The sequence below is a fragment of the Lissotriton helveticus genome, chromosome 11 (genome assembly GCF_964261635.1).
Source record: "Lissotriton helveticus chromosome 11, aLisHel1.1, whole genome shotgun sequence".
Lineage (NCBI taxonomy): Eukaryota > Metazoa > Chordata > Amphibia > Caudata > Salamandridae > Lissotriton > Lissotriton helveticus.
Window position 1 is genome coordinate 564,999,365 of NC_136072.1, and position 72,089 is coordinate 565,071,453.

The following is a 72,089-nucleotide window of genomic DNA, read 5'->3' on the forward strand; positions in this document are numbered from 1 at the left end:
TAAAGCAATCTATAACAGCAAAGGTAATAGGTTCAGGAGCTGGGTGGGTCAAACATTTAATAAGTGTCCAACGTAGTCTTAATAATCTGCCAAGAAATTCTCTGAGAGGTCTCAGTCCGTACGAACTATTGTTTGGGACTAGAATGTTAATCCAGGACCTTGATAGTCAAACTTCAGTGGTTAAAGAAAAATGCTTTGATATCAAAGATCGTTTGGCTATTTTACAGGACTTAAACAAAAAAGAGAAAAGACCTGAGCAACATAAAGTTGAAGCAACAGCCAACAGCCACTGAAGAGAAACCACCTGTCCCAGCAAGGCCTGTCTGGATTCCAAAAATCGGGGATCTGGCCAGAGAGAAGATCGCGGTAAAGAAGGAATTTGGGCCTTCTTACAGAAAAGCAGTTCCTGTCTTGTCTGTCAACGGGACAAGATCAGTAGTACTACCGCCCCTTGCTGGTAAAAAGGAGAACCGAGTTGTATCCATCGACCTGGTTAAACCACAATCATGTGGCCGATAACAAGTAGTAGGCCAAGTGGACTCCCAAGAAGTAGCAGAACACCAAAGTTTGCTACAAACACAGAGGTTCAAACTGAAAGACTAATCACAATTGATAAACCTACAGTGAATCAACAAGGACTATGCAACAAAGCCATGGAACGTAAACCTCTTGAAACCCAAATTAAAATCTTAAATCAAGAAACACCAGTTTACAATGATGTAACCACAGACTATGCTAATGAAACAAAGAAAATTCCAAAAACAAAAAGGAATTAAGAAGCAATTGAAACAATTGACAGAACAGCATCAGGCTACTTCATCAACTTCGATGATTTTTCTGAGGATCCAAGTGAACCTGTGGAACAGCCGACAACAAAAACTCTTAAAGATAAAGCAAAGGTACTCTTTCATCAACTAAAAGAAACCTATCTAATTTCTCCATGGATTGAACTATGGGTGGGATGTATGACGTTACAACGCATACTTTTACCACGACTACCATTACCACGCAATTTTTACAACGCAGGATCCATTACAACGCAGTACCATTACAACGCATGTATTTACAACGCTGGTACCTTTACAACGCATACAATTACATCGTAAGTATTGGTAAGTTTCAAATATTTTTTTTAATGTAAATTAATTAAAATTAATATAATTTAATTTAATAAAAAATTTTTAATTTAATTAATTAAATTTAATTTAATGTAATTACTTTATTTTAATGTAATTTAAATTTAATTGTATTTAATTTTTACCCTGTACCCCTTTACCCAAAAACCCAAAACTGACCCTTAATCTTAAAAATACCCCTTTACCCAAAAACCCAAAACTGACCCTAAACCCTAAAAATACCCCTTTACCCAAAAACCCTAAACCCTAAAAATACCCCTTTACCCAAAAACCCAAAACTGACCCTGAACCCTAAAAATACCCCTTTACCCAAAAACCCAAAATTGACCCTGAACCCTAAAAATACCCCTTTACCCAAAAACTAAAAACTGACCCTGAACCCTAAAAATACCCTTTACCCAAAAACTAAAAACTGACCCTGAACCCTAAAAATACCCCTTTACCCAAAAACTAAAAACTGACCCTGAACCCTAAAAATACCCCTTTACCCAAAAACTAAAAACTGACCCTGAACCCTAAAAATACCCCTTTACCCAAAAACCCAAAACTGACCCTAAACCCTAAAAATACCCCTTTACCTAAAAACCCAAAACTGACCCTGAACCCTAAAAATACCCCTTTACCCAAAAACCCAAAACTGACCCTGAACCCTAAAAATACCCCTTTACCCAAAAACCCAAAACTGACCCTGAACCCTAAAAATACCCCTTTACCCAAAAACCCAAAACTGACCCTGAACCCTAAAAATACCCCTTTACCCAAAAACCCAAAACTGACCCTGAACCCTAAAAATACCCCTTTACCCAAAAACCCAAAACTGACCCTAAACCCTAAAAATACCCCTTTACCCAAAAACCCCAAACTGACCCTAAACCCTAAAAATACCCCTTTACCCAAAAACCCAAACTTATAATATTTTTAATAAAATTATATACTTACCAATACTTACGTTGTAATGGTATGCGTTGTAAAGGTACCTGCGTTGTAAATACATGCGTTGTAATGGTATTTCGTTGTAATGGATCCTGCGTTGTAAAAAATGTGTGGTAATGGTAGGTCGTTGTAAAAGTTGCGTGGTAATGGTTGTATACCCTATGGGTGGCACTTGGAGTATTCATCCTCATACTTTGGCTCATCATGGTACTATGCTTGGGACACTTCATTGAGGGAAAATAGGTTACAATGGACACAGCAAGTCAGAACATCAACTTGGTCCTGAAACCACACAAGTCTTCACACATCGAGAAAAGAGATCTTTCTTCAGTAAACTTCACAGCCAATCCTATACCCGGTGGGGTAGCATGGGACAAAACTGATTAAGAAATCTATGGTCCGGTTGAGCTCCTGAAGTATCCTCATCAATTCAAGATTTCATTAAGTGACTTTGTAAAACCAAGCACATTCGCTGATGATTGGGACTTTGAAAGTATTAATGATATGATGTCTGATCTAGTAATGTCAGCTAAATTTACAGAACATGATTATTTGCAAGGTTCATCTAATTACGATCAAATGTTTTGTTATAACCATTATGGTAATCATTATCTGCATAAATCTACTCAACCTAGAAATGTTTTAAAAATTTAACCAATGGGAACATTGTGCAACTCCACCAGAAGGCAGTTCAAAGACATATTTTGATAAATATTCATACTTTTCAGGGTTCAACACAAGTAATTCAGAATCATTTTATTTCAAATTGTTAAATAAGCCAGGAGTGAAAACCATGCTTACAAACACAAAATTGATATATTCAGACTCATTCTTTGAAAAAATGAATATCTTCGGTTTTGATTTCTGGAACAATAACATTGAAACGAAAACAATCTGGGGCACAAAAGATTGGCAAGTGCAAGGTATAGAATCATTATTTAGAGCCTGCATGATCCCAGAACAAATTATATTTTTGAATGATACAATTCAACAAACATCCTGTCTTGGCCTAGCCAAAATTAAAGACTTAAATAAACCGTCTATTCCAAAACCAACACCTAACAGTAATAGCTCTACGGAGGTTGAGATAGACGTATCCCATATTTTAAACCAAAACAGAACACATGCTGATTGGAAAAAATGGTTGATCTGGCCCACAGACACAAATAACTGTCAAGACAGATTCCTGAACAAAATACAGGGGTTCACATTGACCAGGCCAGACCCAAGATACTCCCAGAGACAACATCCAGGGATTGTAACTACTTATAGTGTGGGGAAACTCTGCCTTCAATGGCTACATACATCCACACTGTCAGAAATTAAGCAACACTTAACTTTACTTAAAGAAGGTGCTGACTTGCGTGATTTCATCATGGGACCACGCAAACAGCATCTAAAATGTTTTATAGCAGCCTCTATATATGCAGCTTACAATGAAGCTTGGAAAGTAACTCAAATTGAGACAGCAGAAAAAATACGGGAAATTGACCGTGTTAATTTGGAAAAATCACTTTCTGTTGTGGACAATGGGTTAATGACTCTGTCTTCCAGAATATATTCACTGGACAGTATTGTATCTTCTGCAATCGATATAATAGAACAAGACTTACCGATGTTGCAACACGGTCAGTCTCAATTGCGTTCTATTGTACAACTTGGCTGGACGTTACAAAATCTGCGTTCAGGCTATGTGCCTTGGCGTTTAATCAACACAACGTCACTATTTAATATCTTTAACCTTACTGATAAACAAATCAGTTTGGCACAAAAGGGTGCTGACTATACAATTCTGAGCATTGAAAAACTTGAGAGATTACCATTGACAATGTCAGAATGACCTGTCATTGAATGGATAATACATGGGATAATAAATACTCCGATAACAACTTTCCAGTTTCAATACTGCCAAAAATATATACAGACAGGCCAGTATGAAAGGTTGGGTAAAGGATACATTAAGTCTACATGGAACTTGCCCTATACACACACACATGTGTCAGTAACAACGGACAGAGTGTATTCCTTAGTGGTAATAATTGTGAAAAATCACTCAGTGGCATACTTCTGTGTCAGGGTATTAGTTTGCATGGAGCCTGTGAAGGGACTTCAAATAACCTTTCATGTCACCAGTTAGGCACACCTGCAACACAAATAGAACCATTCTTTAGAAGACTTTCGAACATGAGTTACATTCTAATTGTAGATCACAGATGTTGTGGCTTGCTGCCAGGAAAAGCTTATCTCATAAGCGTGACTTCCAGGGTCATGTGCTGTGAAAGAGTATTGTTCCCGAATGATGCTCCAGACAGGGAGGGAAGGTTATGGCCCAGTTTAAAAATCTCTTCTATTCGAATTAATACTTTAAGCAGAATGAAGACTGTGCTCCTACAGACGCCAACCCAGTTGACGTCATCAAAAGAAACGTATGATCTCCAAGTTGCAAGGACAACGGCAGAGATTCATTCAATGTTATCAACAAATTGCCCCCTACACTTCGCAGAAATGCTGAACGAAATCTTAAATATTTCTGATACAAGTGGTATCGCAAGTGTATTTAAGACAGTTTTTTCAGGCGCTTTAACACCATTCAAAGCGATCCTGGGTATTTTTCCAAATTTCGTCCATTCCATCTTTGGCGGACTTCCACTCCTGTTGGGACTCGTAGCAGGCATTTTATTCTTGCTACTCTTGCTTCGTTATGGCAAGCCATGTCACAGACAAGACTCCAGGTTCAATGGAAGAAACGATCCTAGCTATCCGCTACCGGGACCGCATAACTAAAGTCCTTGGCTTAGCCCGGCTACGAGATCTAAATATGACCTGGTTTCTTTCATTCAGACCCATCTGGCAGAATTGTGTTATGCCTGTATTAAGGTGCATGCTATGCGGCGAAGAATGCGTGTTGGACACCTGTCTTACACTACAATCAGACGTACCATTGGATGCAGATACTTTGTTGGGTCCGGTAAAGGCTCATGCATTGTGCTGTCCCCAGCAGCTACTTATCCTGATGACGGCATTCGTGGAAACTTCACCACTACGATTGAAGGGTAGTGAAGTACAAGATGAAAGCAGCATCAACCAGGTACGACCTTCTGTAAGCAGTTCTGATCAAACCATCAGTGAAAGCAATCATGCGCGTGACTGCATGGTAGCGACATTTTCTAACCTAGTCGAACTCTCACCAGAAGCTGTAGACTGTTTTTTCGAGAATCTATCTGAAATGATGTTTTCACCGGAACAGAGAGAATGATTTTAAACAAACTTGCACACGGCGTTCCCTGAACTCTGAATTTGGCCTTCAGTCTTTTGAAAACAAAGTGACTGTGAACTATTTTTTCTCTTCTCCCCTGAATAGCGAAAACTTTTTTCCAATTCCAAAATATTTACATTTTTGGCACTTATCTTCTGCTTAAAGTAAAACTATTCTTAGAGAACAGAACTTCTATTCTTAGGAAAACTAGAGACATTACATTACCTCAACCTCTAGTTTATATGCAATTAATTGTGTTTATATGTGATGAGATGGTCTCACAATTTTTTTTTCTGTATCAAGAGCCATTTCATGTGTAATTTCGCAAATCATTCATGCCGATATAAAATGTGCATCTCCTTATTGAATGATTATACTGCTTGAATGCATACAGTACCTATACTCATTTCGATCATTTTGCATACACCATTTTTTAAATACAAAAATGTTTTTGGGGTGGTTCGGTATACACATGCACTGTTAGTTATGTTTACTATTGCTTAGGTTAGTAAATATGTACATAAATTCGTGGAGTGGGTGTAGTGTGTTTATCTAGGTACCCATATTGATACTCCTATTTCTGACCCTTGTCCGGTTATTAATTCACTAATGTCATACACCGGCACAGAAACCCGTCTTCAGATTAGGTCATAACGCATGCTGTCACATTAAGCAAGCACTATCCCTTCAGCCCCCTAGAGAAGCACACCGAGTTCTCAAAACAAATCAAACCTCCAACAGACCTGGGAAATCCCCGCAGCCATTGTTTTGATTTTGCTCGAGAACTCCTGCAAAGAATGTAAGAACGACCAGTCTTGCTTGATGTCTTATGTCCATCCTTACGTCAAACACGGCACCTTTCAGGTATAAATATACCAACGCTGCCCTAAGGTAAGACACGGTGGTGACGAGCTTGGAGCAGCGCTACTTGCCGGAGAGCCCAGCTGATGCAGAAAAGCCCACGGACGCTGCCCCTCCCTTTTGACGCGCTGAGAGAGACGCTGCCTTTTCTCCTGCCGAGAAATCCAGCCTCCGGCGTTTCCAGCCACCCTCGCGGGTAACTGGGATATCGAGTCCTGAGACAGAGATACCAACCCTCCAGCCTTCTAAATCCCAGGTACTGAACTGACTTACCCCTTACAGAGAATTCTTGAGTCAGATTCTTGGCAAAACAAACTTAACTTAAACTGCTACTTACTTACTCCCTCCCAGGTATTAGGCTTAGGTCAGGTACACCGGGGTAGGCGTAGTTAGAAGCACCAGTTGAGTACGATTAGTCAATGTATATATGTATGTATATCTTTTATCCATTTTAAGTAATCATATGGCTAAGAAACCATATAAATGCTTTTACAGTATTATTTTATAATTCTGTTTTTACTGTATGCACTTTATTTAACTATAAGTATTGCAATAATAGCGATTCATTTCTCTTGTATGAGAAAAGAGACTGATCAATAAATAACATCTTTTTATTGAAGCACGCCCATCTCTTATTTCTCTACAAACTGCTGAAACTAAGAATGCACGTACTGACTGAGTAAAATAGTTGTCTTTTGTTTTCACACGACTCTAGAGATATACTCTTGATTAGGGGAGAGCAAAGTTGTCATGTTCTATGGTTGTCAGAAACTAAATCCCTTCTTGTCTATCCAGGGAGGTTAAACTCCTCCTTGCCTATTCGAGAAAGTTTCTAGTGAACTCTGAGCTAGCTGGCACACATAACTTTAAGTCTAATATCCTCAGTAGAAGACCTAGTTAACCACAGTCCAACGTCTATACTATTGAAGATATTATTCCAATGCGCAGAGCCTATTGGGAAAATAGGAACTACACTACGGGACAAGGTTCAAGCAGCTACAAACTGTGTAAGAAAAGAGCAATCTGGATAGACAGGGGTCACAGATGCCCACCCAATAGCAACAAGAGACTCCGACCAGTCATGAGCTGGGCCCTCCTACGAAAGGAAATGGTCCTCCAGTACATAGTCTTCCTCGCTGTCTGATTGCCCATTATTTCAGTGTAGAAGAGTCAAAGGGAGATGGAGGCAGGAAAGATAAAGGATATGTAGTGTCTCACCAATAGCCCAGCTGTGGGCATTGTGTGGTAGGCAGCATGGTCCAAAGGAGCAGAAGCGTGCACCCCAGCTGCAGGAACTGGTACCCAGGGGCCCCCACCCATCCTGCAACACTAGGCCCTAAGCATTTGAAAACCATGTTGGAAGGATAGGACCTATAAGGCAAGGGGGTACCCAGTGGAACATGCTCGCCTGCCTGATGACGGCAGAGACTCCTCCGGTTGTTGGCCACAAGGGTGAGGGGATGCAGGTTGCACCGCAAGATGCCACACAGCCGGGACACTACAACAATAAATTGACACCCCACCTGTGCCAGTGGACTAGCTCCTCCCAATGGAATACAGCCTGCCTGACCGACAGATGCAGGGGCCTCGACCACGGGCAAGGGGGGTGAAGGGGCCCTGGTGGACGAGCAAGCAGTGGTGGGTCATGGAGCCTTGCAGATGATCCCTCGTGCAATGAGGGGAGACCCCCAGCAGTCATCAGGGGAGGTAGAGAGCAATCAACACAGCAAGGCTCCAAACAGCCGCCTCTCCACCGGCTTCAAACAGCCCCACCCAATAGGGTGACCAACTGGCATGGGTGCCAATTCATGACAGTGAGTGAAAAAATTCAGGACAAAGGGTCAAAATTCAGGACAAAAATTCAAGACAGAATGTCAGAATTCAGGACGAAAATTCAGGACAAAAGGTACGTTTTGAAGACACATCAGAGGAAGTCGCGCAATAGTGCATAAGTAAATAGACAACCAACACAAGTTCATTTTAGGTTGAGAGAACCTTTCACTCATTGCATCTGTTGGGTATGCGAGTGAAACACACCTGCGTTTGCATATTCAAAAAAGTGAAGAAAAAGATCATAGCTGAAGGCTTCTCAGATTTTAAATGCGCCCTCTCCTCCACTGAAAAAAAACATCTGATCCGAAATGCTGTCACTGGGCAGAGAGGCCCATTATCATTCTGTATGTGATAATTAGGCCAACATACAGAATGATAATGGGCCTGATAGCAGTCTGTGGCAGGTTGAGGAGGGGCTGCTGCACGCCACAGATCACAGCAGGAGCGTGAGCTGGCCCCTGCAGTGAGAGTTACAGGCTGCTTGCAGGGGCAGCGCACGCCAATGTTTTAAATTACAGACAAAAGGCGTCCATGGAAGAAACCCTTACGGAAAACAGACAAGAGGACCAAATTATGGGCAGTCCATGAGATTTACGGACGGTTGGTCACCCTTCCCCCCAATGAGCACCACAATTTTAGTCCCCTCGATGCAGTAAAGCCCACCTGCCCAACAGCAGTAGGGACCTCTACCAGCCACGGGAAGGGAAGGCCTCCAAATGGAGAGCGATTAGCAGCAGGCTCAAGGAAGACCTTCCCAGTGTTGTAAGGGGAGACACACAACGGACCAAGGAGGGACAGTGGATACAGCAGACTTGGCACCACGTCTCTCAGTTCATGCCTGTTAGAAATGGAAGTCTCTAGTTGCAAGGGCTTGCACCTTTGTCCAAGTAGGGATCCTTCTTCCTTGTCAGTATAAGGGAGTTACACTGCTAAAATAACCCCTGCTTACCCCCTTGGTAGCTTGGCATGAGCAGTCAGGCTTATCGTAGAGGCAGTGTGTAAAGCATTTGCACATAACCAACAGTAATACAGTGTAAGCACTACAAAAGGACACCACGCCAGTTTAGAAAAATATCCAATATTTTTATATACTTAAAACAAGACCAAATACGATACAAATCCCCAATTAAAAACAGTTAATTTGCAAGATGTCTTTAAATTGCAAAAATACGTTGAAAACTTAGTCCGTACAAGTCGGTACCTCGGTCCAAGCCTAATGCGATGCTGAAAACAACAGCGTCTCGCAGTTCCAACTTACCACGTCGGTACGGGCCAGCAACAGTGTGAACAGACTCGTTAACAGTACCTTTCTTCGGGCGGCTTACACAGAGGTGCGAGTCAGTCTTGGCATCTGTCGCGGTTGCGATGCAAAGTGGAAGCGGTGCAAGGCACGGTGTCCTCTCGATGCGGTGTGAACAGCGGCTCGGTGATGATCGTCCAGACGACATCAGTGAGCCCAAGGCTGGCGGTACATGGCGAGACGGTGCTCGATGTGGTGGTGGCAGGTTGGGTGCTGGTGACAGAGCCGGTTGTGGCGTCCGTCGCGGTTACGGTGCAAAGTGGCAGTGGTGCAAGGCGCGGTGTCCTCTCGATGCAGTGTAGGCAGCGGCTAGGTGACGATCGTGCAGATGGCGCCGATGAGACAAAGGCTTACGATGCAGGGTGAGACGGTGCTTGATGCAGTGCTAGCAGGTTGCGATGCAAGCAACAGAGCCAGTTAGCGGGAATTGGTGCTGGCCAAGCCGGACAGCTGTGTGTGATGAGGCGGTCACGGGTGTCGAGCCAGCAGCGTCTGTGAGACCAGGCCAGCGAAGTGAAGCGAGGCAGTGCGGGCTGCGGTGTCCTCTCGATGCGGTGCAGGCAGCAGCTTGGTGACGATCGTGCAGACAAGGCTTGCGGTGCAGGCTGAGAAAGTGAGGCCTGCGGTGCCTTCAGGACAAAAGGCCAGTGACGGAGTTGGTGACAGAGTTGGTCGCGGTGCCCTCTTCTCTGTGGCAACTGAAACAGTGGTTCCAGGAGCGGTACCCAGAGGTTGGTGAAGTCTTTGCAGTCCCTGAGACTTCTTAACAGGAGGCCAGCTCGCATTCAGGGCCTTGGAGATACTCAGCACCAGTAGAGAATGTTCAGTCCAGTCCTTTCACTGCCCAAGGCAGAAGCAGCCGCTGCAGGCCAAACCAACAAAGCAACAACACAGCAAGGGGGCAGAACTCCTCCTGGCAGCTCTTCTTCTTGGCAGATTCCTTGATTCCAGCGAGTTCTAAAGCATTGGGGTCTGGACCCCAATATTTATATCAGCAATTCCTTTGTCCTCTGAAGGCAGAGGGGCCTGGACCTAATTCAACCCAGTTTTGGTTGCATCCTGCCAGTGTGCACCTTCTTCCCTTGTCAGTGTGGGCCAGGGTCCTCAGACGCACCCCAGGAGATGGAGCCAGCATTGTGGAAGGCAGGCATGGTCCTATTCAGGCCCAGGTGCTACTCCTCCCACCCATCTATGTGCAGATAGGTCTATTCAGCACTGTGCTGACTCACCCTGTCTTCTGGAGTCTCTCCCAGCCCCTGTCACTCACAAACCAGACAGACACTACACAAGCTAGAAGAGGCAGGCTGGATTGTTAGGTCAGAAAATAACCACTTTCTAAGTGGTATTTTCAAACACAGAATGTTTAAACCAACTTCACTAAAAGATGTATTTTATAATTTTGAGTTCAGGCATACTAAACTCAAAATTCCAATATGTTCCATGGGTCAGTTAGGATTATAGGATGTTATAATCAAACTGCCCACTCTGGCTTATGGGGAACAGGTAGCCTTGCAATAGTGAAAAACGAAGTAGGCTGTAATTTACTATCAGGACATGCAACACACACCAGGGCATGTCCTACCTTTCTCATACCATGCACCCTGTCCAGAGGGGTACATTGAGCCTACAATAGGGGCAACTCACATATAGAAAAGGGAAGGTTTAGGGACTTGCAAGTGTGTGCACTTGCCAGGTCGACATGGCAGCCCCAGGCTGTGCACAGGCTCTGCAATGGCAGGCCAGATTTACACTTTACGGGCTGTCTGCGTGGGTGGCACAATCCAGTGCTGCAGCCCACCAACAGCATTTGATTTATTGGCCCTGGCACTTGCAGTGCACTTTCCTTGGGACTGACACACAAATCAAATAGGTCAATCATGGAAACACCAATCCATAACACATTTTATACAGGAACACTGGGCAGCAGTGAGGAAATTGCGCAGAATTATTACACCAGCAAAAACAGAGTCAAAAACGAGAGGCCAGAAAGCAAAAACTCAGGGGAAACTTGCCAAAAGATGCCAAGTCTAAAAATGCAACATTAGCGTTCAAAGGTAGCAGATCCGCATCTGCGGCCATTTTCGGTTGTGGCTAGCTCCATCTCCCCAACCGTTTTCGGTTGTGGCTAGCTCCATCTCCCCAACCTCGGTCAAATTCCATGTCACTTGTTGTCATTCTCTTCCATGCCTCCTGCATTCACTTGTGATGCTGCCTGTGGTGTTTCTGTCATATACTGAAGGTCCTGCTGTAATCATAGTTGCACATTTGGGGTCCAAGGCCTCAGGGGCACCCTCGTAGCAAAGGTCTGGTTGTGCCACGTTGAGCCAGAGGGTCTGGTCACAAGCTCTAGAATTCAGAAGGCGGGCTATGATGGGTCTAATATTCAGTCCAGGTCGCAGTCTGGGTGCCAACAAGCGCTGTGCCCTTCTCAACAGTGAAAACGCTGAAAACCGAGAGACCAACATGTCTTTTACAAAGGTCTCCATATTGCAGCTGCCTAAAGATCCTGCAAACCCCTGCTATGTGCACATTATTCTGCTCGACCGGCCCTCATAATCTTCTTTCTTCTACTTTATTGTAGCCAGCTCATGTTGGAGAGGAGAAAGAGAGTTGGACACCTGACCCTGCAAGTCTTCGATATCAAAGGTTGCATGTGTCAGCTTGCATACGTCTGCCATTCTGATTGTCCATACAGTCTTAAAAGTGATCCCTGCACTGTATAATGATGTTGATATTGCAGTCAATAGTGTGCAGACCATCCTTCAAGTCAAGATGCAAGGCTGTGATGACGCAGTCCTGGGGAACAGTCTCAGGAGAGTTTTACCAATAATACCAGCACAGGATGGAGGGTCACAGAAAACCGCAGGCTAAGGAGAAAACCAACGTAGAAGGTCACAGGAGTAATCTGGTTATGGGAAGGGCAAGGCAAGCATCATAATACAGAAGGGTAACAGAGGGCAGTTCAGCAGCAGGGAGTTTCACCCAAGGCCCCTACTCTGATCACAGGACAAGATTCAAGCAGCTACAAACTGTGTAAGAAAAGAGCAAGCTGGATAGACAGGGTCACAGATGAACATGCCCACCCAATAGCAACAAGAGACTCCGACCAGTTATGAGTTGGGCCCTCCTATGAAAGGAAATGGTCCTCCATTGCGTAGTATTCCTCGCTGTCTGATTGCCCATGGTTTCAGTGTAGAAGAGTCAAAGGGAGATGGAGGCAGAAGAGATAGAGGATATGTAGTGTCTCAGCAATAGCCCAGCTGTGTGCATTGTGTGGTAGGCAGCATAGTCCAAAGGAGCAGCAGCGTGCACCCCAGCACAGAAAATAGCTGCCAGGGGCCCCCACCCATCCTGCAACACTAGGCCCTAAGCATTTGAAAACCATGTTTGAAGGATAGGACCCGATTGGTAAGGGGTTACCCTATGAAACATGTTCGCCTGCCTGAGGTTGGCAGAGACTCCTGCGGTTGTTGGCCACAAGGCTGAGGGAATGCAGGTTGCACCATGAGACACCACACAGCCGGGCCCCCAACCGTCAATTCACACCCCACCTGTGCAACTAAACTAGCTCCTCCCGATAGAATACATCCTGCCTGCCCGACAGAAGCAGGGGCCTCGACTACGGGCTAGGGTGGTGGAGGGGCCCTAATGGATGAGCAAGCAGTGGTTGATCACGGAGCCTTGCAGATAATCCCCAGTGCAATGAGGGGAGACCACCAGCAGTCATCAGGGGAGGCAGAGAGCAATCAACAAAATAAGGCTCAATACAGCCGCCTCCCTACCGGCTTCAAACAGCCCCACCCAATAGGGTAACCAACTGGCATGGGTGCAAATTTATGAAAGTGAGTGCAAAATCTCAGGACAAATGGTAAAAATTCAGGGCAGAAGGTCAGAATTCAGGACAAAAAATTGGGACAAAAGGTACGTTTCGCAGACACATCAGAGGAAGTCGCGCAATAATGCATAAGTAAAGAGACAACCAACACAAGCACAAGTCAAAATAAGTTTATTTTAGGTTGAGAGAACCTTGCACTCACTGCATCTGTTGTGTATACGAGTGAAACACACCTGCGCTTGCATATTCAAAATAAAGTGAGGAAAAAGATCAAAGCTGAAGGCTTACCAGATCTTACATGCCCCCTCTCCCCCACTGAAAAAAATACCTGATCCAAAATGCTGTCACTGGGCAGAGATGCCCATTATCATTCTGTATGTGATAATTAGTCCAACATACAGAATGATAATGGGCCTGATAGCAGTCTGTGCCAGGTTGAGGAGTGGCTCCTGCATGCTACAGTTCACAGCAGGAGCGTGAGCTGGCCCCTGCAGTGAGAGTTACAGGCTGCTTGCAGGGGGCAGCTCACGCCAATGTCTGAAATTACAGGCAAAAGGCGTCCATGGAAGAAACCCTTACGGAAAACAGACAAGAGGCCCAAATTACGGGCAGTCCGTGAAATTTAGGGACAGTTGGTCACCCTACCACCCAATGAGCACCACCATTTTAGTGCCCTCGATGCAGTGTAGCCAACCTGCCCAACAGCAGTAGGGACCTCAACCAACCACGGGAAGGGGAGGCATCCAAATGGTAAGCGATTAGCAGCAGGCTCAAGGAAGATCTTCCCTGTGTTGTAAGGGGAGACACACAACGGACCAAAGAGGGACAGCAGATGCAGCAGACTCGGCACTACGTCTCTCAGTTCATGCCTGTTAGAAATGGAGGTCTCTAGTTGGCAAGGGCTTGCACCTTTGTCCAAGTAGGGACCCTTCTTCCTTGTCAGGAGTTAAACTCCTTAAATAACCCCTGCTCGCCCCCTTGGTAGCTTGGAATGAGCAGTCAGGCTTATCTTAGAGGCAGTGTGTAAAGCATTTGCACATAACCAACAGTAATAAAGTATAAGCACTACAAAAGGACACCACACCATTTTAGAAAAATATCCAATATTTTTATATACTTAAAACAAGACCAAATACGATAAAAATCTACAATACAGTACTTTAAAAATAGTTTATTCGCAAGATGTCTTTAAATACCAAAAATACGTTGAAAACACAGTTCGTACGAGACTGTAGCTTGGTCCAAGCTTACCGCGATGCTGAAAACAACAGAGTCTCGCAGTTCCAGCTGACCACATTGTTACGGGCCATCAACAGAGTGAACAGACTCTTTAACAGTACCTTTCTTAGGGCGGCTCACATAGAGGTGCAAGTCGGTCTTGGCATCCGTCGCGGTTGCGATGCAAAGTGGAAGCGGTGCAAGGCGCAGTGTCCTCTCGATGCAGTACAGGCAGCGGCTCGGTGACGATCATGCAGACGGCGTCGGTGAGACCAAGGCTTGTGGTGCAGGGTGAGACGGTGCTTGATGCAGTGCTAGCAGGTTGCGATGCAAGCAACAGAGCTGGTTGGCGGGAATTGGTGCTGGCCGAGCCGGACAGCTGTGTGTGATGAGACGGTCACGGGTTTTGAGCCAGCGGCATCTGTGATACCAGGCCAGCGAACTGAAGCGAGGCGGTGCAGGCTGCTGTGTCCTCTCGATGCAGTGCAGGCAGCAGCTCGGTGACGATCGTGCAGACCAAGGCTTGAGGTGCAGGCTTAGAAAGAGCGGCCTGCAGTGCCTTCAGGACACAAGGCCAGTGACGGAGTTGGTGACAGAGTCGGTCATGGTTCCCTCTTCTCTGTGGTAACTGAAACAGCGGTTCCAGGAGCAGTACCCAGAGGTTGGTGAAGTCTTTACAGTCCCTGAGACTTCTTAACAGGAGGCCAGCTCGTATTCAGGGCCTTGGAGATACTCAGCACCAGTAGAGAAGGTTCAGTCCAGTCCTTTCACTGCCCAAGGCAGAAGCAGCCGCTGCAGGCCAGACCAACAAAGCAACAACACAGCAAGGGGGCAGTACTCCTCCTGGCAGCTCTTCCAGCTCTTCCTCTTGGCAGGTTCCTTGATTCCAGTGAGTTCTAAAGCCTTGGGGTCAGGGACCCAATATTTATAGCAGCAATTCCTTTGTCCTCTGAAGGCAGAGGGGTCTGGACTTAGTTCAAACCAGTTTTGGTTGCATTCTGCCAGTGTGCACCTTCTTCCCTTGTCAGTATAGCCAGGGTCCTCAGACGCACCCCAGGAGATGGAGCTAGCATTGTGGAAGGCAGGCATGCTCCTATTCAGGCCCAGGTGCTACTCCTCCTACCCATCTATGTGCAGATAGGTCTATTCAGCCCTGTGCTGACTCACCCTGTCTTCTGGAGTCTCTCCCAGCCCCTGTCACTCACAAACCAGACAGACAATACACAAGCTAGCAGAGGCAGGCTGGATTGTTAGGTCAGAAAATACCTACTTTCTAAGTGGTATTTTCAAACACAGAATGTTAAAACCAACTTCACTAAAAGATGTATTTTATAATTTTGAGTTCAGTCATACTAAACTCGAATTTCTACCATGTTCCCTGGGTCAGTTAGGATTATAGGATGTTATAATCAAACTGCCCACTCTGGCCTATGGGGAACAGGTAGCCTTGCAATAGTGAAAAACGAAGTAGGCTGTAATTTACTATCAGGACATGCAACACACACCAGGGCATGTCCTACCTTTCTCATACAATGCACCCTGCCCAGAGGGGTACCTTGAGCCTACAATAGGGGCAACTCACATATAGAAAAGGGAAGGTTTAGGGACTTCAAAGTGTGTGCACTTGCCAAGTCGACATGGCAGCCCCAGGCTGAGCACAGGCTCTGCAATGGCAGGCTAGAGTTACACTTTACGGGCTGTCTGCATGGGTGGCACAATCCAATGCTGCAGCCCACCAACAGCATTTGATTTATAGGCCCTCGCACTTGCAGTGCACTTTACTAGGGACTGACACATAAATGAAATAGGCCAATCATGGAAACACCAATCCATAGCACATTTTATACAGGAGCACTTGCACTTTACCACTGGGCACCAGTGAGGAAAGTGCGCATAATCATTACACCAGCAAAAACAGAGTCAAAACGGGAGGTCAGAAAGCAAAAACTAAGGGGAAACATGCCAAAAGCTGCCAAGCCCAAAAATGCCACATTAGCATTCAAAGGTAGCAGATCAGCATCTGCGGCCATTTTCGGTTGTGGCTATCTCCATCTCCCCAGCCGTTTTTGGTTGTGGCTAGCTCCATCTCCCCAATCTAGGTCAAATACCATGTCACTTGTTGTCATTCTCTTCCATGCCTCCTGCAATCATTTGTGATGCTGCCTGCGGTGTTTCTGTCATATACTGAAGGTCCTGCTGTAATCACAGTTGTTGTCATATTCATTAGCCTTACTGCCAACACTTTATGTAAATCCTATTGCTGTCATTCACATTAATGTCTACCTTTAATGATAAACCTTAGATCTCGGAGACTGGGTCCCTCTGCACTGTCTATACATATATCGTTTCTACTCGTGGTATGACAGAGGCAAGAGGGAGAGGCCATTGTCCAGTAGGTCCTTTAAAAAATTGCAAAAATAAAAAGGATCCATGCTACTTTTATTTTCTCCTCCCTCTCTCTGCTAGAAAAATCCTCTCTTATACATACTGTCAATAGATTATATATCTATTCAGTCCATCCCTTTCTCCCCATTTCTTCCTTTTCCATTGTATTGCTCACTGTGTCTGCTGTTCATTACTTCATCTTTAATGTTTCTATCTTCTAAATCTTTTCACATCTTTTCACATTTTCCTTGGTTCACCTTCATTTGTATTTTCACCATGTTTTATCCTTGTTTCCTTTACACTCTTTGTTCACCCCGGCCTAAGAATTAAAAAACAGCAGCCTCTGCAAGGCGCGCCAAAACTGCAAACCTAACAAAGCCAAAGAAAAAGAAAAATAATAAAAACCTGAAGTTGACTTCACTGAATCATCCAATTCCACCAATTCAATTTAAGGCAAAACCTATACCCGCGTGAAAAAAATATTTTAGGATAGTACCCAGCACTCTCATATTGAAACCAATGAACGGTGTTCCGGATACTCCAGGAAGTCATTTAAAAAGGCCCTTCACCTACCCAGAAGGAGTTCTATGCCCAAACACGTTTCAAGTATTGGAGGGGCAGCTAGAAGGGTCCAAAGCAGAAGGTTCCACGATGTCTGATATAAGTGAAGTAGCAGGGAACAAAGCACTCAACGTGAGCACTGTGCCCACAGGCGGGAATGTATCAAAGGTGAAACAGAACACGGCAAAGGAAGTGGGGAATACCTTTTTTTTTCAATGGGAATTTAGGGGATCTACCAACGCAGCAACCTGTCCTGCAACTTTTACAATCTTTAAGTGAGGAGATGAAGAATGGATTTTTGGTCTCAGAAAAGAACCAAGGTGAAATTAAGATCTTTTGAGAGAAACTGGAAGACAAGCTTGATTCCCTGGCAGCCAGGGCCTCAGCTTTAGAGTCCACAGTGGCAGAACTGACAGTTCAAACTACGGAAAATTCAAAAGAACTCACTAGAATACAAGAACGTGAACTGGGGATCCAGGAGAAGATATAATCCATTGAGAACTCCCAGGGAAGAAATAATCTACGCCTGCTCAAAGTTCCGGAAGGAGCGGAGGGAGACAACATTAAAGAGTTTGTGGTAAGTTGATCAAACAATCAACCCTAATTGACTTCACAGAGCAAGATCTTATGACTGATATTCAGAGAGTTCAAAGAGATCCATTCAGACTAAACCCAAACAAAACTAAATCTAGGAAAATTCTGTTACACTTCTTAACTTATAGCTTGAAGGATGAAATATTAAATAGAGCATTAAAGAAGAGCACACTAAATGCAGAAGGGATAACAATCCAGATAAGGTCAGATGTTTCATCGATAACAGCCTCCAGACAGTGGGAGTTAGGGAAGTTACTAGACCCCTTTAGACAGAAAGGATCAACAGTCCAGCTAAAATTCCCCGCAACTTTGAAAGTAATGTTCAATAATAAAATGCGGGTCTTTAAGAGGGTGGAAGAAGCAGAATCCTTCTTACAATAAATATTGGGGGTGGCCGGTGAGTTAGCAGTCAGTTAACACTTTAGGTTTCTCTGAATTTCCTCTTCCTTTAGTATAGTTTACTTTTTTCAGGCTGCGAAATCTACACAATTTTGTTTTAGTTAAAACAACAGACATTGAGTTAACTTTCATCCCGAGAACCGGGGAGGGATGCCTCAAGGCCAGAGTAGGGCCATAAGAGGAAGATCGGGGTTCTCCAGGGGAGCACTAGGGTGGCAGAGAGGGAGGGGGTGGTCACGGGGTGGGGAGCATAGGGAAAAAAACAAAAAAATAATTCTGAAGTAGGGGTGGGCATAGTGGGGCTAAGCGAAGCTCCGCGAAGTGGGGAGGGAGCTACGCCCACCCACACACTTCGCGTAGCCCCACTACGCGGCGCCCGCCTCCCTCCCGCCCTCTTCTACAACCCTAATTTTAATATTAAATGCAGTAAAAATAATGAAAAAGAACTTACCTTGCATGCGGCGTTCCGGGGCTCCCTCTTCCTGTTGACGCGCCGACTTCTTCAGACGAATGCGCATGCGCGGGCGCCCACGCATGTGCATTTCTCACAAGAAATGGGCAGGCGCCCGCGCATGCGCATTCGTCTGAAGAAGTCGGCGCGTCAACAGGAAGAGGGAGCCCCGGGACGCCGCATGCAAGCTAAGTTCTTTTTCATTATTTTTACTGCATTTAATATTGAAAATGGGGATGTTTAAGAGGGCGGGAGGGAGGCGGGTGGCGGGCAACTTCACTCCGCCATGGAGTGTGGGTAGTGTTGCCTACAACGCCTACTTTGCGAATCGCGATGTAGGCAACACTACGTACACTCCGTTGGCGGAGCGAAGCACTGCGCCCAGGGTTAGTCAGAAGTGCCAAAATAGGTCACTCAAGAAACACACTACCCATATCGAGAGAAATGGCACTAGCTATGACTGATCAGATATTATACCTAAAGGTTCTGTCATGGAACCTGAATGGTCTGAGAGTAAAATATAGAATGGAGAGAATTCTACAATACTTAAAAGATACTCCAGAACAAATTCTCATTTTTCAGGAGACACACCTTACAGAAAAGGAGATGAGAGATATATGCAAGCCCAAAAAATGGATCCAGGAAGTAATATGTACAACACAGCACCTGACTATGAAGGGAGTGACTATTCTTATTTAAAACAATTCAGCTCTAGCAGTGGAAGGGTTTAAAGCAGACAAGATGGGCAGGTGGGTCATAGCCAAGATCAGGTTTCATATGTATACATTTACAGTGGCAGGTTATTATGGACCCAATCTGGATGATCCAGCTCCACTGCAGGAGTTGCTGTCAGAGTTATTAACTTTTCAGGATCCATTAATTCTGGCCAGAGATATTAATCTGGTGTTAGACCCTCTGATGAACAGAACTTACAAGAATAGATCAGCACAGAATTGCTAAATAAGATCTTCTTTAATAAACGCAATGAACCAATTGGGATGGATAGATGTATGGAGAAGAAGAATGGGGAGTAAAAGGGGGTATACTTTCTACAATAGAAATATATGGCCATAAATCGAGATTAGATTTCTTCTTAATCAGTGTGGAGCTGCAAAGCTGGGTGATAGATTCGAAACACATAGGAGGTCACCTATCTGACCACTCGGCAGTATCGCTAGCCTTGAAACTCCAAACTAAGCAGGGCACTAAAAGATGGACCCTGGATCGAACCATTTTATTAGAGGAAGAAGTTGTGCAAAAGCTGGCAGTAGAAACAGAGAACTTATTTTCGACTAATTTAGAGACTACTTCAAAAGAAACAGTATGGGACGCGTATAAAGCCTTCTTGAGAGGCCAGATAACATCAATTCAAATTGCTAGGCAAAGGAAATATAGGACTGAGATAGAAGGAATAGAGGCAACAATTTGGAACCTAGAGCAAGAACTCTCTGCCCAGGGGCACACAGTTCAGGGGGACATTGATGGGAATTTGTCATCATGTAAGTTAGAACTGACAGGGGTGATAGATACCAGGTTAAGGAAAAGGTGGGAGGCTAGTAAGCGGGCCCACTTTGAATACGGGGAATCTAGTGGTAAGCTCCTAGCCTGGAAAACCAAACAGGATGTGAGCAAAAGCAATATAAAAGAAGTGCTATGCGAGACCTCTGGAAAACTACTGGAGAATCCTAAAGATATTGAAGAAGCTTTTCACAAGCATTTTGAACAGGTTTATAGGGAAGCTCTAACCCCACAAGATAACTTGATCCACTCATGGCTTGACCAATATTCTCTGAATAAAATCGATGAGGTGAAGTCTATCAACCTTAACAAAATGATTAGTTCCAGTGAGATAAGTAAGGCAATTGAGACTGGGAAAAAGGGCAAGACGCCAGGACCAGATGGGCTGCCAGCCGAGTTGCATAGAGCTCTAGCGGGAGTTCTTGCCCCTGTGATGCAAAAGCTATTTGCTCATATTTTTGAGAATAGAGGGAAGGCGCCCCTCTCATGGAACAAAGCAAAGGTAGTCTTGATTTTAAAACCATCTAAGCCACCAACTCAATGCGACATATACAGGCCAATTTCGCAGCTTAATCTTGACTACAAGATCTTTGCCAAGATTTTAGCAGAGAGACTAAATGGTGTCATAGGAGAGTTATTAAGACCAAAAAGGCTTTGTTAAAGGTAGGAGCATTCAGGACTTGACACACAATTTGGTTGGTGCCATAGATATAGCAACACTGCACAAATTGTCGCTGGCTATCATTACACTAGACACCACAAAGGCATTTGACCGTGTGAACTGGGCATATTTAGCTCAGGTATTAGACAGATGCAATCTGGGTGAAAACGTTTGCAGAACAATTCTATCAATTTATCAAAAGCCCTCAGCCAGAATTTTAGTAAATGGTAACCTTTCGGGCGGCTGTAACAATCAAAAGAGGGACAAGGCAGGGCTGTCCCCTGTCACCACTGCTTTTTAATCTCTATATATAGACACTGGCAGAGAAGTTTAGGCAGCAAGTTAGCATAGCTCCCTTTAAGTTTCGAAACTGGGAAAAGAAAGAATCCTTATATGCGGACGACATAATAATATACACATCCGACCCAGTTGAGGCGATCCCAAAAATATACAATATAGCTTCGCAATTTGGATAGATTTAAGGTTGCGAGATCAATCAGTCAAAAACAGAGCGTATGGTCTGGAATATAAATGTTCAACTCCCCATATTGAAAAAGGAGATAAGGTATTTGGGTATTAGAATCGCGCAAAACATCGATCACATCACCGATAAAAACCTACGCAGAATAGATAAAGAAATTGCTGACTTCCTAAAAAGCTGGACGTTCCTTCCTTTGACATTAATAGGCAGAGTCAACATAGTGAAAGTTATGCTTTTACTAAAACTTATATTTCTATTTCAGAACATCCCAGTATCATTTAAGGAGGAGGCTCTACGGAAAATACAAGCCAAAATGAATTCCTTCATCTGGGCCTTTAAGGGTAAAAGAATTTCATGGAAAAAACCTACAAAGGAAGAAAAATAAAGGGGGATTATGTGCACTAGACTTAACTCTCTATGCATGGGTATTTTTATTATGGGCAGGAAAGATGCTCTTGAACCAGCCAGATTACTCAGACATAGGAAAAATGTTCAAAGTAATGCTATGGGACATAAAAGTAGGTGACCAAGCCTTTATGTATAAGTTCGGAGACCCACATTTCTTCAAGAAATCCGCTTAAAGTACCTAAGAGAAATAGCGACTATCTGGTATAAAATCAGAAAGCTCTTGAAAATCAGCTACTATAGTGCCCTGGCTCCCATATGGGATTCCCCAGAAGCACCAGAGTGGGCCAAAGATGCATTGGCAACTCCATTGAAATCGGCAGGGCTGGAACGCTGGGCTCAATTAATGCCGGAGGGCTCCCTGCTACCATGGGAAGAGCTGAACAACATCACAGACAGTAAATTATCAAAATTCAAATATCTACAAATAAGAAGCTGGAGTCAGGCAATTGGTACAGTGGTGGGTGTCTCAAACGATCTGGAGAGGGCACTACATATGAGAAAGCGGAACAAGAAAGAGATAGCAAACTTATACTGGACGATGATGGACATGGCTGACGGAGATTTTACCTTACCTTTCCAGCTTTGGTGAGAATGCTTGCCAGAAGAAAGCCCAGAAAAAAATTGGCAAGTATCTTACTACTTACTGCATTATACAGTATCAGCTGCCAATTTAAAGAGAAATCATCTCATTTCTCTTCACAGAGTTTACTGGTCCCCTCTCAGGTTGTCTAAATTTTTGAAGGGACCCACCTCCCGCTACCCAAAGTGTCAGCAGGAAAAAGCTAACCACATCCATATGTTTTTATGATGCCCAATGATACACACATTTTGGGGTGCAGTTATTGAAGGTATGAAAGCTATGTTCAGTTTCGATATCCAGGTGGGCATTACTTTGGTATTTTTTAGTATCTTCTCGAATTAGGAATTGCTACCTCGAGATGTAAGTAAATTGTCCTTTTATTTAATTCTACTTGCTGGTAGAAAAATCGGCAAATGCTGGCTTAAACGTATCACCCCGACTGTCTTAGACTGGGTAAATGCAATTAGATATACAATAAACTGGTTAGGGCCAACTGTAAAAGGAAAAAAGATTTCTGGTTGCCATGTATGGGCTGGCTTGACAAGCTGCGACAATAGAGGCCTATTTGTCCAATGATTAGGCCTTTCCACAGATGTATGTATCCCTCGGATCAGTTTTAAGGGCCATCTAGTTAGAAAGACTAACCTGACTATTCAGGAGGGTCTCTGTGTAAAGTGCTTCCATTAAGATCAGATCAAAATCTTCATACTGTTGGTGCCAATCAATCGAATGGGGGGCCGCAGAAAGAGCAAAGCAGATTCTGGGTAAATCTAATGGTGTATGAGGACAAATTTTCTTTTTTTTAAACATACTGTCAATAGATTATATATCTATTCAGTCCATCCCTTTCTCCCGAATTCTTCCTTTACCATTGTATTGCTCACTCTGTCTGCTATTCATTTCTATCTTCTAAATCTTTTCACTTCTTTTCACATTTTCCTTGGTTTAAATTCATTTGTATTTTTTATCCTTGTTTCCTTTACACTCTTTGTTCACCCCGGCCTCTCTATCATCCTTTTGTTTCACAACCTACTCTTTTTACAGATAATCTTTGTGTTTAAAATGTTCCTTTTATCTGTTTTTTTCTCTTTTTGCTGAGTCCTATTTTTGCTAGCTTTAGAGCACATTACTCCTGCTAAACAGTGCTAAAGTGCCAATGCCTCTTCTTTTTAATATGTTGAAGTTGGCATGTACCTGATTGGCATATTTAACTTACCTATCCGTTCCTAATATATGGCATAAAGTGTAGGTTAAATCTCACAAGTGGGCTGCAGCACCCATTGTGTTACTCACTGCAGTGACAGTACAAACCTGCCACAGGTCTACCATTGTAGTCCGGCTGTTGAAGTTTTAAATTTCGCATTCAACCTGCCATGTAAAATCTTTAAGGCAGGGCTAAATCATTCTTTTAAACATTAATAAGTCAACACTATATATGCTTTTTGGGCCATATGTCAGGGCGAATTGTATTTTAAAGTAGGACATGTAAAATTGTAATGTAGTACATATCCTTACTATAAATAAAGCCCCAAAACTCTTTTCACTGTAGCAAGGCTTGTTACTCCATAGGAAAACACTGGGTTACATTATCACGTTTCATAACCCCAATTTCAGTGAGAAACAACTGAACATATCATTCACAGACTCTTTATAATAGTTAATTTAAAACCAATGTAATGGTACAATTGAATTTATAATAACTATTAAAGAAAAAAATACTTTTAGGAAATTAACTTTTCTCTGCTTAAATGCCCCCCTGGAATGAGGTGTGAACCGCACCCAGGACAGGGATAAAGAGTCCTGGGCGGTGTTGACCTTCCCTTGACAGCTTGACCTTGTGGCTGTGCCAAAGAACTTGATGGATCTTGATGAATTTAAAGGGGCCTCCCATGTCACAGGAAGATGAAGCTATCACCTGGGCCTGCCCCTGCCTTTGTCCCTCTAGTCAGGTGGGCTCCTATCCTACTGGGAGTGGAGCTACTCCCAGAAATGGTTTAGAGTGACCACAAGGAAGGGTTGCACATTTCCATGGCCACATCTCTTGGCTGGGCACAAGATCTGTGTACAGTTTGGTTTATGGACAGAGGGGCAATGTGGGATTGTTTGCAGAAGGGCACATGGGACATGCTGCAAAAGTGGGTAGGGTCACTGATTTTAACCCATTGTTTAGGGAGTGGTCAGGAGTTACCCCCACCCACAGGCTAGTGCCAGACAAAAATGTGACAGCCCCAGTACACTCCTCTGAACACTGCTGGACCTGTGGAAGATTCAGAAGATCTTCTGGACCTGCTGTCTGAGACCTGTGAAGAGCCTTGAAGGGTTGGGCCTGCTCTCCTTGTACCCAGCACTAAGAGGTAACTCCAAGGGGTTAGTTGGCTGGCTTCCTGTTACACGCTACAGGGACATAACAGGGACATAACAAGCTTTAAGAGGCTTTTCCCTGTTTTCCGCGGACAACAGCCTTATTAACAAAGCCTTACAATGACTGACCTGTACAACGAACGTCAAAGAACGACCTTTCAATGAACCACAACATCTTCACCTACAACTTATACGAACAACGACTTCCCTAAACCACGATAAAAACGACCTCCTAACTGGCCAATAGATGGCACTATTACAATGACAAGTTATATATAATAACAATGACAAGCCGTGGTTTGAGCCAGCAGGAAGCAGGAAGGACATAGAGGGGATGGCGTAATCAGCAAGAGCAGCAGCTGCAGTGATAGTGGCCTTGCGACAAGGAGGGAGAGTTTGTGTTCAGTAAGGGTTTCCCAATTAAGATTGGCTTACACTGTACCTACCTCACAAAAATAATAAGCTAAATGTGTTCTGCAGAATTTAAAAACAATGGTGGCAGAGCATTTAAAAGACAATAAAATTGCAGTTTTGGCTAATGGTGTCATTTACTAAATGATTAAATACAAGTTCCTTGTGGACTACTGTCTATGTTCTACCTCTTTTAGAATGAGCTTCCGGCCTCATAAACATGGTCTAAAATGATGTCGAGTAGAGGACCCAGGGTAGCTAAATAGGACACTTTACACGTCAGTGTTTTCAATGACGAAACTAGCTCTGCACCAAAGTAGAGTAGCACAACGTGTTTAATAATAAATACCACAACTGACACGGTGAACCTTCTAGGGTGACTTACAGATATGAGTAGAACCTTTAAACTAGTACTCGATTGTCGGAAGAGACCCCAGTCCGCCTATTTTATCATCGGAGCTCGGACACTCCCCCCATTTCTCTGAGCCTGCCTGTAAGCCTCACCCCAGTACCTTTCATCTCTACTCTGTAAACCCTCTGCCCCTCGTGCTGTGTCTCCACTTACCCTCCACCCCTCCTCATCTGTAGTTTTAAATATAGACTACCCCCATCGTTTTCTGGGCTCTGCTGTTTTCCTACAATTTAAGCTGCACTCATAAAAGTTTTTGCCTTTCTATCACCACTTTCTATGTTATCTACACAGATGTACGCTCAGTCAGTTTGCTAAATAGTCTTTATTCACACAATAAAAAAAATAGCTTGTGTAACAGGGAAACAGCCTTAATATAAAATACATGTTTAAATTAATTACATGTTTTTATTCTGTGTTTCGAACATGCTTTTTATTTTAGAGCAGAATGGTATATTCAGGAAATGAGCCAATTGAATATTTTGTGTTGTTTAGGAAACCGTTGTTAAGAATGTAGTGGTTTGGAAATGCTCATGATTTAGCATTCGTGGTTTAGGAATTCGTTGGAAAAGTAGTAGATGTTAAATCATACATCTGTTTTCCGCAGCTGACCAGTTCCAACTGAACCTGCCCTCGACTCGACTCGAGTGCTGTTGCTGTCCCCAAGATCTTGGACCTTTGGTTGGTGTCAAAGTGTACTCCTCCTACCATCCCTTAAAATCTGGGACTTTGAAATGTGTATTTTCTGAGAATAGCCTAAGGAATGGGAACGGTCTGATGACCCAATCCAATGAAGGTGCATTGCCGCTGGACCAAAGAGGCAGCAAATACTTTATATTGAGACTTCCCAATGACGGCATCCAGCCTCCTTAACCCTGTTCAGCTGCAGCCTACAGCCTTGCACGTGGAAGAAATCCGAGCCCAAACAAGTGACTACATCCAAATATAGAACTCTTCACTGGGCTAAGCTGTCAAAAGCATCCAACTGAAGAGAGGGCTCTCCAATTGGATTTTGGGTTTCTGAGATTTCCCCACCTAAATCAATGGTCACATCTGGATCGCATAAAATGGCTGTCTGGCTCTCCTTGGCCAAAGCCTGCTACCTTGGCCCACAGAAGATTTCTGTTCTCCGTTCCTGAGACTAAGGGCCTGATTTAGATTTCAGCATACGGGTTACTCCATCACAATGGTGACGGATATCCTGTCCACCAAAGTATAAATCTCAATATTATCCTATAGTATTTATATTTCGGTGGACAAAATGTTCATCAATGTTGTGATGGGTTAGCCGCTCTGCTGAAATCTAAATCAGGCCCTAAGTCAAAAGTAAAAACTTCAGCCCAGGGTGAACCTGGTCCCTTTACCTGACCTGCATTTCACCGCAGTCTGCATTAACTTTCCCCTAAGTACTGATCAAGCACAACAAGATGTCCACAGTTGGCTGTTATTGCTCTTTTGCATTATATGCCATATTTATAAATGAATAACTGCAGTTTTGGGTATTAGGTTTTTGTAATATTGGTGTCATTTTATTGAGTAAAATATTTTCTATATTTCTAAATTGGTTTGGGATTTTTCTTGTGGTATATTTTGGCTCTATCAATGGTTTGGTACAGTATAAACACTTTTCGCATTGCCTCTAAGTTAAGACTGTCTGCTCTGTGCCTTTGCTGTCTTGGGGTTGAGCCCAGGTTAATTTAGGGAATCTTGTGGTTCAGGGGTGATATTATTACTTCAGGTTAATACTTACCTCCCTCAGCTAATACTCCAGTTTATTACACTTTGCGACTCTACACATTTTTCCCATTCTTAATCCTATTATCTCCTACCTTCTCTCTCACTCACCCTCTTTCGTTTCTGTCTCCCTCTCCTGCTTGTAGGGCCAGAGCAAGGATTTTCCTCACCCGAAAAAGAAGGTACATCTTTCTGATCTTTCTACAGAATGCCCTCTACCAATGGTGTCACATCTGCTTTCCTTGCAAGTAATGTGGCCCTTCCTACTCATATCAACATAAGCATGCTCTTCCCTAACAATTGCTCTCTCTTACATGTCATATCTTGCTCTTAAACCTCCTCTTTTGATCTGTTTTTCATTCTTCTTCCTTCTTCTTCTGGAAGGTATTATTATCACACATTCTGCTTTCTCACCCTCTAGCTCTCTTTCTCTATCTAACATGCCCTTTTCTCTTTTCATCCTATCTCATAAATTTCCTTGGCACTCAGCCATCTCTTCGTCCTCCTTTGTTCCTCTAGCTCTCTCTCTCTCATACACACAATACTCTTCCTGACCTTTAGCTCACTGTGCTCTCTCGTACGTGCCATTCTTGAAAACTCCTTTCCAGGGCCGGACTGGCTGTAGCAGGGACTGGGCATTGCCCCGGTGGCCAGGCGGGTGCGGGCCGGTTTTGTGGCTGTGGGGGCCGGTTTTGTTACTGGGGGTCGGTGTTTCAGCAGTGCTGCAATATCGGCCTCCGTGAAACAAAAGCAGGAACGGTGCTTCTTACTAGCATTCCCCCCCCTTCCCAGGGCCTGTCAAGCAGCAATCTGCCAGGGCTGGTTGCTGTTCCCAGTCCGGCCCTGCTCCTTTTACATATCTTCTAATCTTGCTTTAATATCACACCCATCTCTTTAACACTCCCTTCTGCAACACACTCCACTTACTATGCTATTTAACTCACAAGCAGTTTCACAGCCTGTCCTGTCACTGAAACAGTCCCCGCTCATGCATGGCCTTCCTCATCACAAATCCTCCTTTCCCTCTCAAATCTCTCATATTCTTCGACCTCCCTTACACACTCCCTTGCCATTCATGTCCCTCTTTCTCACCCCAATTTCTCACAAACATTTTGACTTTTTTACTCTTTTACATGCACAGATTCACACGACAGCATTTTTATGGCTGTGATTTTTACACTCCCTATAACCACTATAAATATTGAATGACAGTTTTTCAAACATACTTTGATGAACATAAATTTGTGTTCCACAATTTATTAGAGTCGAGTTACGAAGAGAAAATGCTATGCAGGTTAGATCAATGCAGTGGTAATTTCAGGAAGAAAAATGAATCTTTAGATGTAAAAAACAAACAAAATAAAGGCTTGTAGATTTTACAGACTGATAGCCTTTGTGCTGACCTGTTAGTTTGTCAAATATTTCTAAATAATTATATGTCTGCTTCACTCGGAGAGGCTCTGCTACCATTAAAAGAACAATGCTGAAGTTAGGCACACATGGCAGCCTCTTTGAAAAGGTATTGAATAAACGTGCACCAGGATCCGTCATGTCCCGGTGCCTGCGCTGCACCTTTTTTTCGCAAATGGGCTGCAGTGCCATAATACTCTATTTCATGGACGTAAGTAAGCGACAAAAATAATAGGGGTCGCTGAGGCAAAGCCGAACCAAGGGTCTGTTAGGCGCTACGAGCCGAGCCATCAACATATTTGTCACGTAAATAATGAGACAAACTCCAAGAAAAACTATGACGACGGCCCTTTAAAATTGTCACAGTGTTTCCATGAAGGGTGTCAGAGTTGCGAAAAAAACTGTCCATAGTTGGCACGATGGCACCCATCAAGCCAGCACTGACCAGGGCATGAAGGTTGTGCTCTATAACCAAAGGGGAGCCGGGAGGATGATGGTTGATGGTTTAGCGCTTAAAGACCTGAAGTTGATAATGCGCTTTACAAATACCAATTACAAGGCTTTAGAGGGAATTACTTTCTAATCTAACTGGGGAGCATGCCAGTGACTAGGGGCCAGATGAACTTCCGTTTGTGATTTCCTAATAGTACATTTTTGCGATTTGCTATTAGTACATCGCAAACAGCTATGTACAGTAGTGTGTTTTACACTGTCTGCGATTAAGGGACCTGCCTCATTAATATTCATCAGGCAGGTTGCAATTTGGGACCCATTGGGAATGGCAGGCACTCACAGGGATGGTGGCCAGCTGGGGTCAGCAGACCACCCTGTCTGTGACTACTCGTTAAATAAAGCAGTATTTTTTATTTTTAAATGCAGCCCGTTTTCCACAAAAGAAAATGGAATGCATTTAAATAAGAAAAATTAAAGCTTCCTTTTCATGTTTTTCCAAGCACGTACCACTGTCTGCTCTTAATAAATGTTGGTGCCCACATTCACTAAAGGGGAAGGGGTCCCTTGGGGCCCCTTTACCATTTGTGTATGGGTTCCCATCAACTTGAAGTTGGTGGTAACTGTGAATGCTTTGTAACCTCATTCCCATTTGCAAAACATTCCTATATTCCATTGCGACTCGCTATTAGGCAGGGACGCACTTGGCACGCTCTTTCATAATAGTAACTTGCACACCCAATTCTGATTAGGTAATAGCTTACCAAATCGCAAATAGGGCTTTGTACATTTATTAATGTTTTTTTCAGGTCTCAAAAGGCCTGATTCTGTGATCAGGCCCTATGCGAGCTGAAAAAAGCTTTGTACATCTGGTCCCATGTATCAGAAGTGCAGTCAGTCCAAATTCGGAGGTGGTGTCAGTGATTGATGGTTTAAGTAAAAACAGGCAAAGTTGCGTTGGCAGTAAAGGAGGGTGTCTGAACAAGCCGCTTAAGCTCGACTGGGGATAAGATGTGGGATGTATGAGTGGCTTTAAACATTTTGAGGTATTGATTTGGCCCTGTTGAGTTCTGTGAGCCAAGAACCATGACATCTTTGGAAGAATGTAGAGGTTGAAAAGAGTACGAGTGTCAAAGTCAAACACTTTATAATAATAATAATAAAAGAGCTTGTAAAGCGCTCAGTAACGCCATCGCGGCGTGTCCCCGCGCTGAAAGCTATCAGTGAAACAGCATGATAAAGATCCAATGCTCTACGCAGTGTATAGATGAGTTTTAAGCAAGGCCCTAAACCGCGCTTCACTGCTCTCCAGTCTCATAACAAAGGGAAGTTTATTCCATTGTTGAGCTGCTTGGAGCGCAAAGGATCGTCCACCTAATCTAGCCTTCCTTATCCTGGGGACTGTCAACAGTCCGGTACCCTCCGAACGGAGGGTCCTAGTTGGTTCATATCGGCTGACTAGATCCTTTAGGTATGCGGGCGACCTGTCCCAGACAATTCGGTGACAGAAAAGGAGGCACTTAAACAGCACGCGTTTCTTCACAGGTAGCCAATGGAGCGCATCCAGCGCCTTTTGCGAGTTAGCTCTCCTAGGTCTTCTCAACACCAACCTGGCGGCTGAGTTCTGTATGACTTGTAGGCGACCCAGGCTGCCCTCTGTTGCCCCTAGGAACAAAATGTTTCCATAATCCAACCGCGAGGTCACCAGTGCCTGTGTTAGTGTCCTTCTGGTCGCTAGGGGTAGGAGGTCTAAGGTTTTATTAAGGGTCTTTAGTATTCCAAAACATTTACCCACAAGACGCCTTATGTGGCCATCATATGAGAGGGAGGGATTCATCCAGATTCCCAAATTCTTGGCCTCCTCACAGGGTATAGGAGTAGGGCCCAGGCATGAAGGCCACCACTCAGCTGACCAGTTTTCGCTTTTTCCCCCCACCACCAACACCTCTGTTTTAGAGCCATTGAGTTTTAAGCAATGGGAGTCCATCCACTCCCCTAGTGCCTGCATGCAGGATTTAAAGTTGGTAGGGGTGTTAGAGGTGTTCTGCGATAGGGAGATCAGCAGCTGGGTATCGTCGGCGTACGACACCAATTCCACCCCAAATGATTGTACAACCTTCGCCAGAGAGGCCATATAAAGATTAAAAAGAGTGGGGCTCAGGGCAGAGCCCTGAGGCACTCCCTGATCTAATGGCATCTCGTCTGAGCGACATGTCCCTTGCTGTACCTGGAAACATCTCTCCGTGAGGAACGACTGTAGCCAGCGCAGCGCATGACCAACGACCCCGGCTTCGTTCAGACACCGTAGCAGGATGGAATGTGCTACGGTGTCAAAAGCCGCGCTAAGGTCGAGCATGATCAGGGCCATTGTTTGACCTGCATCTGCCCCTGCTCTTAAGGTCTCAGTGGCTCGAAGGAGAGCCGTCTCCGTGGAGTAGCCCGCCCTAAATCCTGACTGAGAGGGGTGAAGTAAATTCCATCTCTCCAGGTGTTCCGTAAGCTGAGCATTGACCACCTTCTCAGCCACCTTCGCCACGTACGGCAATAAGGAAATAGGTCTGAGGTTTTCCAACACCTCCATGCTGACATTCGTTTTTTTCCTTATTGGCAGTACTATGGCCTTCTTCCACTCCATAGGGACTTGTTGAGTGCAAAAGGAGGTTTGTAAGACGTGTCTGATGTGGGGTTCTAGGGCTGTTAGGCCCTCTGAGATGACCCAGGCCGGAGCCGGATCGTTGGGGGAACCGGACTTCACACTTCGACAGATCTTTATTAGCTTGTCAGCTCCGGGAACCTCGAAATTTTGTAATGGGGAGTCAATGGCTGCCGGTGAGCTACCTGCAGTAAAATTTGTGCCCTTATCTGGTAGTTGAGAGAAAGAGGCATAAATCGCTTTCACTTTGTTAGAGAAAAAGTCAGCGGCTCTATTACATCCCTCCTTAGAGGCCTTAGTGGGGGTATTAGAGCTAGAGACTGAGGATATTTCTTTATAAATTTTGAATAGTTCACGCGAGGAGCTCTCGGCCGCCTCAATGCGTGTATGGAAATATTTGGCTTTAGCTCTGCGCACCGCATACTGATAGCTTCGGTGGGCTGAGCTATACCAGTTCTTTGCTAGTTCATTCGGGTTCTTTCTCCAGCTCCTTTCAAGTTTTTTACAGTTGGACTTGATTTGCTGGAGTTCAGGAGTGAACCAAGGGGCAGTGCGTTGTCTGCCTTCTCTAGCTTTACCCTTGCTCATGGGAGCTATCGCATCCAAGGTGGCAGTCACAAGTAGGTTAAATTCCTTGTTCGCCTGATCACTGTCCGTGGCACACAATGGTTGTGCTTTCTGGATGGCGCCTATGAAGTTTTCTTGAGAGTACTGTCTCCATTTACGTCTCATAATATTTCCCTTCCCCTTCTCAATATCCCTACTAGACTGGTAAAGACATTGGAAAGGGACCAAGAAGTGGTCGGTCCAAGGGAGCTGGCAAGGAGTAAGTGCTTTTATCATGTCCCAGCTGGCGAAAATAGGGTCCAAACAATGACCCCTCTGATGTGTGGCTGCAACACTTAGCAAGTTGAACTGTAATTCTTGCAGGACAAGGCGAACATCCTCTGCCTCCTTCTGTAAGGGATCCTCTATATGTAGGTTCAGATCACCCAACACTAATACTTTGTTGTGTTTAATCGCAGTCTGAGCAACCCCTTCTAGTAAACTACTACGGAAGTTGCCCAGAGAGCCAGGGGGTCTATAAATTAGGATGCCCGAGATTGCCTCATGTTGTGTCAGTTTGATACTAAATTCACCAGCCTCGCAGTCTTCAATTTTTGCTGGTTTAAGGACACACTCAAAAGGGTGTTTGACAATGATGGCGATGCCACCTCCCCTTCCTTTTCCTCTATCAAGTCTGTGGAGGGTATAACCTGGCGGAATGGTAGCCACTATATCAGGGTCAGAGTGTTCTCCTAACCAGGTTTCAGTTAAAAATAATATCTGCATGTCCTCATCCAGTAGGAGATCCCACAGCTGGAGGGCATGTTTGCTGACGGATCTACAATTTAGGAGACCCCCTTTAGCAGTAATCGCCTCAGGGTTAGGGACATCAGGCGCTAAACATCTTCCTCTGAATGAGCAATGAGGACACGGACCTAGGTCCCATGGCTCCATCGTGTGACGACATAGGGTGAATGAAACGGGGCCGAGATCTCTCAGCCTCTTACTTGAATAGGCCTGCCTGCGGCTCACGCGAGATGTAGGGGTTCGGGCCCCTGGCCCCGGTTGGGCGCGGACGGGCGCAGACGGGCTTGGCTTAGGCGCGGCTTCGGCGCGCATCCGGCGCGCCCGCTGCGCCAGCCCGCTGCGCCAGCCCGCTGCTTTGACCAAGGAGTGATGATGGTGACCCCTGGCACACTTTACACCAGCCAGTGCTTAATTTGAGGCAGTGGTTTCCTGTGCTCCACACTGGCACCTAATTGCGAGCCCGGGGGCTTATGACAGTCTGCCACATGGTGGCACTGTCAGTCTAATTTAGGTATGAGCACAAAAACATTTGTCTATTAGTTAAATTTGCATTTACAATTGTCTAATACCTGCCTCTTAAGCCATTCTTATAGTTTTGGGGACCTAGAATAGTATAAATTGTCACACTTGTAAGAGTGTGATAGTTAGTAGCTGTGTTTGTAGCGTCATTGGCAGCTGACAGGGGCAATGTATGATGCAAAGTGCAGCTGCCTCCAGACAAGATCCCCAGCACTTATTCTTTTAGAAATTAAGCACTGGACCAGACCTGTTAACTTAAATATATCTTCACTGTGTGAGGAGTGTGTGAGTCTTTGGAGGGGGAACCATGCCGAGAACTATATAAGAGGCACTCCTGTCCCCTTCCCAACAAATCCTCTCTCCTTGAAAACAAAAAGAGTGCTGAGGATGGTGCTGATATCCAGGGGGGTTTTCAAACCCCTTCATGAAAATGGGCTGTTCACTCCCTCCTAAGACAAGCTGGAAATCCACTCTGTGCAGATATTTCCAGCTCATTTTCCCTGCTACTGTGTAACATCGGCTCCTTACTTGGCGACTGCGTGCAGGGAACCGATATAGCATGACACGCGGTGGTAAGGTACTGTGTCATAGATCTGCCATGCTCGACATCCAGATAGTTAAATATTAATCAGTACAGTCCTCTCCCCTTGAAATATGCACTAGGAGTATTCTGACACCATGCAAGATTTGCATTGATATTGCTTTGAAGTCAGTTCGTCATGACATGGATGTTCAATCGTGCATGCACAGCACTCCCCAGGAAGTTATTGCTCTAAAGTCTTTTGTTTGATATTTGCTTTAACAACAGTGTCATGTTATGGCTTTCTCAGCATGAGCCTTGCATTAGGTTGCACCGATGTTAGCCTTGTGCTTTATACATCTCAAGCTGCCATATAAATGGTGTAGTCTGCTGCTTCTAATAAATCCATGCAGGTTTGTATGTCAGAACAAGAATGTAGTTGCTGGACTGTTGCTAACCAAAATATTGTAAAGATGAATATTTGCAAGTATAGACTTGATAATCTCAACTTCATATCTGCAACTCTTGTATATGTGTATATATGTGTAGATATATAATATATATGTGTGTGTGTATATTACCTACTGGCGGTCGCCAGTAGGTATATATAGTTAGGATTTTTTCTCTATGGGTTTTTTGAAAATTCTATGTCTAATAACTTTGGCGTTTGTGGACGGAATTGGCTGAAATTTTCAGGAAAATGGCACATTTTGTTTCTGAGCAGCCCCTGAAAATTTTGGGGGGGTTCGTCAAGGGGGGGCCGAGAAAAAAGGGGGGTCCCAAAACGCGTTTTTCCCATGTTAATTTCCATAGGGCGGTCGGCCTCACTTTTAGCCCGAACGGCTGAATGGATTTGCACGAAACTTGGCAAAATTGTAGGGACTGGTAGCCCGATGTGCCTTTTGTAGGTCTCAATATATGTGCTGCAGTGGATTTTGAGAAATTAACGTTTAAAAAAAGATATATATCTGTAACAGCGGACTGGGCAGCGGCCCAGGACGCGGACTTTTCGCGCAACGGAGCTTTGTGAAGCGAAGCTGATTGGTTCTCCGGCGTCTGTCAACATTCCAAACAGTCCGTAGCGGCCGCCATCTTGTCTCTCGGTAGGATCGAGAGACAAGAGGAGGTCAAAACAAAGGGGGAAATAACTATAAGGGGGCATAGTAGATCCTCGCTGACCCCCTAGGTTTGATGTGGAGGTTTTAAAAGGGCCCCGCGGGGCAAAAAAAAAAAATAATAATAATAATCGAACGGCTGAATGGATTTGCACGAAACTTGACAAAATATTAGGGACTGGTAGCCCGATGTGCCTTTGCTAGGTCTCAATATATGTGCTCCAGTGGATTTTGAGAAATTAACGTTCAAAAAAAGATATATATCTGTAACAGCGCTCCGCTTCGCGTAACGGAGGTTTGCGAAGCTGATTGGTCATTCTGTCACTGGGCTATAGTTGGGCTACATCTGGCTGATATTTGGGCTACATTTGTTTTTTTGTGTGTCTGGCGGCCATCTTTGGGCTACATTGGGCTACATTGGGCTTCATTGGGCTACATTCGGCTAATTAGCAAATAGCTCATCGCAAACTAGGAATGGTAAAGAATCGCTATTTATTCCTTAAAGTTCGCTATTTAGGAAATGCAAAAAACTTTGATGATACATATGGCGGTTCATCTCTAACAAGATAAGAAGCATAGGGATACATTTATGATGACTGGCGCATCACCAGGGATGTGTTAGTCATTCTGTGCCGCTGTTCCGTCACCTATGGTGTGCTGCATTTACAATGCGGCGCATCATGGGGCAAAAACAGCACAGATGCGTGATGTATCTGTGCCGTAAAGGTGGCGCATTGCTGGAGTTGTATCGCAAGTGTGATGAAGCTCCAGCAAGGGTCGGGGGTGCCCCTGTCGCAGGGTTTCTGTTCTCACACAGAACTGTGGGCAGAGGATTGGAACCTCGGCGAATGCATTGCTGGAGTTGTATCGCAAGTGTGATGAAGCTCCAGCAAGGGTCGGGGGTGCCCCTGTCGCAGGGTTTCTGTTCTCACACAGAACTGTGGACAGAGGATTGGAACCTCGGCGAATTAGGGAGGCCCCAAAACTCACGTTAGTAATCAAAAACTCCTTAGCAAGCTAGGTACAGTGTCACATTGGATATAACAAACTCTCAATGTTTAGACAATCCAGAATATGAACTTATAGTACCTCAGGATACGTGGAACTCATGAACAGTCGGTCGTTATAGATTTCTTAGAAACCAGAACATGGAGTTAAGAAGAACAGATGTGTATTTGAAATGTTTATTTACTAATGCCGTCTTCTCAGGCGTAGTACCTTAGATAATAAAAGTACACATATTATCAGTAGCAAAATTACCAGCATAGTTACTAGTACATAAAAAGCGAATGGTGACAGTATGTTAACATGCTGTAAATGAATAAGAGTTAGCAACACTTATCAGCAGCCGCGGGCCGTGGAGGGAGTTACGGTGGGGCAGGGAGGCGGGGAGGGGGAGGGGCAAGGTAGAGAGGGCTCCACCCTGCTTCTCCCCCTCCCCGCCTCCCTGCCCCATCGTAACTCCCTCCACGGCCCGCGGCTGCTTATATCTCACCCTCCCTAATACACATATTATATTATTTGCTAAGAAGGTCTCTTTGTGTTGGTTTAGGGCGTGCCCATACTTTAGTGTCTTAGATTTGAAGGAATCACATCAGCATACACCAGCTCTCTCTTCATGTGAACCGCATCAACTGTTGTGTATGTGTGTTCGGCAAAGCAATATAAAACCCGCCTCATGCCCAGAATTGGCAGAAGTTGCACTTATGTTATGAGTATGAAGTCGTGGAGATCAGACCTCATAACAATTCTGTATCGTGTTGTTCTTGAAACTTTAGCACTCGCTGTACAGATATAGTTTAACAAGTAAAGCAGATAGTAGACCAATAACATATTATTCTCATGTAAACCACGATGAACTACTAGGTGGAAAGCTAAAGCAACAACTAAGTGTCTTGTGCAGAAGTTGCAAAAAAGGAAAAATGGCGTTTAAACCGGTAATGAGCCCATGCTAACTTAACACGGTGTAAAGATATCCAGGACCTAGATGACACCTCCCCATGATCCGGAAACGAACTGAATAAGATAATAGAAGTGCCATCTCATGAGAGCAGATTGCAAGTTTATATGTGGACGGTCCGCAAGGTAAAGCATTAAAAACTAGGAAAATTTAATGCTAAAGAAAAATAAAACAGCCAAGTACTTTATCGAGTCTTAAGCCAATAGGCAAGGTAAATAATAAAAACTTGACAAATAAGTCAATGAATTGTCAATGAAATGCTAGTACTCAGCATATCAAACATGAAAAAGGTCTATGACATAACTGTGTATGCAAAATAAGCTGCAACAGCCTCCAATAGGAAGTCACCGTCTTCATCCGAAAACAGTTCAGCCATCCAATTTAAAAGCGGAAAAGAACATACGTGCTCTCCCAGCACCGGATCCTCTATCACCATCAGAGGACAGCTCGGTGGGTTTTCAAGAAAGCTCTGTTCCAAGAAAGACTGTGCTGCCGCCAGTAAATTCCAGGGACCAAGTAGTCCATGCATCAATGCCACAGCCATAATCCTTTCGCCAGGACAAACCAACTCGTGAGTAATGATAGGAGTCATCAGCTGATTAAAGTCGACGTCAGGAGAAACCGGTCCGCAGAGACACAAATCAATGGCCCAATCGAAATCACAGGTCAGGCAGTGAAATACAGGCTGGACACAGGTGAAGTAGGAGAATCGAAAAGATAATCCATATGCCGTGCTTAATATCGCCAACGGCATTGTGCCATAATATTCTAGCATGCGATTGCGGAACAGTGTCAGCAGCTGCAGGGTGTGAGGTTGCATAGGAGGGACATCCATATTTAAAAATGTAAAAAAGCACAAGAGCGTCCGCTGGTAATGCAAGTAAAAATGCCAATCCACGAACCAGAGTGGAGAAAATGGAATGAAAGGAAGCAGGGATGACTCCAAAGATTTTCTCAAATGAAGTCACGAGACCACTGGTAACAACTTTAAAAAAGTGCGCCAGGGACTTTGTGGAGGATGCGTTAAAGATAGTTGGAAACATGTTGCTGAAATTGAAAGGCAAATCTTAATTGAAAAGGGTGTGCACCTCTGTACGGGTGTTCGCTATGTGAAGTACGAAAGTTTCACGGGCCGAACTCAAGGCCACCTCTCTCTGAGACAAAAGAGCTCTTATTCTTGCCATGCCGTTGAAACGTGTCCCAAGGTTGGTATTTGTTTCTATTTTAGCGAGGTCAAAAAGAGATCCCATTAGTGGCCTACTGATTTTACTCGATTCCTTTTCTTTCTTTTACATGATTTTTCGTTATCTGCAAAGACTAAACAGAGTATTGCGACTCTGTGTTTGTTTGTAAATAGAGAATGAACCAAAGAGAACTAATTCTAAAACAGTAAATACTTGGATAACAATCAATCAAATGGAGAGAGAAGCAGGCACGACGGATTACAACGGGGGCAAAGGCCTGCGTTAACTACCTTTCACTATCTGCAAAGAGAGAGTACTCGTAATAGAAATGAGGGGGGGGGGCACCATTCAAAGCAGATCAGTGTGCATAAACACGAAAATGTTTTCACTTACCACGTACTTGACATTCGACAGCTTATGATATTTGCTATTAAAAAACCATTGAAATTCACTGAAAAAACCATAGGTTATAGACCATATATAGTTAGGAATTAGCATTTACAAAACCTTGAAAATTCACTGAAAAAACCATAGGTTATAGACCATATATAGTTAGGAATTAGCATTTAAAAAACCTTATTTTACTCACACAAAACCATTGAAATTCCATATATAGTTAGTTGCACTAACTATATATTGCGCACCCGCAATCCACTGCTGATGATGTCACATATTACATCATTCATGACATGGTCAGTGACATCACTGATGACATCACTGATGACATCTCAAATGACATCACTGATGACATCACTGATGACATCTCATTTGACATCAATGACCACATCACTGATGATATCATTCATGTGACAATACAATGCATCTCCTCACATTTTAATATAACCTCTGTTTCACCCAGTGTTAAAAACAGAGTATAATTTTTGAAACCATTGACACACCAATACTAGTTACTACATACGTACTCACTGATTCCTACGTCTACACACACATTCACTCATTCACCCATACAATCATTCATACATAGAATCACTCATGTTTAGAACACTATCATATGCACTCATACACCTATACAGACACTCACACTCTGCCACTCATCCATGGAGTTACTCACACACCTAGTCAGTCCTGTAAAGAATCAATCACACTTCCATTTTCTACTCTATACAGTTAAACATAGAGCACCTTACGTTTTCAACCATATACTAACACATACTTACTCTCTTATACAATCATTGATACAAGTACACATTGATCTGTACAGAGTCACACACCTCCCAGCCAGCCACACACACACTCAGTCTCCCATGCAAATACTTGGGCAATCAATCAATAACCCATATAGTTACTCATATAGCTACTGATCAACACATGCAGCAGTTTACAGAACAACAGACATAATGATGCACAAATTAAGACAGTTTAGTCACTAACCCATGCACTCAGTGAGACACATTTAATCACTCACTCATACATTCAGTCATGCACCTACTAAATCCTTCGTCCAGACACTTATACATCCACTCATTCTTCAATATGTAAGACATATTTTAACTTTAAAGAAACATAGTCACTGGATGTTGTCATCAGTGATGTCATCAGTGATGTCATTTGAGATGTCATCAGTGATGTCATCAGTGATGTCACTGACCATGTCATGAATGATGTAATATGTGACATCATCAGCAGTGGATTGCGGGTGCGCAATATATAGTTAGTGCAACTAACTATATATGGAATTTCAATGGTTTTGTGTGAGTAAAATAAGGTTTTTTAAATGCTAATTCCTAACTATATATGGTCTATAACCTATGGTTTTTTCAGTGAATTTTCAAGGTTTTGTAAATGCTAATTCCTAACTATATATGGTCTATAACCTATGGTTTTTTCAGTGAATATAATATATAAGTTAGAATCCAGACCCTCGGATGTTATCAGAGTGGGCGGACTTTAATCTGGAATCGTCCAGGAAACTTGTAGTTATCCTAGTGAAGTATGCGGATAGCGACAGAGAGGCATTGCAAATTAGTATCGATGAGTTTAACGAGGAAATAAGTAAACATGGAAACACGGAGGTGGTTCAAAAACATAAAGAGGATATGATCAGTCGCTTGCAAAAGGATGAGGATGTCATAAAAAGGCGCAAAGCCTATAAATTCCAAAGGGACAAGGTGGACTATGAGCAGGGGCGTGTGGTCACCTTTGCACGGAAATATGATGCTGCAAAAATGGCCAATCCATCAGGGGGTCCCTCTACAACACACCCCAATGCATGCAATAATGCTCAATTATCTACCTCCACCTCGAATTTGAGCTCAGCCATTGAAAGTGGCTCTGACAATGACTAGACCACAACATCTAGGGGGTTGGGGTTTACCAAACCATCCCTGGGTCAGGAAGTGGATTATTTGTGAGTGGACAAGATACACTCTCTATGCCTACGTGCACAAAACAGAGGTGCAAATGAAGGAGGAGCAAATGACTCAACCAAAAGAGACGGGCAAGACACCAATGCAGCGTGCGAAAAAAAAGCAAAGAACAAAAAAAAAACAAAGAGGAGAAGGAACAGATGATAACAAACAAAATGGATGAAAATACATTTATAAACTTAACAACAACTGAATTGAATGAGGAGGAAAGGAAAATCTTATCCTTGGGTCTTACTTACAGTCCTGTCAAAGATTTTAATTTTGCTGAGACATAAATGGATTTATTTAAATTGGTCCGCAAAATTAAGTTGGCACATTTCACATAATCCAAGGTACACAAAATCGGGAAAACAACGCAACTACACAGGTGGAGATGAACACCAGCCCGACTTTGACAGCAAGAGACACAGACCTTTTGAGAGACATGGAACAACGTTATGATGAAAACAACATGTTAATGAGCCAGTATAATCAGGAAGCTCAGCATTTGGGAGCGACAGTTCAAACAAAGTTCAAACCTAAATCAACCTTTTGCCGGATAATGATACGGGACAATGTGGATGTGTTCCATGATAAAGTCACTTTTGAATTAAAAAGACTTTATTGTGCCACCAAAAAATCACCCATGAAACTAACTAAACAGGATTACATTTACTCCCAGCTGGGTAAAAAGTTACAAGATGACGACCAAATTATTGTACACCAATCAGATAAGGGGGTAATGTGGTCCTCTGGCCAAAAGAGATGTATGTAGAAGAGGCCGAAAATCAATTGAATGACAGAAACTGTTATAAAAAAAAGCAACATCTTAATAGTAAAATGTGCATGGGATGATTTTAACAGCAAACTACTGGCTTGGAAATCTGCTGGTTTGCTTAGCATGGAGGAGTTGAAGTTCCTAAAAGTGGACTATCCTATTGTACCAACAATATACTTTATCCCAAAGGTCCACAAGGACATATTCAAACCACCGGGGAGGCCCATTACATCGGCCATTGGCAGCAAATTTGAAAATACATCCATGTATGTGGATTTCTTCTTACAAGATCTGGTGAAGAACCTCCCGTCGTACATACAAGATACAGGGGACTTCCTTCGTAAGATGGAGAGGGTTGAACGGGATGTGGACTGCCTGTTGATTTCACTTGATGTGGTATCATTGTATAATAGTATACATAATTGAGACGGTTTAATGGCAGCTGAATTCTATTTGAATACTAGACCAAGACAATTCAGTATGCACAACAAAATACTATTATCTATGATTGCCACATGTTTGGAAAATAACTTCTTTCTTTTCAATAACCAAATCTTCCAACAGGTCAGGGGGGTTGCCCTGGGGGCCTGCTTTTCTCCCAGTTATGCCTGTCTCCATATGGGCATGTGGGAGGAGCGGGTTTTCATGACAACAGATAGCAACACACTCTCCAGACATGTTCTTTGTTGGTATAGGTTCATCGACGACCTGTTTTTGGTGTGGAAGGGCAATGAAAAGGATGCGCAATCTTTATTTCAGAGTTGAATAACAGCTTAAACTTACAATTTACAGCAACAATGAGCAAGGAAAGCATAATCTTTTTGGACGTGGAGGTTTTTACCTCCAACAATTGGCTAGAAACACGCCTCCATAGAAAATCTACGACTGGCAGCATGGTGCTGCATGCCTCTAGTCATCATCCGCCTCATTTGATCAACAGCATTCCCTACGGAGAAATGCTTGGATTAGGAGAATATGCAGCACAAAAATGGACTGCATAGAGGCCCAGCAAGCCAGCAGGGACCGGTTCTTGGCTAGAGGATATTCTCAGAGTGTGGTGGCATCTGCTATTAATAAAGCCAATTAACAGCAGCGTTCAGAAATATTGGCTGACCGTCCCAAAAAGGAGGCTAATCTGTCTCAATCGATAGACCAGCCTACAAGGCTGGTGTTGACGTTCAATGGACAACACAAGACACTGAGAAAGATAGTGAATAAAAATTGGCCACTAGTCTTGAACGATCCTATCTTGGGGGAACGAATATCAGCAACCCCGAGTATCACGTATAGGAAATCACATTCCATGAGTAATGCTTTGGTCAAGAGTAGCCCTGAGATCACCACTCCTAAAAAATTGGCTCAGTAGCAGAACAGGGTTCTTCAAATGTTCCAGCTGTAGAGCATGTAAGCAAGGTTACAACACCAAAACATATACCACACCTTTCACACAGAAACAGTTGCAATCACAACATTTCTCAATTGCAAGACAGAATTTGCAGTGTTTGTGCTGGAGTGTCCGTGTGGCCTGCGCTATGTGGGCAGCACTAAGCTGCAGGTTCACAAACGGATACCCCAGCACATGCGGGCAATAACCAACAATGATGCTGCGTATCCCATGGCAAGACACTTCAAAGAACAGCATGGCAGTGACACACAACACTTGAACTATTTTGACCTTTGACACAGTCTTGCCACTTAGAAGGGGTGGCAACCGAGAATATTTCTTGCGCAAATTGGAGACCCAATACATATTAGAATTAGATTGCAAAGAACCGCAGGGCCTGAATGCAAGTGAGGACTTCTTCACTTGCTTATAGGATTCTTTATCTCATACACTGGTCATTTGCACTCTCCTTTTAGCTGAAACAGTTGTATAATTGCTTTTTATCTAGAACATACATTTTAGGGTAATTTAGTTATAATTTTTACAAATTTGAAACTTCACTGTGGCTGCAATTTAGTAGGATGAGGGCACTTTATGATTTTAGATGCACCAGCAGTTTAAGGGATATAATCATGGATTTAAGCCCACTTGGGCAGGATGTGTCTCAAACCACAATGCAAAGCATTTGCAATCATGTGCACAATTGACTTAAAAAAAGTTTGAGCCATGGTTATGGTAACATAATATTTGATCTGTGGACCAGTCACAGCGGCCAAGAAGCTGTGTGTACACATCAGGGAGGATGAGAAGGATCTTGGAGGCATTTTGTATATTGTATGCATGGCCTTGATCTCTCATATCTGAATATAAACTAAAAGGTTTTGACCCGTTATCCGCGGAATCTGCACATTTAAAATGTCAAATTAAGCATGTATTTAAAATGGATTTTAATTGAATTTTAATTGTGTGTTAACTATGCCCAATATTTATATGGCTCAGAGAATAAGTATTTATGTATTTATTTATCTATTGTCAAGCACATTTTGCACATATTTTAGAAATATTTATATGTGATACCGTGTTGAGCATTGGGGAACGACAGAGAATGTTTTGTCTATTTCCATGATGACGTTATTCACGAGTGTCTTACTGAGCACTAGCACTTTAAAAATGAAAAAAAATGACTCCGTTTTGCGTCATGTGATCAAAGCCTCGTGGGAGGCAGAAACGCGTCATGACGGAGGTGCGGGAGTATATACAATAAACTATATATTTGCACTGAATCCTGGGGTCTGTTATTTTATTTCGTCTATCTTGCAGTTTTGGTGACGGAATCCTGTGGATATAATACATTATATATATATATATATATATATATATATATATATATATATATATATATATATATATATATATATATATATATATATATGTGGAAAGCAGCTCCTGTATAGAGCACTCTCAACACCAGCTCTAGATCTGCTCACCTCAAATGTCTGCTTTTCTATCAAAGTCTTTAAGCATAGGATTAGCACAGTGCCATCACATCGAGATAGGAAAGGACAAAGGGGCATATTAACAAGGAACAGGGAAAATTAACGCTAAGGGTGCTTAGCGCACATTTTTTTAACGCCCGCTATCGCTGGATAATATTGCTTGGTTATCACGTTATTAACAACGCTAACCACCTAGGTAATAAAAAATCGAGCGATAGTGGCATTTTGGGAGGTTATCGCTGGTAATGCAGCGATAAAACTACAAGGATAGGAATATCCTTGTTGATAGCCCATGGTGGACTTAGCCACGTAATCCACCACCCATTTGATTACATGGCTAAGTCTGAAAATTAGCAGACCTAAAAAAGATGCGTTAACCGTGGTTAGCGCTGCTTTTTATGTCTCTATCAGGGTTAGAGTGAAGCTTGATAATAGGAGAAATGTAGCTTAGCGACATTTCTCCTATTATTTTACACTGGAACGCCCACTTTGCATCTCATTAAAGATGCAAAGGGAAGCGTAGTGAAAAAGGGTGCTAACATGCGATTTTGCATGTTAGTACCCTGTTCTTGATAGGGCGATATTTCTATCTCCGCTTCTTTGGCTTTTAAAGCCAATAAAGCAGAGATAAAGCCCTTGTTAATATGCCCCAAAGTCTTTTGCCATTTCTACAGCAAAGTCTTTAAGCATAGGACTAGTACAGTGCTGTCCTTGCCGAGCTGTAAAATGACAAAAGCCATTTATCACTCCAGGCACAGTATTACAGCTTTGAATTGGTAAAATACCAATCAAGCCAACCTGAAATGAGTAAAAGCAACCCCTGACACAGTGTTTCGCTCTAATTAGAGCTCTTCAGAGAGGTATAGCTTTGTCCAGGCACAAGGGAGCACCCAGTATTAAGTGAAAAAAATACCCTTTCAGGCATAGAGTGATGAATAAATTATGCAAAAAAGAAGGAGAGAACTCTGGGTAGTTCTCAAGTTTAGGTGGAAAGCAGCTCCTGTATAGAGCCCTCTCAACACCAGCGATATCTAGATCTGCTCACCTCAAATGTCTGCTTTTCTATCAAAATCTTTAAGCATAGGATTAGCACAGTGCCATCCACACCGAGATAGGAAAGGACAAAGTCTTTTGCCATTTCTACAGCAAAGTCTTTAAGCATAGGACTAGCACAGTGCTGTCCTTGCCGAGCTGTAAAATGACAAAAGTCCTATTCTTAAAGACTTTGCTGACACTTTTGTTATGCCAGTACAAACGTATGTAATTTCTGTGTTATGCTTGTTATGCGAAAATCCGGATATTATGCCATGACACCTGGTAATGTAGTTAAAGTCTATTGGGTTATAAATCCTTGCATGAGAGCAGGGGAATATTGCAAATGACTAGAACATGAGCAGCTGCTTTTCATAGCACTTATGTTTTGTGTGCTATCTTTTAAGAGGGAATTATGTCCTCCCTTCCAAAATAGACGTGAGGACAAATGTAACACTAAAATATAGCGTTAAATGGCAGATTTCTATTTGACGGAATTGTGGATAGTTTTTCCGAAATTTCATAGAAATATGCAAAAGGAGTTTGCACAAATTTTGCACAACCTGTTCACCCACAGTATATTTCTTTGAGAGAACATGAACACGTCTAACTGCTTGGATTATGTTGTGTGAACTCCAGGGCTAGGATGGACATCAAAGTCAACCCTGACAAAAATACTCAAAACAGCACCACCCTGAACACCACTAATAGAATGAGTCCATGGAGGATTTCATGGTCAGGTCATGACAGTCCACCCAGCTCTGAAAGCAGCCTCCTAACCAGTAGCCCAATTGAAAATGCCAGAGCGGCAGAATGGCAAGTCCCAACCTGGAGAACTCTGAATGTCCCACAGCTCGCATTTCACAGTCACCGATATACACAGGAAAGGCCAAAATCACAGACTGCTTTGTGTACCGTACTGAAATTACAAAGCATTTAAAAGGCACATTTACTACAGTACATCAATTCCACATTCTGATCACAGAATGAGAGTCTGTTTAATTGTAACTTGTTAAATTGTACTTCCCATGATGTACAACATGAAAACCCCCAGTCTAGTATGTATGTGAGTATTTTGCAGACAGCTTCCTATTTAGGGAGTGCATTTAATAGAACTCCAGTCTACAGGGGATAATAAAAGGGAGGCACCACTCCCATATTTTTTGGGGTGCAAGGTTAGAGGTTTCTCCACCAGAGAAAAAATTTGACCTGTGGAAAATAAAAATGAACCTGCCGAAATTAAAATGTGTCGCTTGTTCAACAGCACATTTCTGATTGCAGATTTACTTTTTCACCCGCTGTAAATTCTGTATGAATGCATTTTACGCACTGGAAGCTGTTGGGAAATCTACAAGTTTTGTAGATTTCTTGAAATACTACAGAAAATGATTGTGAAACCTAGAAATGTGGTCCAAAAAAGTATTAACCCACAGGATAAAATGTAGCAATGTTAGCACTTGCAAATCTTGTCGGCAGACTTCTCATGCCTCTTCCTTTAGTCCTCATTCTTCACACTTCTTCCTTCAACATTTTCTCATTTTCCCTGATTCCTCATCCATGATTTCTCACACCTCATAACTCACTTCTCATTCCTCATTATGCAATACTCTTCCCTCACTTGTCATCCCTCATTCGTTACACCTCATACCTAAATCCTCCTTCCTCATTGTTCACTCAACACTTCTCAGCCTCACAATCTGCTCTACACTCCTCCCTTCTCATAGACCATCCCATCATTCCTTACCTCTAGCTACTTATCCTTTGTTCCTCAGTGCTTATCCATTGGTCATCTGCTCCCATTCCTCATCCATTACTCCTCACTCATCAGCCCTTAATCTTCAATTCTCACATTTTATCCGTCATTTCTCATCAATCACTCCTTATCTGTATCTCCTCAAATTGTATTTGTTCCTACTTGCTCTACACCTTTCTTCTCCACTCCTCATTCCTAAACAATTATTCATCATACCTTACTTCTGTGTTCTCATTACTCAATGTTAATCCCTCACTTGTCATTCCTCATTCTTTACACCTAATGCCTCAGTCATCAATCTTCATGATTCATTCAAAACTTTTTGTTACTCACTCCCTGCTCTTCATTGCTTCCTTCTTTTACTTCAATCCTTCATTACTCATCCCTCTGTTTTCATACTTCAATTCTGATCCCTCATCCATCAATCATCATCTGTCATACCTCATCCCTCAAACCTACTTCTTTCTTTTCTAATCCCTCACTCCTTACCCATCACTTCTCAGTCCTCTTTACTCACTCGGTTTCACTCAAAATTCATGCCTTTTTTATGACTTCTCACTCCTCATCACTCACCTCTCACCTGCCAGTTGCCATTACTCATCACTCAATCCTCACTCCTAACTAGCTGTCTCTTACTCTTCATCCACTATTCTTCACTGTTCGCCTTCCACTCATCATCACTCATTTGTAAGCCTTTACTGATCAGCCCAGCGCCTCATTTGCAGAATGAGGAGAACAATGGTCAAATGATGATGCCCCAAAATATTTACTACCGAGCCCATTTTAGAAGATCTTCATCTTTACTCCTTATTGTTCGATTCTCGTTCATCACAGTTGATGCAGGTGGGTGGTTTGAAGGGTGTGGGCTATTCTTACAGAGATGTCCCTTGGAGGGGGTGTGTCTGGTGACCTCCAACTAACCCATGTGAATGTTGAGTGTAACGTAATTTGTCTTATTATGGCGGTTCACAATTTGTGTTGTCTGTACACCAAACTCTTGAGAGAGGCCTGTGTTGCATCACAATTTGTGTTATCTGTACACCAAACTCTTGAGAGAGGCCTGTGTTGCATTCTTCTACTGTGTACTTATGTCAGTGATAATTATTGAGAGTGAACTTAGCCAAAAAGACAGCAGAGCGCATACAGTAAATGAATGATGAGCGAGGTAACTGGTTATTGGATTGTTACTGCATTGTGGCTGGGTGTTCTTTAAAGAGGTGTGTGTTCATCTCTTTCCTAAATTGGAGCAGCTTTAGGTGGGACTTATGAATATGTGGTGGCTATTCCTGATCCTAATGAAGATGCCTGCTCCCTTATTTCTTTCTTTTCTACACTTCTTAGTTTCATTTTGATGGTGCCTGGCTGCAGGAATGACAAGAGTCACCAGAGATGGTGAGCTTGTCAGCAAGGTAGGCTGGGTGCTGGTCATGATAGCTGTGTAAAAGGTGCAGCTCGTTTTGAAGATAGTGCGTGCTAGCAAGTGGAGCCAATGTAGTTCCATCAGGATGGAGGTGATCTGATGGTATTTCTTTGGGCCCAGGATGAGAAATGCTCTAGCATGTAGGATACCTTAAAGGGGTGCCAGCATGGAATAATGTAGGTTTCTTTAATAGTGGGAGGATCTAGCCTGTCTTTAGGACTTCTGAGAAGATGCCTTGAGTGAGGGAGGCAGTGACAGAGGTGAGTATGGGTGAGAAAACTTCCCCATAGACAGATTTGTTGAAGACCCAAGGAAAATAAATCTTCATAGGAAGCACAAAAGCTTCAAGAAGCTCAAATCTCTGTTGAGCTCAGCTGACCACTTCGTACTGGATTTGCCCTTGACCTGATGGTGGCTTCTGGGAGATTGAGTCCTATACCTCAAGTGGTGCTCATAAGGTCCTAGATCCTTGATTAGTATTAGAGTGTACTCTTTTTCCATCACAAACTTCAAGGCTGGACACTGAAAAACGTGCTCCAAACAATCTGAAAAAACAACCAGAGGCTAACACCAGACTGCAACCATACTGCAACTTCCGACTTTGAACTACCAGTTGGACTTAACTTGCTGGTTTGTCCTGCTGAAAGGATTCTGATTTCCATAAATGTTTCTAAGTCAAAACGTAGTGAGGGAGTTGTGTATGTATATCTGTGAGAGCCAAAACTTTGATGGATAACCATTGTGGGATTCTACTAGAAGGGGTAGGCCTAAGAGGAGATGCAAGCTTAGTGTTGTCGATGTGCGGACAAATCTTTTTCTTTACACTGGCAAAGAGATGATGGCAGTGCTCATGTCTGTGGAGTTTAGTGATGGTGGGTCCGCTAGGGGGTCAGTGCAGTGTTTGTTTGACATGAAAAGTGTTCTGCTTCTGTTGATGTCTTCATTCATGATGCTGATATGGTACACTGCTTTGGCTTATATGATGAGCTTGTTTGTGTGTTGCACAAACAAAGCATTGTGAGATCATAAGGAGTTCTTTTTTCTCCTTTTTCTTTCCTGTCTGCAGACGTAGCGTTTATAGTGAATGAGGTCGTTAGAATACCAGGGTGCCAAAGGTTTTGGCTTGCACTTGCATGTGTTCTTTGTAGCATGGATTTTCATGTTGATGTCACCCAACTAACTGGTACACACCACCTCTACTTATAAAATAAAAAACGTACTACCTCCCCTTTCACATCCACTCCCATCATTCTAACCCTTCTCTAAACTCGACTAACCATTCTAGAAATAAAGAGCACAAACCTAGCACAACTAATGCACATAAAAACCCACCCACACCCTCCCAAAAAAAATAATAATGACATTAACTTCTTATCTTGCGCTCCGGAGTAGTGTGCTGCTCTCTGCAAAGCATTTAAATGCCTCAACAGGTGTAGTAAGAAATATATAAATGCAATTTACAATGACAATTACATAATATTCCTGATAAACTCAAAATCCTGTTAATCTGCCCCAGACTAACTGTACGGGGGTGGGAATAACAGCCAACATAACAGGCCACTACTAATGAGGGGGATCGTTTGGGATTGTGTGATCTAGCTTAGTGTTATGTGGTATCACTAGGTGTGACTAGGTGTGAAACTGAATGCTGTTAAATGTGATGAGCTTGTATTGTGCAATATTTTTGTTTGTATGATTGTTTGGGGTCTTCTGGGCTTGTGTAATAAAGTGAAGGAGAGATTGGGGAAGATTGTAGGTAGACGTTTGTGCCAATTGAAGTGTGAGTTCAGTGGGGGTTGGGAACCTTTGCACTGTGTTGCATATTGGCCAGCAGAGCAAGTGAAGGATGTTATATGGAGAAAAATGGAGTTCACTTGGAGAATAATATATCTTATTTGTATTATTGTTGGATTATAAAGTGTGATGATTTCTTCTCATGAGGAGCAGCAATCCAATGTGCAGTGTGGAGGGTAGAGGTCAGATGTGAAATTAGGGGTTATGATGTGGAGGATATGGAGTGAACTGGACACTTTCAAATGTTGTGGCAGGTATTGTTGTGTGGTATGATTTTGAATGATCATCTAATGAGGTGTAGTGGCAGTGGTGACTCTCCCTTATTGGCTCCAGCACTACATGCTCCTTCGCTTTTGGCCCGTTTTTATTATACCACGTGTGAATAATAGTAAATTGCTCCCTCATGGTATAATAAAAAAAGGCTGACCTAATTTGTGTCCAGCAACAGCCTGAGGCAGCTAGTGACACTGTCTGATGGTTGGGAGAGATACATGAAGGCGTCTGCATCAGCCATCAGAGAGATTGTTGAGGGATGGTCAAATCCCAGTCTAGGCCTCAGGGCCCTGGCATACCGTAATGCCTCCCAAATCTGTTACATGCTGAAGCATCATTGTTAAAGTTAGCCATGAGTGCTGGAGGCCATTGGCTAACTTTAGCAGTGATAGTGAAGCCCTGCAGTTCCCATGGCTAAACGCCAATCAGCCTGTCACTTCAACCGTACCAACTTGTCACAGAGTTGGGAAAGGGTGGGGTGAAAAAGCAGAGACTGAAACCTAGAATCAGCAAAAGAGCAGTTTCAAGATTTCAGTTTCATGCTCCAGTGCTGGAACCAGAGAGGAACTGGCTGGATTCCCCAAGGAATTCAACTTTGCAGGATGTAAGATAAGTACAAACACTTTTTTAAAGGTTGTGTGTATGGGTGAGGGTGTATGTGTATGAGAGAGAGAGAGAGAGGGAGAGAGAGAAAGAGAGAGAGATAGAGAGAGAGAGAGTGAGAGAGAGAGAGAGAGAGAGAGAGAGAGAGAGAGATAGAGAGAGAGTGAAGGAGTGAGCCCGGTGCATGATTGGAAGAATGAGTTCAAGTGAGAATGAGAGTGAACGTGAGTGAATGAGAGGGACCGACAGTGAGTGTAACTGAGTGTTAACGTGTGTGGGCGTCAGCGTAAGAGTAACTCTGAGTGAATTCGAGAATGAGTGAGACTCAGTGAGTCAGAATGAGTGAAAATAAGTGCAACTAAGTGGAAATGAGTGAAACTGAGTGAGACTAGGTGAGGCAGAGTGAGTGAGAATGAATAAGACTTATAGAGACTAGTTGAGTCAGAGTGAGATTGATTTAGTGAGAATAAGAGCGAATGAGTGAGATCAAGGGAGGAGGCTATGTGAAACTTAGTGAGAATGATTAAGAATAAGTGAGGGAGACTAAATCAGCCAGCAAAACTGATTTAGACTGAGCAAGACCAAGAGAGTCAGGGTGAGCCTGATTGAGCCTGAATGGGACTGACTGAGCTAGTGAGATTAGGTGAGTCAGAATAAGTGGGAATGTGCGGGACTGAAAGAAAATGAATTAGACTGAGTAAGCATGAGTGAGTCAAAATTAGATTAAGTGAATCTGAATCCGAATGAATGTGAAAGAGCCGGACTGAGTGAGAGTGAATGAATCAAAGTGAGTAAGAGTGAGAATGAGTAAAACTGATTGAGTCAAAGTGAGTCAAAGTAGAAAGTGAGAGAGCCAGAGTGAGACTAAAGTGCTGATTTATTTGTTGACAGAAAGGGTAGTCTGTCTGAATGGCGACGGACCACCCTTTCCACCAACATAATGGTTTGTCAGCCCTATTTAAATGCAGGCAGACCTTTGGTGTGATGACAGCGGAGACTGCTCTATCTCCATCATGGGTTTACTCCTTCACCAGCCCAGTGAAGTAAAGGCCATTGGAGGTTGACATATATGTCCGCCAACCTAATGCAGATGGGCACTCCACATAAAAAGAGACGTGGCTCTCATCAATCACTATATTAAAAAGGGACTGACAATTCACAAGGAAACATTCAAAGACATTCTGCCATCTTTGCATGTACTGTGAGTCATGTCTTTAACTTGTTGATGCTCACCTTGCAGTCTCTTAATCCTTCATGCGACATAACTCCCACTGACATGACATTTCAGCATCATGTCAGTGGGAGTTAAGTCACATCAAGGATTAAGAGACTGCAAGGTGAGCGTTAACAAGCTAAAGACATGTAATGACCCGTATCCACTGAGCACTTACACCCACTGTACAGGCATACATCATTCCAACAAATAAGAAATGACTCATAGTACATGCAATCATGGTAGCACAGCTTTCAACCCTTTCCTTGAGTATTCGCAGCCCCTTTTTAATTTCCACGACAGATTCTCCAGTCGGAGTAATCCTTAATGCATTTACAGACGTGACATGAGACATGCTTCCATTTCACATTTTGGCACTGAGAGAGGCTTTTAGGTTAAAATCCATCTACAATAAATTATATCTCTGCTACCTGTTGCGTTCGTTCTATGTATAATGCGAGTGGCCACCTGACAGAGCACTTGTTTGATATATACCTATATATATCTATATATATTCACAAACTTTGTCTTTGAAATGAAGATTCACTCAAAGGCAGATTCAATTCTATATTTAACCTGCAGCAAACACAGATAAGGGCTAACAACAGCATCAGAATCAGGCCACACGCGTTTCAGGCTTCCCAGCCATTGTCCACTGGCCTCCATGTAAAAACAGCAAAGATAGAGAGAGGCACCAATCAAAGCATTTAAATTGTGTGTCTACCCCCCAAGTGGGCCTCAAGTGAGTCACAGTGCATTATGGTAAATTTAGTCCAGTGAGAAATCAATCCAATCCTTCAGTGGGTTCGCTGCTAAAACATGTCAAATATTAAAAGTTCATTGCCCCAGTGGGGTTGCTTATGCCATTTTAAATCAGTTCACTCCAGGACCTTTCCTTTTATGTCATTTTCACTTGTGACTATCATGCTTGGCACAGCAGACCTGCTTTCTTTTTCCGCATTGGCGCACACTTCACGGCTGGACCAGCTGTCTTAAATATTCAAAAACGTTGTCCTCGAAATGAGAATGCACTCACTTGCAGGTCCAATTCTTTATTCTTTTGTGTGAGGGTGTGTGAGTGGCTGTGTGAGTGGCTCTGTGGATCATGTCATCAGTGATGTCATTTGAGATGTCACCAGTGTTATAATATGTGAGGTCATAAGCAGTTCATTGCGGGGGCATACGTTATAGTTTGTTCAGGTAACTGCAACTACTGATTTCACTGGTTTTGTATGAATGAAATCTGAGCCTAACTATAACGTCCCTGTAACCTTTTGTTTTTCCAGTAAATTTCTAAAGTTTTTAAATATTCTGTTTCCTAACTATAATGTCCCTGTAACCTTTGTATTTTTGGGTGAATTTCAGAGTGGGTGTGTGAGTGGCGGTATAGGTTGGTGAGTGGGTGTGTCAGAGGCGGTATGGGTCTGTGACTTGGTGTGTGAGTGGTTATGTGGATGTTTGAGTGGGTATGTGAGTACCTGTGTGGGTGTGTGAGTGGGTTTGTGAGTGGCAGTATGGGTTTGTGAGTGGGTGTGTGAATGGCTCTACGGGCCTGTGAATGGATGTGTGAGTAGATGTCTGGGTGTGTGAGTGTGATAATATACAGTTTTGAATTTCATTTTGTTGGTGTCAGCTTGTGTTTTTTACCTGTTAATCTGTTGTGCTGTATCATTTATTTGGTAACTCCTAGTCAAACAGGACACATAGAGGTTTTAAAAAGAAATATTGCCCTCCCTACAGAACCAATTCATGCCATTGTCCAAGCAGCCAGACCGACACCAATGCCAATGAGGGGAAGCCTGTTCAAGAAGTGGTTTGCTGGGGGAGTGTCTCATTTCCCTAAGACATATTTCAGGGGTGTGCCCAGAGCTTAGCACAAGGGAAGAAAGGTTCTGCCATATTGGTTTTAGGCTGAGTGGGGCACTGTCGGATAGCTTACAGTACAAAACACAATAAGAGCTGCAAAGTCGACATGTGGAAGACAGAAGAAGGACTGCACTTGCTGTTGAAACTGTGGAGGAAAATCTCAAGGGCTGGACCTGCTCCCCACTTGTACCCAGGGTCGAAGAGTGAACTCCAAGAGCTAGCTGACTAGCCTCCTGGTCAGCTCCAGAACCACAAAAGCTTCAAGAAGCTCAAATCTCTGAAGAGCTCAGCTGACCACTTCGTACTGGATTTGCCCTTGACCTGATGGTGGCTTCTGGGAGATTGAGTCCTATACCTCAAGTGGTGCTCATAAGGTCCTAGATCCTTGACTAGTATTAGAGTGTACTCTTTTTCCATCACAAACTTCAAGGCTGGACACTGAAAAACGTGCTCCAAACAATCTGCAAAAACAACCAGAGGCTAACACCAGACTGCAACCATACTGCAACTTCCGACTTTGAACTGCCAGTTGGACTTAACTTGCTGGTTTGTCCTGCTGAAAGGATTCTGATTTCCATTAATGTTTCTAAGTCAAAACGAAGTGTACTTCACAGGGACCAATTCCAAGAAGTATACAGACACCGACAATGCCTTACTGGGCCCGAAATTCACTTGCTTGCAATTTTCTCTCAGGTCAAGAGTGTTGTACTTCCCACCGGAGCCAATGCTCTCATGAGGTTGTATGCTTCAGTAGGCCACCTTTGACAAGTCCTTCTTTGGATTTATTTGACACACTGACACGCATATGATCTCATCAACGAGAACCTTTTCCAGAAAAACAACTAATTCAAAAGGTAAACTTTCCACTGCGATGAACCTGGTCCCTGTATCCAACCAGTGCTCCATTGTGGCGTTAGCTTTTGACTTTGACCCGGTCTAGAGGAGCCTGATACCAGTTGTCGACACTAGAAACATCTAAAACTTTGAAAGCTAACAAGGTTGAGCTTAGGTTTAAACTATTGAACCCTAACAAGACCTAGTAGGAAATAGTGCCATTATTACTTGAAGATGACTACCATCCACTGCAACTAGTAATCCACTTTCTCACGGTCAATCTTTATAAGCATTAAGGTGGAAAATGCAGTGTTTTGCATCTGTTTTTCCAAAGTTTCCTTGATGTGAAAATTTCCCTTATTCCCAAACATCCCTGGAAAGGATGAGGCAAATTGTGCTCTAAAACGCACAAAGTATATGGTCCTGTTTTTTACAAAGTTTTTGGGGATGGCCCATCTGATCTTTCCTGGAAAATGGTGGCTTGTCTGCTTTTCTTGCTTTCTCAGTCCAGTTCTAGGTGGATTTGTATGCTCTACCACTTTGTAAGCTCGCTGCCCTCTCTTCCTACAGTGGCTGAAGGAAAGATGCATCATATGTCAGAAGCTCAAAAACTGCAAAAGATGGGGGGGAGAGTAGTTTATGAACTCTGGCTGTCCAATAATCATGCCCAAATCTAACTCCAACTATCAGGAAATCCCACAAATCTATTTATTCTAATCATCATATTGAAAGGAGTAACTAGCTAAGTAATAGTAAAAGGTATGAGGGTATGTGGGCTAATTGTTACTTTTGGATTCTTCCTAGTCTAACAGGATCAAATCTGATTTGCATATAGTTGACTCATGTCTATAGTGGCACAGTGAGCGAAAGGGTAATGAATGGCGTGCAGCACAGAGTAATGACAAGCGCAGAGATGAAGTAAAGCTTCCACTCCTCACTTATTCAGAAAGCACCACGTCCAGATATTTGGACTAAAGTATTCCTAATCGAGTAGGCTGATTTTCATATTGTTGGTCCTTGGCTGTAGTGGCAGATAGAGTAAAAAAGAGAAAAACTGGAGTTTTTATCCTAATTGTCTTGGTAAAATTGGGCCCTGGTGTATTGTTGAGCAGGCTCTGTTGCACTGTCAGGAACGTTTTGCAGTGTTGGAGGGTATTGAAGAAGTTTGTGGTTAAGTGTGGTGGCCTAATTGATATGATCAGAAGATTTGTGTAAGCATCTCACTGCTGCTCTAGTAACGTGGGAATCATGGCTGTTGCTGAGATGGGGATTATTAAGTAGTTGACTTCTTAAAAAATCAATTCAAGGACCTAATTTGTTCTTAGAATTCCCCACTGTACGTCAATATGCCACAGGACCCCAACTGCAGCTCAACAAGGCAACAACTGGTCTGCTCTGCTTGTTCAGAGGGAACATAGTCTAGCTTTTGGGCTAACTCTTGGTATCAGAGGAGAGCTGTAACTGATTTGTATATGAATGGTCTTGGTTTGTAATGGTATGGTAAAGTGAGCAAAGAAATGATGGACTGCTGTGCAAACTGGGCTAAGTCACTATTTTGCTTCATGTCAGTGAGACAGCATAGGTATATATATTAAGTATACCTAAACGTGAGTCCAGTCTCATAGGTCACAGTGAAATAAGGCTGTCCAAGGTTGAAGCTGGTCTGGTATTTTTTGTGTTCCCATTGCAGAGAACACATGCACTAGCTGTTCGGGCTGAAATATTCCTAATGGAGTAGGACTCAGCCTAATTTGGATGAGGTTGGCCCACGTCTGCAGTGACACAGTGTGCAAATAGTGGGGCCAATGTGTTTTTTCCAGTGGCAAAGATTGGAGCAAGCATTCAACTCATCCCTTTTTCTGTCTTTCACAAGGTATGACCCTTGTGGGGGCATATCATCAAGGGCTGGCGATATATTTATCGCCGCTTTAGCATCCGTTTTTGGGCGAAAAGCAGTGATAATTATATTGCATTATTTACAAGGACACTCTATTGCGTGTTTCCTTGATTCAGCTCCCATTTTGTTCACGCCTCGCTTTGCATCTCTAATGAGATGCAAAGTAGGGGTTCCCAGCGAAAACTATTGGAAATGATTGCTAACTGTCCTTCTCCGTATTTACAATACGGCCCAGGACACCCATAGCGATATTAAAAACAGCGCTAACCGCTGTTATCGCCGGTATTGTACGTCTGCTTTTTTCATGACTACCCTATCTTTGACATGGGAGGTGGATTCAGTGGCTGAATCCTCATCTCCCTGTCATCAAGATTTGCCCTATCGCTGCGGGAATATCGCTGGATTTCCAGCGATATTCCAGCATAATGCCGCTTTTGCTGGATTATTTATCCACCTGAAGAAACGCGTTGTTGATAACGCGGTATCCGGGCGATAAATTCCAGCGATAGGCAGCGATAAGTATGAAAGCGCTAAGCGCGCTTTGCGATATTTATCGCCGTCTGTTGCTGATATGCCCCTTCGTTCTTTAAGAAAACTGAGGAATGCTAGAACCGATTCACTTCATGAAGTTATTCATTTCACAAGAATCTGTTTGGCTTACTCTGATCTTAGTCAATTGAGCTGTCGAAGTGACATATGACGTATCAGCTACTGAATTGTTGTAGAAACACTGAAGGAATTCTGTAAGTATTAATAATGTTGGCATATGCGCCTGCTTGATTTTCTTCCAACAGAAAATCCTGGCACCTCTTTTATGTTACACGACCGCTCTAAGCAGTGAATCATGGGCGAATTGCTGATTAATTGATGGAACTTTAATAATTTGCTTTTGATTTTTTTTTCTGTCTCCACACTTCACCGAATAATTAATGAATTAAGTAAATGTGATTTAATTTAACATAACTGGGTGTAGAATTAATGAGCCATCAGATCACAGGAAACAGTGCTTCTAATTAGATCATTTTGTAACTTCAGGTCTGAATGTGTTCCAGAAACTGTGAAACGAGCTGTCAGGCACACAACACAAGAATGGATCATAGTATGTCATTTAAATCTTATTTACACACGAATAATAGCGTACATATATTTAACGTTTTAGGAGTTTCGTTTGGAGATTTGACTGTCTCGTGTTGAGGTGAAATGACAGGAAATTAGGGTTTTCCAGTTCTGGTAAGTCAATATGCCATTCTACATTGCTCTAGGCCTGAAATATCAGATATCAGAAAACTCTTTCTCAGTACTGTAGCTACACTCACACTGCAATAACCCCAGTGCTTAATTTAATTTAATTTATTGGTGCAGGTAGAAGGCATCAGTACTCACTTTGGGGTCTGTTGCTTATTTCTCAGAGTTTGACCCAGAGCAAGATAAATAAAGGTAGGGAAGACAAAAAGAAAGAAGAAAATGAAGATTGTAATACAATGATATAGGCATAGATCTGTTCTCTGTCCCTTTCTCTTGATTCTGACGCATTCTTGTGCCTTCTTCCCTGTGTTCTTATCCATTTGTTTGCCTATTTCTCTTTGTTTCTGACCATTTATTTTTCTTTTGTTTCTGTTTTCTGTACACGGTCGTTTGTGCCTCTTTCATTTTACTTTCTGCCGTGTGCTCTTTGTGCCCATTTTCTTTGTTTGTCTTCCTCTGGATCTGTTTTCCGGGCTCCTTCCCTCAGAGATTCTTACATGTTTTTCTGGCCCTCCACCTCCCATGCCCCACAGCCTTGCCAACTGCACCCGTTGCTCTAGCCCTCCTTGACCTACTTAATTGCTGCAGTTCAGAGACACGGTGGACGTGCCAAAGACGTGCCAGAGGCAAGCCCATCTGCGCCTGGATCATGTCAAACACCGAGTGTCCTTGCCCTGCTCTTACCCACCATTACCCTGCACTACTCTTTCTGGTGCTCAACCCCTGCTGCCACATGGCACCCTGCTGCCATGTTGCACCACACAACATGGAAGGAGCCTTCACGTGTATTTCCTGCTGCTTCACCTGGACCCTCACACCAACAACCACCACCACAACACCAACAGCACCCAGCACCCAACCTACTCAGGCACACGCACACCAGCCTCCTCCCGCAGCTCACTCTCGTGCATGCTGCTCAACATCTGCTCACTCAGCAAACACACCACAGAGACCTGGGAACTGTTGGATGACAATGGACCGGACCTCCTCTTCCATACAGAAACATGGCTAACCAAAGCTTTGACACCTGACATCACCATGTCCATTCCTGCTGGATACAAGATTATCAGAAGGTTCTGCTAACACAGGCCTGGATGAGGAATAGCTACCATCTTCAAGAACACCATAAGTTCCACCACCTTTGCTGACACCAAAACCAGCTAAATGGAACACCTCTTCTTCAGGATATATATATAACAGCCATCTTTACCCTGTGTGGCACCCTGGTTACAGACCCACAGGACCCTGTGCCAGCCTTTTTTGCAACATCACATACTTTGTTGCAATACTCGTATTGTCTCCAGTTCCTTCATCCTCCTAAGAGACCTAATCTTTCGCTTAGAGTCTCACACTGGCCCCAACTCAAAAGCCCTCCTCGAAAGCCTGGTAAACCTTGAACTTACCCATGCTACCAGAAACCTCCTGGATTCTGTGTTCACCTCCTTTAAAACATCATGATCAACAAACCATCACCCATCATCTGCATCATTCATGCCCTTGCCAGTTTCAACATCAACATCGTGCACCACAGAAGTCCAACCACGCCAGGCCTGGACGCTGATGCTGGAAGAACATATCAGTGAAGATTTGTCCTTCTGCCCTTGCCACACCACTCCAAGTACACCAACAATCTAGCAGTATGTTATAAGAATTTAAATTACCAGATCACCTCCTGCACTGACACTCTGGCCCCGCAACCAAATTAAAACTGCAAAAACATGAGCTCAGGCCAGCTGGTACAGGGAATAACTCAGGGTAACCAAATGGCACTGCAAGCAACTATAATGCAGGTGGAGAGGGATCTAGGAAAACACAGACAAACACATCTTCAAAATGAAATTAAGGTGCAACAATTAACAAATCTGGAACACCAAGCGGACAGACCTAGTAAACCACATCAACACCATCTCCAACAGCAGCATAAAATGTTCTCCACCATCAATGATTTTACCTCACCCGCAGCCACCGCCATTAACTCAACCCAACCTCAGAAATATACAACAACCAATCTAACTTATTCATCAACAAAAGTACCAGCATATCAAACAACTTTGACCCCCAACCTGACTCCATCATCCTCACAGCCAATCTTCTAATTTCTGGCAAAGAACGCTCCTTGGCCACATGGAACACCATCACCACAGATAAAACCACAACAACCATGAAGTCCATCCACTCTGGGGCCCCATTGAACACATTCATCAGCAAAGCCCTCAGGGCCCATCCTCAATGCCTTCATTGACACAGCCATATTCCCTTAAGCCTGAAAGCATGCATAAGTCAATGTTCTACTAAAGAAGCCCTCAGAAGACCCAGCCAAGCTCCCAAACTACCGGAAAATCTCCCTCCTACTATACCAAGCCAAGATCCTGGAAAAGGTTAACAGATGCCTCACACACGACCTCATCAACCATCAGCTCCTTGACACCACACAGTCAGGACTCAGACCCAACAGCAGTATAGGGACAACTCTCATTGCAGCGTCAGATGACATTTGTAGACAGAGAAGAAACGGTGGCCCTCATCCTACAGGAAACTCGCTGATGTTTTATAATAGTCTCTCACCCCATCCTCATCAGAAAACGACACAAGGCTGGCATTCAGGGACCTGCCCTCTTTTGAATCGGTTCATTTCTGTACAAAAGAGATCAGTCAACCATTCGGCTTAATCTTCAGAAGCCAGGAAACTCTTCTGTGGAGTACCTGAAGGCTCTTCACTCAGCCCTACCCTCTTCAGCATCTACATGACCCTATCGGCTAATGCCATCCACACCCGTAAAATCAACATCCAATCCCATGCAACTCATGCTGTCCCTCTTGTACAAATTCCCCAAACAAAAGCAACAAATTCTCCAACTGCATGTTCAAAGTGACCACCTGGATGGAGTCAAGCTGCCTCAAACTAAGCACTGACAAGACAGAAGAGGTATCCTTTAGAAAGGGTGCATCACCAATGAGACTCGACCTGGTAGGCCACAGACATAGGATCCAAACCCACCCCCTGCTTACCTGCCAGAAACCTCAGGATCATCATCAATAACAAGTTAGACATGTCTGCAATGGTCAATGCTATCAGTGCATCAACCTTCCACACTCTGAGGATCTGCCAGTGGCTACCAAACAACACCAAAAAAGACAGTCACCCAAAATATCATCTGCAGCAAACTGGCCTATGGGTGTTCTTTTATGTCGAAATCACCAACTATCATACAAGAAGACTGTAAACCACCCAAAATGCAACAGCCAGCCTGATCCTCAACCTCTCACTCAAAACCCACAACACACCACACCTCTGGGAGATACACTGGTCCCTGATACACAAGCGTGCACAGTTCAAGCTCCTCACCCACACATACAAAACACTACACAAAACAGGACCAGGTAACCTGAACAGCCGCATGCACTTCTACCAACCATCCAGGTACCTCCACTCAGCCGGACTCCTACTAGCGCACACATAAGAGACCTCCCACATCACACCAGAGACTCTTCATCTCTCCTTTATTCTGCAAGAAGCAGAAGATGTGGCTTTTCCAATAATTCCTCTCTCTACCCAGTGACTAGCACAGCTTCAAGATATCCTCAAGGGTGACAGTGCGATCACGGTAATCTAGTTAAATATAAATCCAAAGGTTTATTAAAGTTCATCCTGAACACCTCAGCCTGTCATCTCAACTGTAGTCCATCCAATTGCGTTCTTGAATATAAACATTCTCCAAGATGCAGTTTTCAGAACAGTCCTATGTCATTTAGAATATGGCAAGTATAACATTCTACATGAAAACTAACAGAGACCTAAAATACAATGTCAAGCATAATACACATCTTCCTCCTAAAACAACAGTTTTTTCTAATAAAATAATTACACTAACATATAGTCTTGTAAATACTTCGGTTTGACACACTGCCTCAAACTTGCTCTCTCTAATACTTTACAGAAGAAGATTTAACGTTGTCACCCTCTTTGCAATAGACAGGTACGTCATGAGAGAGCTTGACAACTCTATTCAAGTTCCACACTCTATGATCCTCCGTCCTGACTGCATTTATGAAGACTTTGATGACTCTCATGGGTAACAAGTACTTAGATCCCATAGTGGTAGATCCTTTGCGAGGGTTTTTTATTTTAACTAAGTCACCTATCTTTATGATTGTTCTTTTTACTGCTTTCCTTACATCAAAATATCTTTTGTTTTCAGACATCTTTTTTATTTCTTTTTCAAATTTCTTCTGATCATTTTCAACACTCTTCAATTCAGGTGATCTGATTAGAATCCATGAGGAACTTAACACAGTATTAGATTTTCTTTTGCGAAGTAGCTCAAAAGGGGGTTTTCCAGTCGCAGAATGAGGAGAGAATCTTTAGGTTTTAACTTTGTTCAAGATTTCAATTTGCTAACACTTGAGATGTGAAACAGCACGTTGAATGGTTTTCTTGAGATCTCTGTTGAACCTTTCAACAACACCATTCGTTTCAGGATGGTACAAGGCAGATTTATGGTGCTTAATCCCTCCATCAGACAAATACTTATCCATTTCTTTTGATGTAAATTGAACAATATAGTCTGACAACATGATGTTGGGAAAACCTTCTCTTTCAAATATTTCCTCAAGAAATTTTACCACATCTCTTGTCTCTACGGAGTTATTAATCTTGACCTCAGGCCATCTTGAGTAGATATCAATAATGACTAAGATGTATTTATCAGTGCTTGTGTGCTTTATTGGACCTAGAATGTCTAAAGCAACTTCTTCCCAACGTAGTTTTGGAAGTTCTCTCAAGGTCATGGGTTGAACTCTTGGTTTGAGTATTTTGTCACATTGATTGCATTCAATACATTCTCTAGCAGACCTTTCTATAGATATGTGCATCCCTGGCCACCAGTAAGTTTGTCTCAAAATTTCCTTGGTTTTAGAAATACCTGGATTACTTTTATGGGCAAATTTGATCAATTGATTTCTCAAGATGGATGGAGGTATCAACCTTAGTTTCTAGAAACAAAATGTCATTGTGGGAAGATAACTCATCTTTTACTCTATAGAAACCAGATAAAGTATCACTTACTGCATCACATTTTTTCCAACAGTTTTTGATGCAATACAAGACAGACTGTAGGGTTTGATCTTTTAACAATTCACTAATCCAAACTTCTTTTATTATACTGTCTGTGATATTGCAAACAGCATATTCATCAAAATCACTGAAAGAGTCCTCCAATATTTCATCCTCCGTGTCATCAGTTGAGACTAAGCGAGAACAACAGTCTGCAATATTGTTTTTAGCACTTGGGACATATTCTACATGAAAGTTAAATTCTTGAAGGGAAACCACCCATTTACGTATTCTAGAAGATACGTTGTCTAAACCTTTTCTTTCAAAAATATCTTTAAGTGGTTTATGATCTGTCTTGATTGTAAAACTGTTACCCCGAAAGAACTTTTGAAGTTTCCTCACAACCCAGAATACTCCCAAAGCTTCCTTTTCTATAACGGAATAATTAGATTCTGCCCCTCATAAACTTCTTGACAAAAATAAAATGGTTGCTTCCACTCCATTAAGATCTTGCATCATGACTGCTCCTAGACCTGTAGCACTTGCATCTGTCATGATGACTACATCCTGATTGGCTTTTGCTCAGGTGAATTGAGGTGTGGTGGGAATCACGCTTGCTACGCTGCTTTTAAAATACTTTTTACTGTTTAGTCTTGTTTCTTTTTTTGCCGTCCTGGGGGCGTATTATTGTGCCTTTAGTGGTTACAAATATTGTTACACATACAGCTCCATATGTCATTGCTGCTCGCTGTTTTTACTAATGCTCTGATCAGTTCAAGCGCCCCGGTCCACTGCAGTGTTTCGAGCTGATTGTTGTGGAGGGTGCCTTGAATTAGAATGCCGGAAACCCTCACTTCTGGTTTCACCTTTCTAGACGCCAGCTTGGCTGGCGGTCTAGTTGCTGGGTGTCCCCTGTAGCTCCGGTATTTAACTGGGGTCGGGAGCCCTTTTCTAACTGTTTGCTCAGTTGAATTGAGGTGTGCTGGGTGCTCCCTGTAACTCCGGTACTTAAGTGAGCTATGGCGCGAGAGTGCAGCGGACGCGTGCAGTGGGCGCGCTGGCGGCACGCCAAAGGCAAGCCCGTCTACGTCCATCCGTGCCTGTACGTCGCCTTTCGCCAGGACCCCTGGTCAGATTCTGTCTGGATCTCATTCCTATTACCGGGAAGAATTACTGGCTATTAACTCGAAAGCTACAACATGTAAGGCACCTCCACTAAACCCTGGGTCAGGACCATTTGGTTGCTCTTGTTGTGGTTATGTTATCCCTACTCCTCCCTCTCCATCCCCTTTACCCGTCACTCAACCTCAGGGCCAGCTGAAAATCTTTCAGCTTAATGTGCGATCGCTGGCTAAACATTATCTAGAAATTCATGACCTAATTATAGGGGAAGCTCCGGATTTGTTTTTCCTGAGTGAGACTTGGCTGAATGAGGACACGGTGGCCGAACCTAATTTAGCACTGCCCTCTATATGCACGATCAATAGGGAGTCTAGAGGGGGTGGCTATGCAGTGATTTTTAAATCCTGCTATTCCTGTCTGTTTATCAAGGAATAAATTGAGGGTTGCGAGTGCGCTTGTTTTAGCATCTCTGTGAGTCCCCATATGACCCTATAAGGGCTCCTGGTGTATCGGCCCCCAGGGCCGCGCCGCTAAATTTAAAGATGCACTTTTGGAGGCAGTGGGCACGCTTGCTATGGGTACTGCTAATTTCAGTATATTTGGTGATTTAAATCTGCACTTTGATCTAATACATGACAACTCGATTTGTAGTTTGCTTTCAGATTTGGCTGAATATCAGCTAAACCAGCTGGTTTATGGCTCCACACACGTAGCTGAGCACCTGCTGGACCCCATATTTTCTAACATTCAGTCTACAATTGTGGAGATACAATAATCCCATGGGTTGGACTGACCATTCGTTGGTAGAAATGTCTGTCCGATTACAGAGCCCCTTAACATTGCTATCCAACGGCCCGTCTTTAAACGCCCTTGGCGTAAAATGAGGTTGGAGGACTTTCATAATTTCCTCGCTGCCAACCCTTTGGGACCGCTGCTGAACTTTGAGTCAGATTATGGCCTATTTTGTGATTGGATTACCCAAGGGCTAGATTCCCTTATTCCAGCAAAATGGTTCAAGGGAAGAGCTTCTACTAGGAGTCCTTGGTAGAACGACTCTCTGACCATCTTAAGGAAGGCTTGTAAAAGAGCAGAACGCGAATGGAGAAAGGATTATGATCCCAAGAAAAAAGTATGCTACCTCACCAAGATCAAACATTATCATAGAACTATCTGTAAAATCGTGCATCTTATTTTGCAAACAAAATTGAGATTAGTTCTAATCCAGCCAAATGTATTTTTAAGATCCTCAAAGATCTCAGGACTAGGAAAGCCACAGTGCCCGCCATTTCATCCGCACAGCAGTGTGAGGATCTAGCTACTTTTTTTGTGGAGAAAGTCTGTGCTATCTATAAGTCTTTTCCACAAGCGACTACTCCTTTTACCATTTAATCTCCTAGAATCTAGTCACGGCCGACTCTGGCAGCCATTCCTTGTATTTCACAGTATTAGCTTACTCGGTTGAGTAGGAAAATTAAATCTGGCTCCCCATCTGATCCTTTGAAACGGGCCCAGTTTAGGTAGTCACTCTCCCTATTTTTGGGCCCGCTATGTCAAGTAGTTAACTCCTCCTTCTCTACAGCAACCATTCCAGCGCTGTGGAAACATGCTTGGGTGTCCCCCATTCTCAAGAAACCATCTCTTGACCTGGCCAAGCTTGAAAACTTCAGACCTATATCTCTTCTTCCCTGGGTGGCCAAGATAGCAGAGGCGCATGTTAATAACGCACTCACACTGTTTTTGCACTCCAACAACATCTTGGATCCATCGCAAAACGGATTCCGCCCTGGCCTTAGAACTGAGATGGCTCTCCTGGCCACGACTGAATATCTGCGGACCATTCTCGATTCCGGTCAGACGGCGGCACTGATCCTGTTGGATCTTAGTGCTGCCTTTGACATGGTTTTGCATGGTATCCTGTTACAGCGACTGGAGGAGGCAGGGTGACTGGTTTGGCTCTGGAATGGTTCAGATCTTTTCTGACCGAAGATCTTTCAGAGTGTCCGCCCCCCCTGTTTCTCTCTCAGGCGCATTCTATCAACCAGGGGGTGCCCCAGGGCTCGGCTTTGAGTCCCTCATTATTTAATTTGTACGTTCAGCCTTTGGCAGCGGTCGCCAGGCAGTGGGGCTCTACTACGGTCTTGTATGTGGACGACACGCAGCTTGTGGTGACCTTGGCTGAAGGCTCCTCTCCGAATGCCTCCAGGTTTAGAGACGGGCTGGCGGCAGTGGCGGAATGGATGGCTACCAACTGATTGCAACTGAATGCCAACAAAACCGAGGTCTTGCTGGTCGGGAAGAACGCGAGATTGTGGAGTGAGCACTGGTGGCTGAGTGCACTGGGTAAGACTCCTAACTCAAAGGAAGTGGTAAAAAATTTGGGGATATGGATAGACTCCTCTCTCAGTTTCCAGGTCCATACCAGATAAGTTGCAGGTACGTGCTTCGACCTTCTGCAGGGTCTGAAGCCCCTTTTGAAGTTCTTTGAACCTCCAATACGCTAGTTGATCGTTCAATCGACTGGTCTATCTTGTCTGGATTATGCCAGTTCCCTCCTGTTGGGGGCAAACAGAGCTGAGATAGTCCGGCTGCAGCATGTTCAAAAAGCTGCTGCCAGAACCTTGGTGGGTCTCCCGTGGTTCTGCTCTGCTGCCGACGTCATTCGGAGACTTCACTGGCTCCCTATGGAAAAGCACATCCAATTCAAGAAGTTGTGTTTTTCTTTTAAGATTCTGAAGTTCGCTAGGCCTAGCCTGCTGGATAATTTGCTTACCCCCCTATGTTCCCGCTCGCCACTTGCGCCCCGCGGGGCAGCAACTGGTCAGTGTTCCCCGGGTGAAGCGCTGTCACGCGGGGGGGGCCGTTCTTTTTGCTGCCCGGCAGCAAAGTTATGGAACTCCTTGCCTGTGCAGATACGCAGTATGGAATGTCTGCTCGCTTTTAGGAAAGCCAATAAAACCTTTCTCTTTCCCTTAATTTAGCCTTTGTGGTCTTCTTTTGAGCTATTCTGCTGAGATGTCTGGCCCGCCTTACTGATGCTGAAAGCGCTGGGACACCCCTTTTCTGGGGCAGCTGTGCGCTATACAAGAATGGGTAACATAACATAACATAAAAGCTCTTTAAAGTGGAGGCTTTGGAAAGTTGACTCTTATCTAGTTGAAACTCATCATCACATTCATTATTCCAAGTGAAACTAGTACCTTTTTTTAAAAGTAGTCGTATATTATGTGAGTTGCTTGCAAAGTTGGGAATGAACTTTGTATAATATTCTGACATGCCCAGGAATTTCACAACTTCATCTTTGTTCTTGGGAGTGGCCATGTCATTGATCATGTCTACTAGTTCTTTCTTCAGTTTTATGCCAGAACCAGTAATAGTATGACCTAGATAGTCAATGCTAGATATGTTGAACTTGCATTTCTTCCCTTTGAGAGTTAAACCACTTTCTTTAATTTTATTTAGTATAATTCTGACTCTATTATTGTGTTCTGCTTCGGTACTTCCAAAAATGAGTATATCATCTTGATATATCTTTATCTCTTCACAATCTATAAAGTCATGTTCCATCATCCTCTGAAAGACTGCTGTAGCTGTTATTAATCCAAAAAGGCATTCTCAAAAAGGGTAAGTGCCAAAGGGTGTTATAAATGCTGTAAGGTCTTGAGAGGTATCATGTAATTTTATTTGGTGATATGCTGAGGCTAAGTCTATTGAAGAGAATAATTTGGCTTTCCAATAGTGATAACATTTCTGCAATATTAGGTAAGGGAAAATGATCCACGACTACACACTTATTGAGTTCTCTTAAATCAATGCAGAGTCTGGACTCACCATTGGCTTTGAGTGCCATTACAATAGGAGCTAACCATTCTGTGGCTTCCACTTCAGCAATGATACCATTCTTCAAAAGTTTATAAAGTTCAACCTTCATTTTTTCCTTGACCTTGATAGCAACACCTCTAACCTTACTAACGATTGGTATAGAATTTTCTTTCAATAACATCTTATGTGAATACCCTTTCAAACAATCTAACTGTTCCTTGAATACTGCTGGGAATGCCCTCTCAAATGAAGACACAGATGCTTGTAGTAATGTACTTTGATCACTTACAGCAGTAGTAACATGGCTCAACTGATCACAGGTTGCTACCTTTTGTTTTTAATTTTGTTGATGAAGTTTCAGTAGGATCCAGAATCACTTTGAGATCTTTCTGAAGAGCCCAACTTACCAGAGAATCACCTCTTTCTGAAACGTAAATCTGCCCTGTGGTTGAATTGAATTTGAAAGAAATATTACCATTAAAGAATCCAGACAGTTTATTAGGTTCACCTCCGTAACCTCTAGCTTTGATGTCTGATTTGAGTAAATCCACTTTGTTGAATAAGAACTCATCATAAACCATTTTTGGAATTAGTGTTACCTTTGCACCAGTATTGAACAACATTTTTATAGGTACATTTTCAATTAACACAACATCAAAAGGACCAACTTGTTTTCCATCAATAATTGACATAATAATGTCTTCAACTTCACACTCATCATCACAAGAGATCTCTTAAACGTTCTTCTTAAAGGTACCAGTGTGACAACACTTCGAATTGTGACCCTTTTTTTTTTTTACACTTTTTACATATGGCTCTCTACCCAATACAGTCTTTAAAATTTTCTGTATGGCCATACTCACTACATCTATTACAAGTACCTTGGAATTTTCTTTGAGCAGAAACATTTTTTAAATTATCACTACCATTGTGTTCATCTTTATACTTATTAAACTTTTTGTTTAATTTCTTCTTTGTTCTGTTGAGAAGATAAAACATTACTAGAATTATTTTTACTCTTGCTTACAACATGAATATCACTGTCTTTTTGTGTTTCATCATCTTTCTTATTTAGTTCTTCTACACACGCTTTCGTGTGTTCGCACAATTTAGCTATAGAAATCACTTCTGTAACTGAAGGATTGTCTTTAGCCCAACATTGTTCTGTAACTTTATTTGAAGAACAACCTAACGTAAATTGATCCCTCAACCTCTCTTCATAATTATACCCAAAATTACAAGTTGATGCTAGTTTTCTCAATTCAGTAATGCATTCCTCTGCATTTTCACCAGTCCTTTGCATGTGCCTGCCAAAGTTATGTCTTTCTAAAACAGTTGAAACTTTTGGTAGGAAATGAAGATCTAATGTATTTAGACACATTCCATCATCATTGAGATTGTCAGCACGTTGAGGGGTTAAATCAGGAAGATGTTGAAATATTTCCTGATCTTCAGAGCCTAGACAATGTAAAAGAAGAGACATTTTTCTTTCCGCACTGAGAGAGACACCACATACTCTTGAATAGTGTGGAAACACAATTTTCCGCAGGAGTAGACAAGAAAAATGGAGGAGGCGGTACATTTTGCATGGCTAAGGCAAAATTGGTAAGAACTATATCGAAACGCCTGTAATAAAAGAGTATATGTTAGGTAAAATGAAAGAAATAATAATTAAAAATTTATAATATTCAATGTGAAGATAGGCAAAGTATATAGTGAGCCGATCACTGAAGAACACAACAAAATGGAATGTTTCCCACAAGGTATTTTACTTTGAATTAGAATGATGTTGAAGCTTCCTTTGGTGAATATAATTGAAAAGAATCTTCTTTATTGGTTCATGTTGGAACAAAGGTGAAAGAAGAACTTTGAAATTCACTCCCAGAAATTTACAGAACACTCCTCTAAAACAAGAAACAATGAAAATTCAAATTTTAGAACCATTCACAATGTATTCTGAGAAGGAGTCAAGTTTGTGTTCTAGTCTTTCAATGATGCAAACAGGAAACCAAATTGATGCTCTAGTGTGTCAACAGGAAGCAACATATATGTTGAACAGGAAGAGAAGTTAGTGTTACAGTTTACCAACAGGAAGTAGAATTTACTTTAACCAGGAAGTAAGGTTAGCGCTCCAGCGTTCCTTGTATGTGAGAACGACCTAAACATGAGGGAGAGAAATAATGGTCGTGTGTGACGGAGTATTGCGCAGAGAATACTAGGTAAGTTGAAAAACAACTATATTGATGGCAGTTATTCGAGAGCGTTTTTATGCAAGTAAACTTCAGTTAAACATGAAAACTTTGATTAAAGTGACATTTTCTCCTTTTAAAGAGGAACGAGTCAAAACACTGGTTTATCTCTCCTTTTTTAAGTAGAGCAGGTCATACAACTCACGAGTCAAAACAGTTTTCTCTCTCCTTTTTTAGTAGAGCAGGTCACACAACTCTTCCAAATCGTAAACAAGTATTTTCTACAGTTTACTGCTCTTCGGTAATAATGGCACAATGCAAAATAGATTTGGTGTGAATATAACAAACTAAGGTTCCTTCTCCAACTTCAGAAAAGATAGAGAGAAGTGTGTACAGGATGCATTCAACAGAAGTGCATCCAACAGACACAAAGAAATTCTCTCTTCTTGTAAGTAACAGAAAAGATGATCCAGAAGAAAAATTGCGTATTAAAATGCTCAAATCAAAATAGATATATATGATACTGTTAGACCCGTCTGCTTCTGAGAGTCCCCTCACCACTATGATTTCTTTTGTTCCCCTGTACCTCCGAAAATTTGTCGCTTTTTATTTGTCTACCAGGACTTTTTATGTGTTGTCTCATGGGGTTAGATGTTCCTTGACGCCCAGTTGCTCACAAGGTTTGTGGCACCTATTTACAAGGCGCCTGGCCCAAACCTTTGGCATTACAAACTGGGGTTGTCAACCTGTATAAATGAACTTAAAATGGTGGACGCCCTTTTTCCTCATGTGAAGTGACTCCCCTTGGAGCCTTCATGAACCCTGGCCTTTTGAGGTTTTGGCGCCCTTTGTTTGGCGCGCATTTCTGACAGGAATTCCTTTATTTTCCTCAGGTACACAAAATGGCTGCTCTAGAACCCCAGTACGGTGGCTGTGAGTGTCCTAAATAACCCTTAAGAGTGCCATGTCATAGCCAGAGAAGGTTCTAGAACCTTCTGGCTCGTGCCAGTACCCCAGGGCACTGGCTATATAAGGCCCAGTCCCTGGCGGCCATTTTAGATTAGATGAGATTCGACTAGAGAAGAGGAGATTAAGAGATTCCAGACTTGATACCAGATTGACACCTGCCCTGTTGACCCCTGAGGTGGCTGGTAGTGCAGGCAGTAGAGCGGAAAAGGTTGCTGGCGTTGTGTCTGACTGGCGTTCCAGTCAGCTACGTGAGAAGTGATCTAGCGCCTACAGCGCCTGCCCAGCGAGTGCCTCATTGCCCCCAAAGACTGTGGCCAGATTCGTGTGCCTCTCCGCCCCCCCGGTGGTGAACTGTGGTCGATTTATCGAGTCGCGAGGCGAGAGCAAGTTCGCCGCGACTGCGATCATCAGTTGTGCCCCCTTCACGACAGGTGCCTCTAGAGGGGAGCTCGGACGTCTCCGAGCCCCACCAGCGTAGATCGCTTCCTGTGCAG